This window comes from Haliotis rubra, unplaced genomic scaffold, assembly GCF_003918875.1.
Source record: "Haliotis rubra isolate DU_JTF1 unplaced genomic scaffold, ASM391887v1 Scf1070, whole genome shotgun sequence".
Lineage (NCBI taxonomy): Eukaryota > Metazoa > Mollusca > Gastropoda > Lepetellida > Haliotidae > Haliotis > Haliotis rubra.
Window position 1 is genome coordinate 36,988 of NW_025764971.1, and position 72,089 is coordinate 109,076.

The 72,089-nt window shown below is 42.6% G+C and overlaps 2 protein-coding genes across 2 annotated transcripts; one reads left to right on the forward strand and one right to left on the reverse strand.

The window, feature by feature from the left end:
• The first annotated feature begins 13,553 nt into the window (after positions 1 to 13,553).
• Positions 13,554 to 50,038, forward strand: LOC124279980 (probable beta-D-xylosidase 7). Its single transcript, XM_046715864.1, has 12 exons — positions 13,554 to 13,709; positions 14,961 to 15,200; positions 15,620 to 15,706; positions 17,410 to 17,580; positions 17,936 to 18,027; positions 20,644 to 20,867; positions 31,216 to 31,466; positions 33,119 to 33,341; positions 44,561 to 44,650; positions 47,968 to 48,155; positions 48,712 to 48,886; positions 49,818 to 50,038. The coding sequence occupies exons 1-12, from the start codon at positions 13,554 to 13,556 to the stop codon at positions 49,931 to 49,933; spliced, it is 2,013 nt and encodes a 670-aa protein (XP_046571820.1). The 3' UTR covers positions 49,934 to 50,038.
• A 9,813-nt stretch (positions 50,039 to 59,851) lies between these two features.
• On the reverse strand, positions 59,852 to 69,309 carry LOC124279992. Its single transcript, XM_046715875.1, has 9 exons — positions 68,933 to 69,309; positions 67,938 to 68,064; positions 66,010 to 66,053; positions 65,536 to 65,650; positions 64,202 to 64,245; positions 62,543 to 62,657; positions 62,118 to 62,161; positions 61,207 to 61,321; positions 59,852 to 59,981 (listed from the first exon to the last, which is right to left on the reverse strand). The coding sequence occupies exons 1-9, from the start codon at positions 68,970 to 68,972 to the stop codon at positions 59,915 to 59,917; spliced, it is 711 nt and encodes a 236-aa protein (XP_046571831.1). The 5' UTR covers positions 68,973 to 69,309; the 3' UTR covers positions 59,852 to 59,914.
• Positions 69,310 to 72,089: the final 2,780 nt, after the last annotated feature.

The following is a 72,089-nucleotide window of genomic DNA, read 5'->3' on the forward strand; positions in this document are numbered from 1 at the left end:
ATAACTGTACATAGTGTCCTGTTTACAGCACTATTACGGAATATATAACATATACTGGGATATAACTGTACATAATGTCCTGTTTACTGCACTATTACGGCAGATATAACATACGCTGGGATATAGCTGTCTATACTGTCCTGTTTACAGCACTATTACGACAGATACAATATACATTGGGATATAACTGTAAATAGTGTCCTGCTTACTGCACTATTACGGGAGATATAACATACATTGGGACATAACTGTCTATAGTGTGCTGTTTACTTCACTATTACGGTATATATAACATACACTGGGATATCGCTTACTCCAGTGAGACTCAACATAGACCGGAGTAAGTTTCTGTATGGGATTTCCATCGCTTTGGTTCCCCCTGCACATTGCGGCAGTACAGCGAGGCAGGTGGTGGGATGCCGCTGACTAAGTGAATGAATACGCCGACCTTGGCTCCACCCTGCTGCTTCAGCAACACAACGTGGATGCTGTTGCTATTTACTGGGAAGCTGCTGAAACATCTGCGACATCTGATTACAATAGACCTCTGGGTGTAGATTGGTGCCGAATATAGGTCAGCATACATGTACATTACAATAGACCTCTGGGTGTAGATTGGTGCCGAATATAGGTCAGCATACACGTACATGAGAACACGTTCATCGCGGGCCTTGTCATTACACTCATAGACATCATCTTAACCATTCGCAATATATGACCGTTAATCGTTAAGAGCATGGTGACTGTTCACAGAAGGTATTACACTGATATTCCACAACAACCAACATGCTGTGGTACTGTTCTTGTCCACGGGAAGACAACTCTAGCTGACAACTATGAGCTACAAGCCTGTGCCTACTGTGTTGTTCACGGGGTCTGGTATAAGAACCTGTAACAGGTATGTGTGTGTTAGCCAGTGTGTACTAGCAAACATACATTGGCATGGGTGCAGTATTCTGTGTGTACTGGGTGTACAAGGCTCGGTGTGTACCAGCAAACATATATTGGCATGAGTGCAGTATGCTGTGTGTACTGTGTTTAGAAGGCGATGTGTGTTCTGGCTCTGTGCATCCAACCACACATCCCTGTAAGGCATGCCACCCTGTCATCGCCCAGGACACACGTTCCTAACAATTCAAGATGTCCTCACCTGTATTCATCAACTTCAAGCCCATCACACATCTACACAGCCCTCCTGCTACTAGCCCAGGTCAGGACGTCTCCCGAGGTAATCGATGTTGTCGGTATACTCGACACGCCTGACAGGACCAGTACCAGCCTGCAGCTGGCGGTCAATATTAATAGCGTCTACAGCATAGTGAATACATGCAACTGTAGACAACATAATGAAGACAGGGACGTGAACTAGGATAGTGCATACAACAAGGTGAATCTCGAGAATAAAGGGTAACTTATACAACATAGTGAATAGAGGATGGTGCATACAGCAAGGTGAATCTCGAGAATAAAGGGTAACTTATACAACATAGTGAATTAAGATAGTGCATACAGCAAGGTGAATCTCGAGAATAAAGGGTAACTTATACAACATAGTGAATATAGGATAGTGCATACAGCAAGGTGAATCTCGAGAATAAAGGGTAACTTATACAACATAGTGAATAGAGGATAGTGCATACAGCAAGGTGAATATCGAGAATAAAGGGGAACGTATACAACATAGTGAATAGAGGATAGTGCACACAGCAAGGTGAATCTCGAGAATAAAGGGAAGGTATGCAACATAGTGAATAGAGGATAGTGCATACAGCAAGGTGAATCTCGAGCATAAAGGGAAGGTATGCAACATAGTGAATAGAGGATAGTGCATACAGCAAGGTGAATATCGAGAATAGAGGGATAAGTATACAACATAGTGAATAGAGGATAGTGCATACAGCAAGGTGAATATCGAGAATAGAGGGATAAGTATACAACATAGTGAATAAAGGATAGTGCATACAGCAAGGTGAATATCGAGAATAAAGGGGAACGTATACAAACACAGTGAATAGAGGATAGTGCATACATCAAGGTGAATATCGAGAATAGAGGGATAAGTATACAACACAGTGAATAGAGGATAGTGCATACAGCAAGGTGAATGTCGAGAATAGATGGAAACTTATACAACATAGTGAATAAAGGATAGTGCATGCAGCAAGGTGAATTTCGAGAATAGAGGGATAAGTACACAACATAGTGAATAGAGGATAGTGCATACAGCAAGGTGACTATCGAGAATAGATGGAAACTTATACAACATAGTGAATAGAGGATAGTGCATACAGCAAGGTGAATATCGAGAATAGAGGGATAAGTATACAACATAGTGAATAGAGAATAGTGAAGATAGGCAACGGCACACAGTGTAGAGGATAGTGAATAGAGGATATAACAGTGCATATAGTAAGATGAACACAGGATAGAGAATGTATGGAACTTATACAACCCTGAATCTACCAGAATTCCACCTTCAAATACCCATTTAATGTAAATTTTATCTCCTCGTGGAACTAAGTTTTAGGGAGTGACAGAGTATACATATTTTACGAGGTACAAAAACCTAATGTGAAAATGTGAATTAGTTTGCATTTTGTGAATTACCAACGATCAGTTATCAACACAACTGCTCTATATCTATGCAGGACATGATTTGGTGACATCGTGTGTACAGCATTGTGTGTATGACATTGTGAGTATGACATTGTTGTATGACATCGCGTGTTTAATATTGTTGCATGACACCTTTCTACTTATTTGTGAACCTCGTGTTCATTTGCTTGGGGATGAGATGATGCTCTTTAAGGAGAAGCATGTACAGTGTGAATGACCACACCCACACCACCCCCACCCCCTAAAATATGTGTGGCGCACCCACCTAGTTCTTGGGTACAAAATTAATTACAACCCCACCCCCACCCCCACCCGGTAAATATAATCAGTGTACTGTATTGTAATCAACACTTGTTCTGTCGCCTGTCTGTCCGAGCTGTCTGTAACAGCGAAGGATCTCGTCATGTTGTACCTGTTCCCTCCAGCAAAATCATTCCCACTCACTACATATGGTCCGCCCCTTCCCCTCCATACCATGCTCCTCCATATCCACCACCTCCATCCACCCCCCCCCACACCTCCTTATTCCTGCACCTACTATTTCACTATTCATGCCACCTCCAGTAAGACCTTTCTGTCGTTCTTTCCTGCACCCCATTCCCCAAATTTACTGGCTCATGTCCCTGTCTGCTTTCCACCTACTTCCTTTCTTTCATGGGCTCTGTACTATTTTCTCGTCTACATTTATCCTGATTGTAAGACCTCCTGTGTTAAGTCCATGCATCATGGGGCTTCCGTGTGGTCTCTGGGTCCGTGTTCCATCCTGTCCATTATCCATGTTCATTCCTGTGTCCGTTGTCATTCTGGTGTCTGTCCTTGTGTGTGTCTCTGGTCCTTCCGTGTGTATTTTCTGTGTCTGTGTCTCTGTGCATCTTCCACATCCATGCCTTGGGGATCCTCATCACCTCTTGGGTCAGGCCGTCTCCAGTCAGTGTGTCAGTGTCCTCTGGTCCATGTGTACCCCTATACCCCCTGGAATGGTCCCTGTTACTCAGGGTCCACTTCCATATCCCTGGGTCCCTCAAGGATGGTACCCCTGGGGATCCACAAGTCCACCTTCTGTTCCTCTCGTTATCTCATTAAGTTCCTGTGTCTCTGGTCCTGATCAGTTATCCACCACTCACTGTCTATCCAGGGTCAATATATGTGTGTCATTATTTATTTGTCCATGTTTATATTTATTTTTTTCACTATATTCTCATTGCTGTGGGCTTCTGTGTGTCAGTGCCACTGTGTCCATTCTGTCCATGTCTCCTGGATCATGTTGCTTCCTCCATTCCACTCTCTCTGTCCTCCTGTGTCTCTCCTCTCTCTCTCTCTCTCTCTCTCTCTCTCTCTCTCTCTCTCACACACACACACACACACACACATCCCAGTGATTTTCCCTCGATCATTGGATGACCATTAGGCGCATGAAGTTACTGTGTCTTTCCCATCATTACGAGGTACCCATTCACAGCTGGGTGGACAGTGACATACATATTCACAGTACTTTGTCCAAGTTTACTACACCTTGCTGTACCCGCGACTAGGTTAGTTGCAGGTGGTCCACTGCATTTGTCCTATCATGAACATTAAAATGATTGGTTACCCTTCTTGCAGCCTGGCAAGCTTGCAATCGTCCCAAGGCGTGGTTTTCTCATCTTTCGTATGGCGATTGTGTCAGCACAAGAATTGCAGGCGAGTTTGGGACTCGCTTTCATTGGTAGGTTAGTCACGATCTGCACGTGCATTTTCACTTTCACGAATGCCATACGGGAACCTTTCACCACGTCTGTCTTTTTAGGTACGTTTGGTCGATATGCTTTTTCATCAGAAAACACACTGATGTTGGTAATACAGTACAACCAGAAATTATTGAGAATTTAAGACTGTAACTTTTATATTTTTTCACTCATTACTCACGCATTAAATGTGAATATTAGCAGAACATAACTCCAGATTCAAAGACAGGTGAACAGTTAGTATTTTGTCAAGTCACCATGGGCAGCAATGCATGCTTCAATGCGGCCGGGCATACTACTGATCAAAGAAGTTAGAAAGTTGTGGTCCATGCTGTCCCACCTCTTCTTTCATTTTAGCAATATTTGTCAGATTTTTCTTATTGACTCTTTCTTTCATAAGTCCCCAAACATTTTCTATTGGATTTAGGTCAGGGCTATAGCTTGGCCAATCTAATAATGTCATATTTTAGGTCCGAAACCAGGCCTGTGAATGCTTTGAACGATGTGTTGGGTCGTTGTCCTGCTGGAAAATCCGAAAATCCACAAACTAATGAAAAAAGGCTTAACGGAGTTGTCTCTCTTGAATGAAATCAAGCACTTGATAGCTGGTCAAGGTTGTTTATACTAGAAATTCACATATTCCTGAAATTCTCAATAATTTCTGGTCATACTATAACTGTCAATTTGGACTGAACAACGTGTTAACAAAACGGTACAATCGCAATAAAACACCACCTTGTAAGAACAAAAGTTTGTATTTGGTTTTGAAAATCGCGTTTCATTTGCGGTTCAGTATAGATTCAAACTGTTATGTGTTCTACTACAGTCAATGCATGGCAAATTCCAACGTCTTTTACGTAATATGTACAGCAATGTGAGAGCATCTGCTAGAACCAGTAAATTTCAAATGAGGGATATACATGTATTTTATACATATGCCGGAGTGAGGCAAGGTTGCATTCTATCACCTGTACTTTTCCTAATCTATGTTGAAGAACTTGTTAAGGAAATGTTATCAAATGATACGAGAGGTGTATTCATTAACGAAAATATCAGAGATCTAGCAGTATTGTTATTTGCAGATGATGTCGTGATTCTTGCCGATTCTGTTGTCCAGTTACAATGCAAGATAGATACTCTAAATGAATATTGTTTGAAATGGGGTCTTAAGATAAATAATGGTAAAAGTAAAGTTATGGTTTTGAAAATGGGGTAAAATTTCTAATAGTGAAAAACGGTTCCTTAATGGCCAAAAATTGGAGGTCGTATCATATTAGAAATAGTTAGGTATTATATTTTCTTGTAGAAATATATTCTCCAGAGCCTGTGAAACATTATCTATGCAAGCTGAACGAGCCCTACATGTCATAAAGAAATTCATATGTAAATATAAAGTATTACCGATCCATGCACCATTTAAACTGTTTGATGGAAAAATTCAACCAATTTTGTTGTACGGCTCTGAAATATGGGGCATTAACATAAACAAGAATATTGAAAAGGTCCATTCAAAGTTCTGTATGTTTTGTTACGTGTTGGCTACGGAACCGCGAACAAGGTTATTTTAGCTGAATGTGGACGTTTCCGAGTATCTATTAACGCCCGCTGTCGGGCTGTTTCATATTGGCTAATATGATGAGACAACCTATTTCACGATATTCAAGATGTAGCTATGAAATGCTTAAAACATTAGATGATACTGGAGAGACTAATTGGTTTCCCTTCGTTAGAACTATTCTTTTTAGTCATGGCTTTGGAAATGTATGGCTCTGCTCAAAAATGGAAGCAATGCACAATATTTCGTTGAAATATTCAAGCAGAGGTGCATAGACATTTATCAACAAAGACTGGTATAATGAAATAATGTCACCAACTTGTGTAAACTATTGTATTAATACAGAAATTTATCTTTCAAAGATTAAATCATAGATGTAAGGCTCACAACTTCAAAGTCCAAGCGGCACGATTTTGCCCAAACTGTAAAATGTAATAGATATCCAATATCCATTCTGTAGTCTATCCCAGGAAGATGAGTACCATGTATTACTTATATGCCTGCAATATTTAGAAAATATAGAAAAATATTTGCCTTATTTTTCTACAACCAACCATCGAGACATAAATTCTGTATGATACTTTGCACAGAAAATATTGACTTGTTGTTTAAAGGTAGCCCTTGTGTTTGTATTCACATACTTAGGTTGAGAGAGGAAAATATGTAAATTGTTAATTGGTGTTTATGGATTTATTTATGTTCCTATAACTCACGTATTTACAGGTTGCGCATAAATTCACTGTTATAATTTTACATATGTACCATTGGCCTCAGGGCCACTCTATACAAAATACATAATCTGTCTGTCTGTCATGCCTCATAGTTTTGCGGATCAGACGCAGGGTCTCGGTAGTAACTGCGAAATTTGAGAAAATTGGTCTCTGCTCCGATAGAACGTTCTCGTAGTGTCGTATTACTGTAGATGTCGTAACTGTAACATATATTACAGACGTACCCGTCTCGCATTCACAGCATCAAGGCGACGTTAACGTTGTCTCAACACCGGCGATCATAGCATTGGGCAGCCTGCGTCATTGTTGTACCCATTGATGTTCACAGGGGCGGTGGGGTAGCCTAGTGGTTAAAGCGTTCGCTCCTCACGCCGAAGGCCCGGAATCGACTCCCCACATGGGTACAATGTGTGAAACCCATTCTGGTGTCCCCGCCGTGAAATTGCCGGAATATTGCTAAAACGACGTAAAATCATACTCAGCCAGTCAGTCACTGCTCCCACGCTCGCAAACTTCTGTCAGCAAATTGTCCGTCGCTAAAACACAGCATATCCCATTGTCTCCTGTTCCAGCCCAGGTAGGTTATGTCCGGCGTAGACGTTCATTACGGTTTACCTGTGTCAGAACCTGCCTGACATAAGGACGTATGGCATGAAGACGAGGACTGCGCAAGCGGTTTCATGTGGCCTGGGCACTTACTCGACTCCTGTGATGTATATTTTCATTGCATATGTACACAAATCTATATCGTATTACGCCGATTAGGCTGCATTCATATAATTCAGTACGGCCGGGAGCTGATGCTGTGCGCGAAATGTGAAAGTATTGTTATGCAATGTGTGAATTTCGTCGTGAATTTTATCCGTCATATTTTTGTATGATTGTGCGTGTGTACTTTGATAATACATTACACACGCATGACTTTATTCAGTCATTGTGCATAAGTATTATCTGTTAAATTTGTGAATATATATATAAATGCATACAAATCTACATGGAAAGATTGTGGGGTTAAGTTCAAATTTATGTCACCAAAAACATATTTGATATTACAAACAGACATAACGCTAAAGTTTCTTCGAGAACAGTTGAATGAAAATGATTGGATGGTCACAATGATCTGTTGTTTGTTGAGACAAATCTCTGTAAATGACTACTTTTGAGGAGTATATTTTATAGCAAACAGTTAACTTTTGTAAGAAATGAATCAATAAATTAGCATATATAATGACTCACAGCACTGACTGATGGGCACATTTTATAAGGGCTAAATATTTCATTTCAAACTATGATGACTGGTATTTATGCTGCAACCGACTAATTGGATAATAGGTGTATGGTACATTAAGTATGCGTCAGAAACATAGTGTCAGAATTTAAAAACAAATGAAATGTTTGAGGAACTGCTGACCAGAACGTACTAACCATATTTATAACTAAATGTTACATTCTACACGAATTTCTTCAATTGTCAGGGATGTGTAGTAATTACAAATTTATAAAGGCCTTCCAGGGATACAGGGTCCGTTGGTTGAGTGGTAATTTGCGGCAATAGTTGAAGAATTGCTGTCGGAAATGACATACGTACTGATATATAAAGTGAGTTTTCATTATTTCATAGATGCTATGACACCCGAGACTTACACTGTCTCGTGTTTTGTCGTAGGAAATGCCGTGGCAATATACCGATTTTCCATGGTGTTTTTTCCCCGTTATCTTCTATCGTGTCAATTTGTATTGCACTTGGAAATTAAACAAACTGTGGACCTGGACGACAGCCTTTGACCCGTGGCACAAAAAAACCTTCAAAAAGCGATAAATCTCTCCAACAATAGCCAAAGTGGCAGTCTTGAAGAACTGACTTTGTTGTTGTATTCTGATCAAATGTGACATTTAAAGAGGCTCTATTAAAAGTTTGTAGCATAACGTATTTAATTAAGAATCAATATATGCATTCTCTCAGGATTTCAATATATATACTCTTTGTTATGGTCTGGGTACTGTAGTAGGGTCATTTTCTGTCACCAGCTTGAAAAGAAGATGGCAAACTGCTTTTTGTGCTTTTTTTGTTTGCTTTTTTTCGCCCGCCCGCCCCTCATCAGCACCAGTTTGGAGATGAGAAACATAAAAAAAATGTGGATGGCCTTACCGTCAACACCCTGCAATAGTAAAATGTTACGCTGTGTTATCTTAACATAAAGGAACGGGTTCCATTACCATCAACACCCTGTAATATTAAACTGTTACGCTGTGTTATCTTAACATAAAGGAACGGGTTCCATTACCGTAATATTAAACTGTTACGCTGTGTTATCTTAACATAAAGGAACGGGTTCCATTACCATCAACACCCTGTAATATTAAACTGTTACGCTGTGTTATCTTAACATAATGGAACGGGTTCCATTACCATCAACACCCTGCAATATTAAACTGTTACGCTGTGTTATCTTGACATAATGGAACGGGTTCCATTACCATCAACACCCTGTAATATTAAACTGTTACGCTGTGTTATCTTGACATAAAGGAACGGGTTCCATTACCGTCAACACCCTGTAATATTAAACAGTTAAACTGTGTTATCTTGACATAATGTGACACATACAGTGCGGGATAAAACACACTGAACTTGCAAACATTGACCAAACTGTATGGAAGCAAACTTTAGGAACGCAGGATACACATGAAACAAATGCCATGAAGCGACAAATACTTTCAAATCCTCTGAAAGTTCAATCAGGAAACATATGTGTCATCTATTTAAGGACGAAACATGATTTAATAGTTTTCCAACCACTATGTATAAAACCACTATATAGGTAACGAACATCGTCATGCCTTAAAAAACACTGTCTTGTCCTCAAATAAACTTAAACTGGACAGATTTCAAGATACTGAAAACTGAATGCAACCATATTTAAGATTTAATAAGCATTTTTTGGAGCTATTTTTTGCAAACTAGAAATCGACATTATTTTCATAAGTCTAAATTGTTTCAAGGCAGAAAAATAAACTATTCTCAAATCTACTTATTATCATTCAATCTTTTTGGGGTATAAATTTCAAGTAATGATACTGTAATTACTTAACATTAGACTAGCAACGAAAATTCTGGAAATATAGGACTGCAGCTCAATTTTAATCCAATCGAAGCGACAGAAATATCCGTTACTAGGATGAAATGTTCCTTGAGGCTGCTATTGATGTTATGGTAATTTTTCTATTGCCTAATTGTAGGTCTGTCTTGTCAAATACAGAGTGACATTACATTGTAAAACCCCGAAACGTGAATAATAATTAAACAGTAAGTGATGGTGTCAGTTTTGTAGTTTGAAATGAAATACTTCCTATTTCAGATGGATCTCATTTGTAAGTGTTAGGTGATAGTATAAATCCTCTTTGACTTCCCAGACAGGATAGAATCACGTGATATTTGAAAATCGTATCAGAGCTTCACCAAGCCATGTAGTTTCGAATAGCCTGGTAACGAACATTTCAGTATCAGAGCTTCACAAGCGATGTAGTTTCGAATAGCCTGGTAACGAACATTTGAGCATTTCGGTATCAGAGCTTCTGCGGCGTGGTTTCGAGGAGAATAGCCTGGTAACGAACATTTCGGTAATAAGAGCTTCACAAGCTATGTAGTTTCAGAATACCCTGGTACCGAACATTTTCAGTATCAGAGTCAATACAAGCTATGTAGTTTCGAATAGCCTGGTAACGAACATTTCAGTATCAGAGCTTCACAAGCGATGTAGTTTCCGAATAGCCTGGTAACGAACATTTCGAGTATCAGAGCTTCACAAGCGATGTGGTTTCGAATAGCCTGGTGGCGCGACATTCGATATATCAGAGCTTCACCAAGCGACGATGTAGTTTTCGAATAACCTGGTAACGAACATTTCGGTATCAAAGCTTCTGAGCGATGTGGTTTCGAATAGCCTGGTAACGAACATTTCAGTATCAAAAGGCTTCACAAGCGATGATGTAGTTTCGAATAACCTGGTAACGAACATTTCGACGTATCAGAGCTTCACAAGCGATGTGGTTTCGAATACCCTGAAAACGAACATTTCGATATCAGAACTTCACAAGCGATGTAGTTTCGAATTGCCTGGTAACGGGCATTTCGGTATCAGAGCTTCACAAGCTATGTAGCTATCGAATAGCCTGGTAACGAACATTTCAGTATCAGAGCTTCTACAAAGCGATGTAGTTTCAAGAATAGCCTGGTAACGAACATTTCAGTATCAGAGCTTCACAAGCTATGTAGTTTCCGAATAATAGCCTGGTAACTTGAACATTTCAGTATCAGAGCTTCACAAAGCGATGAATACCCTGGTAACGAACATTACAGTAACGGAGAATACATAATCTGGCAAATCAAGCAGTAAGTTACCATTAACCACACATAAGCTTTGAATATTTGTTTTTCTTTTCCGATCTGGCATACTTCATGTTCTAAATCATCATCATTTTAAAAACATGTCGCCAGTTCCAGTTCAACAGTACTTCTCAGGAGCGGTCTCCGAACAACTCGAGAATGTAAAGTTAGAAACTGTATGTTTTCTTAAAAAGGTATGTCTTCAGTTTAGATTTGAAAATCTTCAGGTTGTTAATTGTCCTTAACTCAAGTGGAAGTTGATTCCAGAGAATGGGTCCTGCCACCTGAAATGATCGATCCCCAAACCTGGTACACGGAGACTAAGATGTTCCAGACCGGAGACTTCGGTTGTGCTGATATCTGGTGACCAGGTCAGGTAGATACTTTGGAGCTGGGTTATTGAGACGCTTTGAAAAACAATGTTGAGTTTGTGTTGGATTCTGTCTGATAAGGAAGCCAGTGTAATCTCTGCCAAACAGGAGTTATGTGAAAGTATTTCTGTGATCTGGAGACAAGTCTAGCAGCAAAATTCTGTACGCGTTAGAGTTGTTATCAATGCTTGATTGCCTGTTAGTAGCTGACAATTTGCGCAAATGCTCTAGTGGATGACAGGCGACAAGTTGGCTTTGAAGGACAGATACAACTGTGTGTCATCAGCGTAAAGGTGGACGGAAAGACTGGCTATGTCTACGGGCAGGTGTAAACTGTGAATAACAGGGGGCCTAAAACAGATCCTTGTGGAACTCCACAGGCAAGCTCCTTGGAGCCACAGCATGCATACAGGTCTTCAGGAGCCATGTTGGCATCAGGTCAAGTTGACAGCATCTGTTGGGAGACTGCTGTACGAATGTTTGCACTTCTTGTTCGTTGGTGGGACAAAATAATTCAAATTACATTTACTGTCGTTATCGATTTGTAGTGGACTACAAACGTGATAAGATGCATTTTGATTCGACAAAGTTAATGGTATATTGATAATCTTAACAATGAAGTAGTCAGAGAAAAAGGTGAATAGTGCAGCCCCTGAAACAGAGGATGGTAACAGTGTCTTGTTCTGTCTGAACAGGAGCTTATTGGTGACAGCATAAGCCTATCTTTTTTTCTCCCTTGACATTGTGCAGCATGTCCTTAAAGTAGCCACGTTTTGTGGTCTCCACTAGTGCACTGACATGATTTCTCTGGGTGCGATGTCGTTCCACATGAATAGAAAGGCCACAGGACCGCATCTGCTTCCCAAGGCAGCATCGCCTGCGTTTTGCTTGACGGATTTCAGGGAGCTTCTGCATTGACTGTAGCTGTACAACGTTCCTCTGGTGCGTAATGTATCTGCAATATTTGTTTGTGTTGCTAAATCGTATATATCAAAAGCATGTTAGCATATCATAAATGTAACTTAAACTATTTGAAAACGAGCACAATTCCCTACTTTAGAAGTGGAAACGTTAATTTTACTTTTATTTCTACGCATGGAACATGTTGTATGTACTGAGATGTGTTATGCAGAGAAATATTCTTAGCTCCAAATAATGGCAAATGCCATTAATGTAAACACAAAGTGTATTCATTCAAAGTGAATGAGTAAGATTATGCTTCGTTTTCTACACATGTACATGTCCAGCTGAAAATTAGTCACGGATATTTCCTCAACACTGGCGACATGGCATGAGACCACATTCGTTTATCTGAAAAGAATGCATTGACTTAACAATTGGCAGACAATGAGACCTTTGACCAATATCAATTTCCTAATGTGCTCACATAAAGTTGAGATGCAAAGTCAGTTAATTAAATTGACCGATTACCTTAGCTGTAACAAATAGACTTTTGGGGTTATTGGACTGTTGGATGTTGGCCATGTTGGTACCATTATCCAACGATAATGATAATAACATTTGCTAAATAAGTTTAAGGGAAGCATGGCGGTGACAGCATTTGTACCCCGTTATTGAGAATGAGTGTTAAGTATTTGCCATATGTCAGCAACACGACATGCCATATCACCCCTAGAAGGCCTGATGTCAGCAACACGACATGCCATATCACCCCCAGAAAGCCTGATGTCAGCAACACGACATGCCATATCACCCCTAGAAGGCCTGATGTCAGCAACACGACATGCCATATCACCCCCAGAAAGCCTGATGTCAGCAACACGACATGCCATATCACCCCTAGAAGGCCTGATGTCACCCCCAACATTGTCACGACATGCCATATCAACCCCAGAAGGCCTGATGTCAGCAACACGACATGCCATATCACCCCAGAAGGCCTGATGTCAGCAACACGACATGCCATATCACCCCAGAAGGCCTAATGTCAGCAACACGACATGCCATATCACCCTAGAAGGCCTGATGTCAGCAACAACACGACATGCCATATCACCCCCAGAAGGCCTGATGTCAGCAGCACGACATGCCATATCACCCCAGAAAGCCCGATGTCAGCAACACGACGCCATATCACCCCAGAAGGCCTGATGTCAGCAACACGACATGCCATATCACCCCAAGAAGGCCTGATGTCAGCAACACGACATGCCATATCACCCCCAGAAGGCCCAGATGTCAGCAACACGACATGCCATATCACCCCCAGAAGGCCTGATGTCAACACGACATGCCATATCACCCCCAGAAGGCCTGATGTCAGCAACACGACATGCCATATATCCCCCAGAAGGCCTGATGTCAGTAACACGACATGCCATATCACCCCTTAGAAGGCCTGATGTCAGCAGCATGACACGCCATATCACCCCAGAAAGCCTGATGTCAGCAACACGACATGCCATATCACCCCCAGAAGGCCTGATGTCAGCAACACGACATGCCATATCACCCCAGAAGGCCTGATGTCAGCAACACGACATGCCATATCACCCCAGAAGGCCTGATGTCAGAAAGCCTGATGGCAACACGACATGCCATATCACCCCCAGAAGGCCTGATGTCAGCAACACGACACGCCATATCACCTCCAGAAGGCCTGATGTCAGCAACACGACACGCCATATCCACCCCAGAAGGCCTGATGTCAGCAACGACATGATACGGCGCATCACCCCCAGAAGGCCTGATGTCAGCAACACGACATGCCATATCACCCCCAGAAGGCCTGATGTCAGCAACACGACATGCCATATCACCTCCAGAAGGCCCGATGTCAGCAACTTGACACGCCATATCACCCCAGAAGGCCTGATGTCAGCAACACGACATGCCATATCACCCCCCCAGAAGGCCTGATATCAGCAACACGACACGCCATATCACCCCCAGAGGCCCGATGTCAGCAACACGACATGCCATATCACCCCAGAAGGCCTGATATCAGCAACACGACATGCCATATCACCCCAGAAGGCCAGATGTCCGCAACACGACATGCCATATCACCCCCAGAAGGCCCGATGTCAGCAACACGACATGCCATATCACACCCAGAAGGCCTGATGTCAGCAGCACGACATGCCATATCCCCCCTAGAAGGCCTGATGTCAGCAACACGACATGCCATATCACCCCTAGAAGGCCTGATGTCAGCAACACGACATGCCATATCACCCCCAGAAAGCCTGATGTCAGCAACACACGAGACCGTGGCTAAACACTCATCACATCACACTTGTGATAGTACACAAGTCATAGTCATACTACACAAGGCCACTGCTCTCTACACTTGTACTTGTTTGTTATCTCGCAATCTGTTCGGTATTTTCAGAATGTGTTCTGAAGGCGGTTTGTAGGTCAGCAAGTGTCCTTGAAACCGCAACTGTTAGCTTTCGGCTCAGCACGCCTTTCCACGTGCTGACTCGTATATCAAAAGCATGTATATTAGTTTAGAATACGCACACCTGAGTCACTTCTGAGCCATGACAGACCTGCGTCCCTCCTCGTCTTGGTATATGTATTGACCGCCTGTCATGGCGACTTCCCCTTCAGAAACACCAGTCTGTCCTGGGACGAGTGCGTGTGGAGGACCTTGTTGGTCGCCTCACGGTCAGGGAGATCATGTACCAGATGACGAAAGGGGCACTAGTCCGGCAATGGCCCAACCCTCCCATAGCTAGACTTGGCATGGGACCCTACTCCTGGAACACGGAGTGTCTGAGGGGAGACGTTGAGGCGGGAATGCTACGCTTCCTCTTTCCTCAGTCTCTGGGTTTAGCGGCCGCCTGGGGAGTGAGTAGTCGGATATGGGTTGTGATGTAGAATTGATTGGATGATCGTTTGGTTTATATTGCAATATTGGTTATTTTTTGCCTCTTCAAGACACAAACCAGTGGACAATTGATCTTTGTCACTGTTATCAAACTTGTGAAGTTAACAGATTCTTTGTGTGAATGGATATGCCACAAGATGACCGAGGCTGGTATGTATGGCTTTATGCGGGTATGGATGGAGGAACGCATTTGCCAGTTGGATAGACCACACCTAAATATACAATCTGAGATCTCACCTATCTTACACATATGTGGACACATTAAGTCTGAAATACATACAAGTTGTCTTGGAGTTTGCAGCCCTGAGGTTTGTTCAAAGTGGCAGAGGCGGCAGAGTAAGGAAGAGAAGTTCGAGGAAAGTACAATGACTTCGTGAAGAACAAGCAGTACGGCACCCACAAGGGCATCAGCTGCTTCAGCCCCGTCATCAACATCATGCGCGATCCCCGGTGGGGCAGGAACGAGGTAGGTGTACTTAAATGATAGATGGTCCTACCCAACATGTTTGTTGTATACATCCCTAGGACGAGATATAGAATGTTTAGTGATCGCAAGTGAAGCAGGCACACATTATCATGAAATTATATAAGGAATCATGAAAGGATCACTCACCTAGTGGATAAATTTTCCACAGAAAGAGTTCAGTTGGTCACTAAGTAGGTCAGTGTTGTATAAAGCCTTCAGTTGGTCACTAAGTAGGTCAGTGTTGTATAAAGCCTTCAGCTGGTCGCTCAGTAGGTCAGTGTTGTATAAAGCCTTCAGTTGGTCACTAAGTAGGTCAGTGTTGTATAAAGCCTTCAGTTGGTCACTAAGTAGGTCAGTGTTGTATAAAGCCTTCAGTTGGTCGCTCAGTAGGTCAGTGTTGTATAAAGCCTTCAGTTGGTCGCTGAGTAGGTCAGTGTTGTATAAAGCCTTCAGTTGGTCACTAAGTAGGTCAGTGTTGTATAAAGCCTTCAGTTGGTCACTAAGTAGGTCAGTGTTGTATAAAGCCTTCAGTTGGTCGCTCAGTAGGTCAGTGTTGTATAAAGCCTTCAGTTGGTCACTGAGTAGGTCAGTGTTGTATAAAGCCTTCAGTTGGTCACTGAGTAGGTCAGTGTTGTATAAAGCCTTCAGTTGGTCACTGAGTAGGTCAGTGTTGTATAAAGCCTTCAGTTGGTCGCTCAGTAGGTCAGTGTTGTACAATGGTTCAGTTGGTCACTAAGTAGGTCAGTGTTGTACAAAGCCTACAGTTGGTCGCTCAGTAAATCAGTGTTGTACAATGGTTCAGTTGGTCACTAAGTAGATCAGTGTTGTACAAAGAGTTCAGTTAAGTGGGCAAGGTACACCGGACGTCAGGTACTCCTGCACCTACTGTCAGTTGTGCAAAAGACATCTGTGTCGGTAGGTCTAAGTTAATGTCAGTTGTGCAAAAGACATCTGTGTCTGTAGGTCTAAGTTGATGTCAGTTGTGCAAAAGACATCTGTGTCTGTAGGTCTAAGTTAATGTCAGTTGTGCAAAAGACATCTGTATCGGTAGGTGTAAGTTAATGTCAGTTGTACAAAAGACATTTGTATCGGTAGGTCTAAGTTAATGTCAGTTGTGCAAAAGACATTTGTATCGGTAGGTGTAAGTTGATGTCAGTTGTGCAAAAGACATTTGTATCGGTAGGTGTAAGTTGATGTCAGTTGTGCAAAAGACATCTGTATCGGTAGGTGTAAGTTGATGTCAGTTGTGCAAAAGACACCTGGGTCCAGGTCCAAATGCATATCACTCATACCGATGTCATATCTCATTGTGCCCAAATGCATATCACTTATAACGATGTCATATCTCATTGCGCCCAAATGTATATGACTTATACCGATTTCATATGTCATTGTGCCCAAATGCATATCACTTATACCGATTTCATATCTCATTGTGCCAAAATGCATATGACTTATACCGATGTCATATCTCATTGCGCCCAAATGAATATCAGTTATACCGATTTCATATCTCATTGTGCCCAAATGCTATCATATCTCATTGTGCCCAAATGCATATCACTTAAACCGATGTCATGTGTCCCTGTCCAAATACGTGTTAAGTGTGCCGCAGTTCCGTTATAAAATACATGTCAGCTATGCCGTAGTTACGTTATAAAATACATGTCAGTTATGCCGTAGTCATGTTTCTGTATCGCCAGGAAACGTATGGAGAAGATCCCTACCTGACTGGTCTGTACGCTGCCCACTTCGTGTGGGGTCTTCAGGGAGACCATCCACGCTATGTCCGAGCGAACGCTGGGTGTAAACATTTCGACGCGTACGCCGGCCCAGAGGACATCCCCGTCAGCAGGATGTCCTTCAATGCCAACGTAAGTAAACCACGTGTCTTCAACAGTAATTCACGTGTCAATCAATAGTAAAACTCGTGTCATCACAAGTGAACCATGTGTCATCACCAATAAACCACGTGTCAGTATCACTGAAGCACGTGGTTTCACCACTAGACTATGTGCCTGCATCCGTGTATAATAGGTCTGCTGCTGTAAATCCCCTGTCTGTATTTATTAACCGGATATCTCTACCAAAAAAACTCAATCAGATCTCCACATGGCTTATCCTAAATAAATTTTCTGTTTTCCTTGGTGTTTCGGTTGCGAGAAGCCGGATATTTAAGCCAAGAATAAAAACATGTCTAGACTAGAGTGCCCCATTATCTCCCCTTAGGTCACAGAACGAGATTGGCGGACAACCTTCCTGCCCGCCTTCAGAACATGCGTCAAAGCAGGAACATACAATATTATGTGCAGTTATAACAGGTATGTGTTGTCAGAACATGCGTCAAAGCAGGAACATACAATATTATGTGCAGTTATAACAGGTATGTGTTGTCAGAACATGCGTCAAAGCAGGAACGTACAATATTATGTGCAGTTATAACAGGTATGTGTTGTCAGAACATGCGTCAAAGCAGGAACGTACAATATTATGTGCAGTTATAACAGGTATGTGTTGTCAGAACATGTGTCAAAGCAGGAACGTACAATATTATGTGCAGTTATAAGAGGTATGTGTTGTCAGAACATGCGTCAAAGCAGGAACGTACAATATTAGGTGCAGTTATAACAGGTATGTGTTGTCAGAACATGCGTCAAAGCAGGAACATACAATATTATGTGCAGTTATAACAGGTATGTGTTGTCAGAACATGCGTCAAAGCAGGAACGTACAATATTATGTGCAGTTATAACAGGTATGTGTTGTCAGAACATGCGTCAAAGCAGGAACGTACAATATTATGTGCAGTTATAACAGGTATGTGTTGTCAGAACATGTGTCAAAGCAGGAACGTACAATATTATGTGCAGTTATAACAGGTATGTGTTGTCAGAACATGCGTCAAAGCAGGAACGTACAATATTATGTGCAGTTATAACAGGTATGTGTTGTCAGAACATGTGTGTCAAAGCAGGAACATACAATATTATGTGCAGTTATAACAGGTATGTGTTGTCAGAACATGTGTCAAAGCAGGAACGTACAATATTATGTGCAGTTATAACAGGTATGTGTTGTCAGAACATGCGTCAAAGCAGGAACATACAATATTATGTGCAGTTATAACAGGTATGTGTTGTCAGAACATGTGTCAAAGCAGGAACATACAATATTATGTGCAGTTATAACAGGTATGTGTTGTCAGAACATGCGTCAAAGCAGGAACATACAATATTATGTGCAGTTATAACAGGTATGTGTTGTCAAAACATGTGTCAAAACAGAAACATACAATATTATGTGCAGTTATAAGAAGTATGTGTTGTCAGAACATGTGTCAAAGCAGTAACGTACAATATTATGTGCAGTTATAACAGGTATGTGTTGTCAGAACATGCGTCAAAGCAGGAACATACAATATTATGTGCAGTTATAACAGGTATGTGTTGTCAGAACATGTGTCAAAGCAGTAACGTACAATATTATGTGCAGTTATAACAGGTATGTGTTGTCAGAACATGTGTCAAAGCAGTAACGTACAATATTATGTGCAGTTATAACAGGTATGCGTTGTCAGAACATGTGTCAAAGCAGGAACATACAATATTATGTGCAGTTATAACAGGTATGTGTTGTCAGAACATGCGTCAAAGCAGGAACATACAATATTATGTGCAGTTATAACAGGTATGTGTTGTCAGAACATGCGTCAAAGCAGGAACATACAATATTATCTGCAGTTATAACAGGTATGTGTTGTCAGAACATGTGTCAAAGCAGGAACATACAATATTATGTGCAGTTATAACAGGTATGTGTTGTCAGAACATGCGTCAAAGCAGGAACATACAATATTATGTGCAGTTATAACAGGTATGTGTTGTCAAAACATGTGTCAAAACAGAAACATACAATATTATGTGCAGTTATAACAAGTATGTGTTGTCAGAACATGTGTCAAAGCAGTAACGTACAATATTATGTGCAGTTATAACAGGTATGTGTTGTCAGTACATGGGTCAAAGCAGGAACATACAATATTATGTGCAGTTATAACAGGTATGTGTTGTCAAAACATGTGTCAAAACAGAAACATACAATATTATGTGCAGTTATAACAAGTATGTGTTGTCAGAACATGTGTCAAAGCAGGAACATACGATTTTAAGTGCAGTTATAACAGGTATGTGTTGTCAGAACATATGTCAAAGCAGTAACGTACAATATTATGTGCAGTTATAACAGGTATGTGTTGTCAGTACATGAGTCAAAGCAGGAACATACAATATTATGTGCAGTTATAACAGGTATGTGTTGTCAGAACATGTGTCAAAGCAGGAACATACAATATGTGCAGTTATAACAGGTATGTGTTGTCAGAACATGTGTCAAAGCAGGAACATATTACACCCAATCTAGGTGTGACAGGTTAGTGTCTGTAGAACTTGCGTCAATGAAGGAAACCTACGTCATGTGTAGTTATGGCAGGTATGTTCCACACTTCCATCTCATCATTTATTATTAAAATATCATGCTTCTGTTCCTCTGTCCCCTTTGTCCCTCTGTCCTCTGTCCTCTGTCCTCTGTCCCCTCTGCCCCTCCTGTTTCTCTGTCTCCTCTGTCCTTTCTGTTCCTCTGTCACCTCTGTCCTTTCTGTTCCTTTGTTCCCTCTAATCCTTCTGTTTCTCTGTCTTTTCTGTTCCTCTGTTACTTCTGTCTCTTCTGTTCCCGTCCCATCTATTTCTTCTTTTCATCTGTCCCCCCCTGTCCCGTCTGTTCCTCTGTCCTTTCTGCTCACCTGTTACATCTGTTCATCTGTCATCGGTCCCGTCCGTTCCTCTGTTTCTACTATTCATCTTCATCTGCTAATATTACTCATCGTTCCTCTGGTCGTAATCCTCATCTTTTCCGTATTTTACACTCCCTTCTGTTTCAAGCATTAATGGTGTACCTGCTTGCGCCAACAAACGGCTCTTGACGGACATCCTTAGAGGAGAATGGGGATTCCAGGGCTACGTCGTCAGCGATCAAGGGGCAATAGAAAACATCATCGGCTCCCACCACTACTTCAACAACACTGTAGACACTGTGGCAGCCTGTGTCAATGCTGGATGTAACCTCGAACTCACCGGCGAAGCCAACGTAGTGTATCTGTCCATGAGTGAGTAACCACATCTCTAAAACACATCCCACCCATGTTAGTGTAACTACTTCTCTAAAACACAACCCACCCATGTTAGTGTAACTACTTCTCTGATACACAACCCACCCATGTTAGTGTAACTACTTCTCTGACACACAACCCACTCATGTTAGTGTAAGTACTTCTCTGCAACACAACCCAACCGATGTTAGTGTAACTACTTCTCTAAAACACAACTCACCCATGTTAGTGTAACTACTTCTCTAAAACACAACCCACCCATGTTAGTGTAACTACTTCTCTGAAACACAACCCACCCATGTTAGTGTAACTTCTTCTCTGAAACACAACCCGACCATGTTAGTGTAACTACGTCTCTGAAACGCAACCCTCCCATGTTAGTGTAACTACTTCTCTAAAACACAACCCCACCCATGTTAGTGTAACTACTTCTCTGAAACACAACCCGACCATGTTAGTGTAACTACTTCTCTGAAACACAACTCACCCATGTTAGTGTAACTACTTCTCTGAAACACAACCAACCCATGTTAGTGTAACTACTTCTCTCAAACACAACCCCACCCATGTTAGTGTAACTACTTCTCTAAAACACAACCCACCCATGTTAGTGTAACTACTTCTCTGAAGCACAACCCACCCATGTTAGTGTAACTACTTCTCTGAAGCACAACCCACCCATGTTAGTGTAACTACTTCTCTAAAATACAACCCACCCATGTTAGTGTAACTACTTTTCTGAAACACAACCCACCCATGTTAGTGTAACTTCTTCTCTGAAACACAACCCGACCATGTTAGTGTAACTACGTCTCTGAAACGCAACCCACCCATGTTAGTGTAACTACTTCTCTGAAACACAACCCCACCCATGTTAGTGTAACTACTTCTCTGAAACACAACCCCACCCATATTAGTGTAACTACACAACCCGACCATGTTAGTGTAACTACTTCTCTAAAACACAACTCACCCATGTTAGTGTAACTACTTCTCTGAAACACAACCAACCCATGTTAGTGTAACTACTTTTCTGAAACACAACCAACCCATGTTAGTGTAACTACTTCTCTCAAACACAACCCCACCCATGTTAGTGTAACTATTTCTCTAAAACACAACCCACCCATGTTAGTGTAACTACTTCTCTGAAACACAACCCTACCCATGTTAGTTTAACTACTTCTCTAAAACACAACCCACCCATGTTAGTGTAACTACTTCTCTGAAACACAACCCCACCCATGTTAGTGTAACTACTTCTCTGAAGCACAACCCACCCATGTTAGTGTAACTACTTCTCTAAAATACAACCCACCCATGTTAGTGTAACTACTTTTCTGAAACACAACCCACCCATGTTAGTGTAACTTCTTCTCTGAAACACAACCCGACCATGTTAGTGTAACTACGTCTCTGAAACGCAACCCACCCATGTTAGTGTAACTACTTCTCTGAAACACAACCCCACCCATGTTAGTGTAACTACTTCTCTGAAACACAACCCCACCCATATTAGTGTAACTACACAACCCGACCATGTTAGTGTAACTACTTCTCTAAAACACAACTCACCCATGTTAGTGTAACTACTTCTCTGAAACACAACCAACCCATGTTAGTGTAACTACTTTTCTGAAACACAACCAACCCATGTTAGTGTAACTACTTCTCTCAAACACAACCCCACCCATGTTAGTGTAACTATTTCTCTAAAACACAACCCACCCATGTTAGTGTAACTACTTCTCTGAAACACAACCCTACCCATGTTAGTTTAACTACTTCTCTAAAACACAACCCACCCATGTTAGTGTAACTACTTCTCTGAAACACAACCCCACCCATGTTAGTGTAACTACTTCTCTGAAGCACAACCCCACCCATGTTAGTGTAACTACTTCTCTAAAACACAACCCACCCATGTTAGTGTAACTACTTCTCTGAAGCACAACCCACCCATGTTAGTGTAACTACTTCTCTAAAACACAACCCACCCATGTTAGTGTAACTACTTCTCTGAAACACAACCCTACCCATGTTAGTGTAACTACTTCTCTAAAACACAACCCACCCATGTTAGTGTAACTACTTCTCTGAAACACAACCCCACCCATGTTAGTGTAACTCCTTCTCTAAAACACAACCCACCCATGTTAGTGTAACTACTTTTCTGAAACACAACCCAACCATGTTAGTGTAACTTCTTCTCTGAAACACAACCCGACCATGTTAGTGTAACTACTTCTCTAAAACACAACTCACCCATGTTAGTGTAACTACTTCTCTGAAACACAACCCACCCATGTTAGTGTAACTACTTCTCTGAAACACAACCCTACCCATGTTAGTGTAACTACTTCTCTGAAACACAACCCCACCCATGTTAGTGTAACTACTTCTCTGAAGCACAACCCACCCATGTTAGTGTAACTACTTCTCTAAAACACAACCCACCCATGTTAGTGAAACTACTTTTCTGAAACACAACCCACCCATGTTAGTGTAACTTCTTCTCTGAAACACAACCCACCCATGTTAGTGTAACTACTTCTCTGAAACGCAACCCACCCATGTTAGTGTAACTACTTCTCTGAAACACAACCCGACCCATGTTAGTGTAACTACTTCTCTGAAACACAACCCCACCCATGTTAGTGTAACTACACAACCCGACCATGTTAGTGTAACTACTTCTCTAAAACACAACTCACCCATGTTAGTGTAACTACGTCTCTGAAACACAACCAACCCATGTTAGTGTAACTACTTTTCTGAAACACAACCCGACCATGTTAGTGTAACTACGTCTCTGAAACGCAACCCACCCATGTTAGTGTAACTACTTCTCTGAAACACAACCCCACCCATGTTAGTGTAACTACTTCTCTGAAACACAACCCCACCCATATTAGTGTAACTACACAACCCACCCATGTTAGTGTAACTACTTCTCTAAAACACAACTCACCCATGTTAGTGTAACTACTTCTCTGAAACACAACCAACCCATGTTAGTGTAACTACTTCTCTGAAACACAACCAACCCATGTTAGTGTAACGACTTCTCTAAAAGACAACCCACCCATGTTAGTGTAACTACTTCTCTGAAACACAACCCCACCCATGTTAGTGTAACTACTTCTCTGAAGCACAACCCCACCCATGTTAGTGTAACTACTTCTCTGAAACACAACCCCACCCATGTTAGTGTAACTACACAACCCGACCATGTTAGTGTAACTACTTCTCTAAAACACAACTCACCCATGTTAGTGTAACTACTTCTCTGAAACACAACCCACCCATGTTAGTGTAACTACTTCTCTGAAACACAACCCTACCCATGTTAGTGTAACTACTTCTCTGAAACACAACCCCACCCATGTTAGTGTAACTACTTCTCTGAAGCACAACCCACCCATGTTAGTGTAACTACTTCTCTGAAACGCAACCCACCCATGTTAGTGTGTAACTACTTCTCTGAAACACAACCCCACCCATGTTAGTGTAACTACTTCTCTGAAACACAACCCCACCCATGTTAGTGTAACTACACAACCCGACCATGTTAGTGTAACTACTTCTCTAAAACACAACTCACCCATGTTAGTGTAACTACTTCTCTGAAACACAACCAACCCATGTTAGTGTAACTACTTCTCTGAAACACAACCCGACCATGTTAGTGTAACTACTTCTCTGAAACGCAACCCACCCATGTTAGTGTAACTACTTCTCTGAAACACAACCCCACCCATGTTAGTGTAACTACTTCTCTGAAACACAACCCCACCCATATTAGTGTAACTACACAACCCACCCATGTTAGTGTAACTACTTCTCTAAAACACAACTCACCCATGTTAGTGTAACTACTTCTCTGAAACACAACCAACCCATGTTAGTGTAACTACTTCTCTGAAACACAACCAACCCATGTTAGTGTAACGACTTCTCTCAAACACAATCCCACCCATGTTAGTGTAACTACTTCTCTAAAACACAACCCACCCATGTTAGTGTAACTACTTCTCTGAAACACAACCCCACCCATGTTAGTGTAACTACTTCTCTGAAGCACAACCCCACCCATGTTAGTGTAACTACTTCTCTAAAACACAACCCACCCATGTTAGTGTAACTACTTCTCTGAAACACAACCCCACCCATGTTAGTGTAACTACTTCTCTGAAACACAACCCCACCCATGTTGGTGTAACTACACAGCCCGACCATGTTAGGTGTAACTACTTCTCTAAAAACACAACTCACCCATGTTAGTGTAACTGCTTCTCTGAAACACAACCCACCCATGTTAGTGTAACTGCTGCTCTGAAACACAACCCCACCCATGTTAGTGTAACTTCTTCTCTAAAACACAACCCACCCATGTTAGTGTAATTCTTCTCTGAAACACAGCCCCACCCATGTTAGTGTAATTCCTGCTTCTCTGAAGCACAACCACCCATGTTAGTGTAACTTCTTCTCTGAAGCACAACCCACCCATGTTAGTGTAACTACTTCTCTAAAACACAACCCACCCATGTTAGTGTAACTACTTTTCTGAAACACAACCCACCCATGTTAGTGTAACTTCTTCTCTGAAACACAACCCACCCATGTTAGTGTAACTTCTTCTCTGAAACGCAACCCACCCATGTTAGTGTAACTACTTCTCTGAAACACAACCCCACCCATGTTAGTGTAACTACTTCTCTGAAACACAACCCCACCCATGTTAGTGTAACTACACAACCCGACCATGTTAGTGTAACTACTTCTCTAAAACACAACTCACCCATGTTAGTGTAACTACTTCTCTGAAACACAACCAACCCATGTTAGTGTAACTACTTCTCTGAAACACAACCAACCCATGTTAGTGTAACTACTTCTCTCAAACACAACCCCACCCATGTTAGTGTAACTTCTTGTCTAAAACAGAACCCATTCATGTTAGTTTAATTACTTCTCTAAAACACAATTCATTCATTTAGGACTAACTACATGTCTAGAACATCTCTATTTTCCATACAGTGGAATGTTTTTAGTTGTCTTGAAAGTAAATTCTTCGTTATCCAGACTGTTTTCGGACAGTAGAGTTCATCTTTGTCGGGTCATATGTACAGACAGTTTTTCCTGATTGTCAAGTGACAGGTGTGTGTGTGTGTGTGTGTTTAAGCTCAAATCCGCAATTTTGCTTTTATGACGTCATCAGACCATTGTGTGACCTTTTTATGACCTAATCGATTCGGACAGTGGGTTTTGAACCTTAAAGCCCTACCCCCCTTTGGGATGAGTTCCCTTCCGGCCCAGGTGCGTGTCAGGTTGACCTTAGTGGTCTGCGATTATTATTCAATTATTTTATGAGTGGTAGTGTGATTTGCTGACTTGAGTGTTCACACAGCAAATTCTTCTAGTGAATTTTGTAGAACTAATATTACACTATGAATAATAGTTGAATTTAGATGCTATTTATTAGGTCAAATGCCAGTCTCGTTCGAAATATCAGGGTGCATTTTTGGTAAATCAAAGGGTAGGTATCACTAGGCAGTTTAAAATAGATTATGCTGTCATCAGATTTCATTCTTAACCTCTCGCTATTTGGTACAAGGAACAACTCCGAAGTTCTGAGTATTTATTTTCCATATATGTGAACAATAAACGATTGTAGCTGTTAGCAAATAAAATTCATGTGTCAAACGTTAATTTAGTGCGTGAATGTGGCGCAGCCTTTATACAGGTTCCACTACACTAATGCAGAATCGCTTACTCACTGAGCCGGGCCGTAACTGAAGAGACATAGCAGAGACATGTGACAGCTGTGATTGGATGAAATAGTGTAAGATATTTAGGTTTTTTTAAAGCACATCCATCCAGTCATTAAAACTGACCATAATTTTAAGTATTTAGTGCTGTCAAGAAATTGTGTTTTATTGTAGTTTAAAGGCCAGACTGTACCCATGTGTACATGGAATGGCTGTTGATAGCCTGGATAATTTTTAACGTGAATGGGGCGCAGCCTAGAATGAATGTATACTCAGGGGGTCAGCTTCCGTCATTAAGTGTCTGACCGGATACAGAAATAGTAAGCAGTTGAGGACTGGTGGTCACTGAATATCTCAAGTAGGGTGAAGAATTCAAGTGGTTGTACAAGTAGCTATACAGTGACAAATGTCAAATTACGTGATCAACTCTTCTTTTATGTCATACTGGTGTAAAGGTCATGTGACTGATAATAGTATGTTCTGTATAAACAGGTGGAGACCCCCCTTGAATTGGGCGTATCAAGGTATTCACTGTATTCAGTGAAATAGGGTTGTTTATCAGCAATAGAATAAAGAATTGTACAGTTGTCTACTGTCAGTCAGAAAACGGATATACATCAAGAAACAAGAGAGATATACACATTGTGTTGTTTATTAGCTCCGTTTCCATCAGCAGACATTAGGATAGGAACACTCCTAAAATATACTTAACATCTTTTGTGAATTGTCTCATTGCCCTTCCTCATTGCCCTGTCCTTTGCTTTCTGTATCACTCAATCAAGTCTTCCACCCAAGATTTAGATTTGTACAGTTTTGAAAACATGTTATGATACAGATAAGTAATAAATCGTGCATATGTCTCTTTAAAAGTGAACCAGATTAATGTCTTCATTTTGGATTCTATCATGTCTTCATTTAAACCTCTTTTCATGTACAGCTGTCGTTTCTCATCCAAAAAGTCTTTATTCAGCTCACGTGTACGTGAATACATTTGTCTTATACCTTGCTCTTCGAGATCAGCCATCTTATTTTTCCTGTTAGTTTGTGTGACATCACTTAACGATTCATCAACATCATCATTATCATCATTTTCCATTTCAGGACATTGTTTATCGTGTACATGTCTTTGTAAGTTGTGGTTATTGCTAAACACCTGTCTACAATAATCGCAATCTGGCAAAGGACGTGGGGTCCTCACAGAAAAAAGTTGTCGTCGTCTTCCTCCCACGTCCTCTTGAAGCCCACTTGGGATATCCCAGGTTGACCCACTGTAAACTTTTCGGGACACCAGTTTCTTCTGTGTTTTTGCAAATCATGCACGTCTTAAAACATGAGTCCACAGTCGTCACAAGATGGTAGTTTTTCTTCACATGTCTGCTCACACTGAAAGTCTTACTCGGACTGAATGGGACTAAGTCGCAAATGGAGAGGTGTTTGTGGTTTTAGATCTACCAATAAGTATACATAAGGTTTCTATGTATTGTCCGACTTTATTGTTCAAACACAAATCACCCCACCCCACCCCCCAACACTTACACACCCCTATATGCAACAATTGTCTTGATTGTGGAGTGCATGAAGTACAGACAGCAGAGAGGAGAGGAGTTCTTGTTTTCCTCTCAGGGAGATGAGTGTATGCTGTCCAGAAAGCACAATGCTTGTTGTCCAGAAAGCAGTGTGTTTGTTGTCCCGACCGGAAAGTGTTTTTTATCCCAACTGGAAAGTGCTTGTTGTCCAGACTGGCAAGTGCCTATTGTCCAGACTGGAAAGAGTTAGGTTATACAGTGAGGGAAGTGCGTGTTGTCCAAACTGGAAAGTGTTTGTTGTCCAGATTGGAAAGTGCTTGTTCTCCAGACTTGATAAACGCTTTTGTCCACACTTGAAAGTGTGTTTTCTTCTCCAGACAGGAATAGCTTGTTGTTCAGACAGCGGTGGGTTTCTTGTCCAGACAGGAAAGTCTTTGTTGTCCAGACAGGAAAGTGTTTGTTGTCCACACTTAAAAGTGCTTGTTGTCCAGACAGGAGTGTGCTTGTTGTCCAGACAGGAAAGTGCGTGTTGTCCAGACAGGAAAGTACATGTTGTAAAGAGAGGAAAGTGCGTGTTGTCCAAACTGTAAAGTGTTTGTTCTCCAGACAAGATGAAGCCCATTTCTGGTGTTCCCCACCGTGATGTTGCTGGAATATTGCTAAAAGCGGCGTAAAACCAAACTCAGTCAGTCAGTCCAGACAGGGAAGTGTTTGTTCTCCAGACAGGGAAGTGTTTGTACTCCAGACAGGGAAGTGTTTGTACTCCAGACAGGGAAGTGTTTGTTCTCCAGACAGGGAAGTGTTTGTTCTCCAGACAGGGAAGTGTTTGTACTCCAGACAGGGAAGTGTTTGTACTCCAGACAGGGAAGTGTTTGTACTCCAGACAGGGAAGTGTTTGTTCTCCAGACAGGGAAGTGTTTGTTCTCCAGACAGGGAAGTGTTTGTACTCCCAGACAGGGAAGTGTTTGTACTCCAGACAGGGAAGTGTTTTTTTACTCCAGACAGGGAAGTGTTTGTACTCCAGACAGGGAAGTGTTTGTACTCCAGACAGGGAAGTGTTTGTTCTCCAGACAGGGAAGTGTTTGTTCTCCAGACAGGGAAGTGTTTGTACTCCAGACAGGGAAGTGTTTGTTCTCCAGACAGGATAGTGTTTGTTCTCCAGACAGGGAAGTGTTTGTTCTCCAGACAGGGAAGTGTTTGTTCTCCAGACAGGGAAGTGTTTGTTCTCCAGACAGGGAAGTGTTTGTTCTCCAGACAGGGAAGTGTTTGTTCTCCAGACAGGGTGTTTGTTCTCCAGACAGGGAAGTGTTTGTACTCCAGACAGGATAGTGTTTGTTCTCCAGACAGGGAAGTGTTTGTTCTCCAGACAGGGAAGTGTTTGTTCTCCAGACAGGGAAGTGTTTGTTCTCCAGACAGGGAAGTGTTTGTTCTCCAGACAGGAAAGTGTTTGTTCTCCAGACAGGGAAGTGTTTGTACTCCAGACAGGGAAGTGTTTGTACTCCAGACAGGGAAGTGTTTGTACTCCAGACAGGGAAGTGTTTGTTCTCCAGACAGGGAAGTGTTTGTACTCCAGACAGGGAAGTGTTTGTTCTCCAGACAGGGAAGTGTTTGTACTCCAGACAGGGAAGTGTTTGTACTCCAGACAGGATAGTGTTTGTACTCCAGACAGGGAAGTGTTTGTTCTCCAGACAGGGAAGTGTTTGTACTCCAGACAGGGAAGTGTTTGTACTCCAGACAGGGGAAGTGTTTGTACTCCAGACAGGATAGTGTTTGTACTCCAGACAGGGAAGTGTTTGTACTCCAGACAGGGAAGTGTTTGTTCTCCAGACAGGGAAGTGTTTGTTCTCCAGACAGGGAAGTGTTTGTACTCCAGACAGGGAAGTGTTTGTACTCCAGACAGGGAAGTGTTTGTTCTCCAGACAGGGAAGTGTTTGTTCTCCAGACAGGAAAGTGTTTGTTCTCCAGACAGGGAAGTGTTTGTACTCCAGACAGGGAAGTGTTTGTACTCCAGACAGGATAGTGTTTGTACTCCAGACAGGGAAGTGTTTGTTCTCCAGACAGGGAAGTGTTTGTACTCCAGACAGGGAAGTGTTTGTACTCCAGACAGGGAAGTGTTTGTTCTCCAGACAGGGAAGTGTTTGTTCTCCAGACAGGAAAGTGTTTGTTCTCCAGACAGGATAGTGTTTGTTCTCCAGACAGGGAAGTGTTTGTACTCCAGACAGGGGAAGTGTTTGTTCTCCAGACAGGGGAAGTGTTTGTACTCCAGACAGGGGAAGTGTTTGTACTCCAGACAGGGAAGTGTTTGTTCTCCAGACAGGGAAGTGTTTGTTCTCCAGACAGGGAAGTGTTTGTTCTCCAGACAGGAAAGTGTTTGTTCTCCAGACAGGGAAGTGTTTGTTCTCCAGACAGGAAAGTGTTTGTTCTCCAGACAGGGAAGTGTTTGTTCTCCAGACAGGGAAGTGTTTGTTCTCCAGACAGGAAAGTGTTTGTTCTCCAGACAGGGAAGTGTTTGTACTCCAGACAGGAAAGTGTTTGTTCTCCAGACAGGGAAGTGTTTGTTCTCCAGACAGGGAAGTGTTTGTTCTCCAGACAGGAAAGTGTTTGTTCTCCAGACAGGGAAGTGTTTGTACTCCAGACAGGGAAGTGTTTGTACTCCAGACAGGATAGTGTTTGTTCTCCAGACAGGAAAGTGTTTGTTCTCCAGACAGGGAAGTGTTTGTACTCCAGACAGGGAAGTGTTTGTTCTCCAGACAGGAAAGTGTTTGTTCTCCAGACAGGGAAGTGTTTGTACTCCAGACAGGGAAGTGTTTGTACTCCAGACAGGATAGTGTTTGTTCTCCAGACAGGAAAGTGTTTGTTCTCCAGACAGGATAGTGTTTGTTCTCCAGACAGGGAAGTGTTTGTACTCCAGACAGGGAAGTGTTTGTTCTCCAGACAGGGAAGTGTTTGTACTCCAGACAGGGAAGTGTTTGTTCTCCAGACAGGAAAGTGTTTGTTCTCCAGACAGGAAAGTGTTTGTTCTCCAGACAGGATAGTGTGTATTTTCAGTGGATGCCATTAAGCAGGGAAAGCTGACAGAAGAGCTAGTGAGGGAACGAGTAAAGAAACTGTTCTACACCAGGATGAGACTTGGAGAGTTTGACCCTCCTTCCATGAACCCCTATTCTACATATGACCTCTCGTATGTGGAGACCAAGGCGCACAGAGACATCGCCGTGTGGGCTGCAACAAGAACATTTGTCCTCCTGAAGAATGATGGAAACTTTCTTCCTCTCAAGCAGAAGTTCGGAACCGTTGGGGTAAGTATTAGTTTCATCGTACCTGGGTTTTTTCTTTGATAGTTCTTTAAAGCTTTCTAATCAAAACAAAAATAAAACCGTGATTAACTATATACCATACATCTCCAGGTTGTTGGTACAGTCACTAACTATATACTGTACATCTCCAGGTTGTGTAGATTATGATTAACTATTCATCTCCAGGTTGTTGGTACAATCACTAACTATATACCATACATCTCCAGGTTGTTGGTACAATCACTAACTATTCATCTCCAGGTTGTTGGTACAGTCACTAACTATATACCATACATCTCCAGGTTGTTGGTACAATCACTAACTATATACTGTACATCTCCAGGTTGTTGGTACAGTCACTAACTATATACTGTACATCTCCAGGTTGTTGGTACAGTCACTAACTATATACCATACATCTCCAGGTTGTTGGTACATTCACTAACTATATACCATACATCTCCAGGTTGTTGGTACAATCACTAACTATATACCATACATCTCCAGGTTGTGTAGATTATAACTAACTATATACCATACATCTCCAGGTTGTTGGTACAATCACTAACTATATACCATACATCTCCAGGTTGTTGGTACATTCACTAACTATATACTATACATCTCCAGGTTGTTGGTACAATCACTAACTATATACTGTACATCTCCAGGTTGTTGGTACAATCACTAACTATATACCATACATCTCCAGGTTGTTGGTACAGTCACTAACTATATACCATACATCTCCAGGTTGTTGGTACAATCACTAACTATATACCATACATCTCCAGGTTGTTGGTACAATCACTAACTATATACCATACATCTCCAGGTTGTTGGTACAATCACTAACTATATACTATACATCTCCAGGTTGTTGGTACAGTCACAAAGTATATACCATACATCTCCAGGTTGTTGGTACATTCACTAACTATATACTATACATTTCCAGGTTGTTGGTACAGTCACTAACTATATACCATACATCTCCAGGTTGTTGGTACAATCACTAACTATATACCATACATCTCCAGGTTGTTGGTACAATCACTAACTATATACCATACATCTCCAGGTTGTTGGTACATTCACTAACTATATACCATACATCTCCAGGTTGTTGGTACAATCACTAGCTATATACCATACATCTCCAGGTTGTTGGTACAATCACTAACTATATACCATACATCTCCAGGTTGTTGGTACAATCACTAACTATATACCATACATCTCCAGGTTGTGTAGATTATAACTAACTATATACCATACATCTCCAGGTTGTTGGTACATTCACTAACTATATACCATACATTTCCAGGTTGTTGGTACAATCACTAACTATATCCCATACATCTCCAGGTTGTTGGTACAATCACTAACTATATACCATACATCTCCAGGTTGTTGGTACAATCACTAACTATATACTATACATCTCCAGGTTGTTGGTACAGTCACAAAGTATATACCATACATCTCCAGGTTGTTGGTACATTCACTAACTATATACTATACATCTCCAGGTTGTTGGTACAATCACTAACTATATACCATACATCTCCAGGTTGTTGGTACAGTCACTAACTATATACCATACATCTCCAGGTTGTTGGTACAATCACTAACTATATACCATACATCTCCAGGTTGTTGGTACAATGACTTACGAGGGCAACAATACCGTCGGCAACTACGCTCCCAACACCGACCCCAGGTTCATGTCGCGGACAATTGATGGGTTGAAGACGCTTGGGAACGCCGTGCAGGCTGCATCTGGCTGTAACGACAGTTTGTGTGCCATCTACGACGCCGCCGGTGTAAGAAAGGCCGTCACTGGTGTCGACGTGCTGTTCATTACGTTAGGAACAGGTAAAGTTTTCTTCCTTCTTGGTTCTCTATATGACGTATATACAGGATATTTGAGTTTATACTGTTGAAGAGGTTGATGTACAGTGTTCATTACTAACAGTTATTGTGGTAATACATAATGGTTATGAAGAAAGATGGACAGACCGTAGGGCCGCCTAATCTTGATTGGCCTCGATTAGATGGTGGTTAGCCGTAAGGATGTAATAACCTTGATCTCTGTTGATTCTTGGGTTGAGTCGTTTAATGTTGATTACCCCTAAAGGTTGCCCGTCATCTTGTAGTCTGACCGGTTGGAGTCAAGGATTTTGATGTTGTACCAAGAGATGCTATGATTCGGATAGGCTTGGACGTGATCGGAGATGGCGGTTTTAGAGTCTGTTTTCTTCACCGAAACTGGATCGATGTTCCTTTATTCTCGTGTTTAGGGGGTGGGACGTTTCACCAGCATGCGAGTCACCAACTTCACACTGAATGTGGTAGATAACTTCACACTGAATGTGGTAGACAACTTCACACTGAATGTGGTAGACAACTTCACACTGAATGTGGTAGACAACTTCACATTGAATGTGGTAGACAACTTCACACTGAATGTGTCAGACAACTTCACACTGAATGTGGTAGACAACTTCACACTGAATGTGGTAGACAACTTCACACTGAATGTGGTAGACAACTTCACATTGAATGTGGTAGACAACTTCACACTGAATGTGGTAGACATCTTCACACTGAATGTGGTAGACAACTTCACACTGAATGTGGTAGACAACTTCACACTGAATGTGGTAGACAACGCCTGAGGAATCTTCTTTGTTTCTTGTTTTGTTTACCGTTTGCTTGTAAAGTAAACTGAAATAATCTCTGGAACACAACATCTTGGCTTGCTTCGTTAGTAGTCAGAGTCGCTTTTGTCACATTTACTTAGATATCTATGCTGTGCGTTGGTCCCAGCGGCGAAATTGTGACTAAAAAGGAAGAAACATTTCGCTGCTTGACAACTACATATGTATGAAAAAGCTTTGTGAAATCCACAACTTTAGTATTTGCATGCCCGTAGTGAGTATGCTTATACCACTCCAGTGTTGTAACTATGGTAACATGCCCGTAGTCTAGTGTAGTTATACCACTCCAGTATTGCGACTATGGTAACATGCCCGTAGTCTAGTGTAGTTATACCACTCCAGTGTTGTAACTATGGTAACATGCCCGCAGTCTAGTGTAGTTATACCACTCCAGTATTGTAACTATGGTAACATGCCCGCAGTCTAGTGTAGTTATACCACTCCAGTGTTGTAACTATGGTAACATGCCCGCAGTCTAGTGTTGTTATACCACTCCAGTATTGTAACTATGGTAACATGCCCGCAGTCTAGTGTAGTTATACCACTCCAGTGTTGTAACTATGGTAACATGCCCGCAGTCTAGTGTAGTTATACCACTCCAGTGTTGTAACTATGGTAACATGCCCGCAGTCTAGTGTAGTTATACCACTCCAGTGTTGTAACTATGGTAACATGCCCGCAGTCTAGTGTAGTTATACCGCTCCAGTGTTGTAACTATGGTAACATGCCCGCAGTCTAGTGTAGTTATACCACTCCAGTATTGTAACTATGGTAACATGCCCGCAGTCTAGTGTTGTTATACCACTCCAGTGTTGTAACTATGGTAACATGCCCGCAGTCTAGTGTAGTTATACCACTCCAGTGTTGTAACTATGGTAACATGCCCGCAGTCTAGTGTAGTTATACCACTCCAGTGTTGTAACTATGGTAACATGCCCGCAGTCTAGTGTAGTTATACCACTCCAGTGTTGTAACTATGGTAACATGCCGGCAGTCTAGTGTAGTTATACCACTCCAGTATTGTGACTATGGTAACATGCCCGCAGTCTAGTGTAGTTATACCACTCCAGTGTTGTGACTATGGTAACATGACCGCATTTGAGTGTAGTTATACCACTCCAGTATTGTGACTATGGTAACATGCCGGCAGTCTAGTGTAGTTATACCACTCCAGTGTTGTAACTATGGTAACATGCCCGCAGTCTAGTGTAGTTATACCACTCCAGTATTGTGACTGTGGTAACAAGCCCGCAGTCTAGTGTAGTTATACCACTCCAGTATTGTGACTATGGTAACATGCCCGCAGTCTAGTGTAGTTATACCACTCCAGTGTTGTAACTATGGTAACATGCCCGCAGTCTAGTGTAGTTATACCACTCCAGTATTGTGACTATGGTAACATGCCCGAAGTCTAGTGTAGTTATACCACTCCAGTGTTGTGACTATGGTAACATGCCGGCAGTCTAGTGTAGTTATACCACTCCAGTGTTGTAACTATGGTAACATGCCCGCAGTCTAGTGTAGTTATACCACTCCAGTATTGTGACTATGGTAACATGCCCGCAGTCTAGTGTAGTTATACCACTCCAGTGTTGTAACTATGGTAACATGCCCGCAGTCTAGTGTAGTTATACCACTCCAGTATTGTGACTATGGTAACATGCCCGCAGTCTAGTGTAGTTATACCACTCCAGTGTTGTGACTATGGTAACATGCCGGCAGTCTAGTGTAGTTATACCACTCCAGTGTTGTAACTATGGTAACATGCCCGCAGTCTAGTGTAGTTATACCGCTCCAGTATTGTGACTATGGTAACATGCCCGCAGTCTAGTGTAGTTATACCACTCCAGTGTTGTAACTATGGTAACATGCCCGCAGTCTAGTGTAGTTATACCACTCCAGTATTGTGACTATGGTAACATGCCCGCAGTCTAGTGTAGTTATACCTCTCCAGTATTGCGACTATGGTAACATGCCGGCAGTCTAGTGTAGTTATACCACTCCAGTGTTGTAACTATGGTAACATGCCCGCAGTCTAGTGTAGTTATACCACTCCAGTATTGCGACTATGGTAACATGCCGGCAGTCTAGTGTAGTTATACCACTCCAGCATTGTGACTATGGTAACATGCCCGCAGTCTAGTGTAGTTATACCACTCCAGTGTTGTAACTATGGTAACATGCCCGCAGTCTAGTGTAGTTATACCACTCCAGTATTGCGACTATGGTAACATGCCGGCAGTCTAGTGTAGTTATACCACTCCAGCGTTGTGACTATGGTAACATGCCGGCAGTCTAGTGTAGTTATACCACTCCAGTGTTGTAACTATGGTAACATGCCCGCAGTCTAGTGTAGTTATACCACTCCAGTATTGTGACTATGGTAACATGCCCGCAGTCTAGTGTAGTTATACCACTCCAGTGTTGTAACTATGGTAACATGCCCGCAGTCTAGTGTAGTTATACCACTCCAGTATTGTGACTATGGTAACATGCCCGCAGTCTAGTGTAGTTATACCACTCCAGTATTGCGACTATGGTAACATGCCGGAAGTCTAGTGTAGTTATACCACTCCAGTGTTGTGACTATGGTAACATGCCCGCAGTCTAGTGTAGTTATACCACTCCAGTATTGCGACTATGGTAACATGCCGGCAGTCTAGTGTAGTTATACCACTCCAGCGTTGTGACTATGGTAACATGCCCGCAGTCTAGTGTAGTTATACCACTCCAGTGTTGTAACTATGGTAACATGCCCGCAGTCTAGTGTAGTTATACCACTCCAGTATTGTGACTATGGTAACATGCCCGCAGTCTAGTGTAGTTATACCACTCCAGTATTGCGACTATGGTAACATGCCGGCAGTCTAGTGTAGTTATACCACTCCAGTATTGTGACTATGGTAACATGCCCGCAGTCTAGTGTAGTTATACCACTCCAGTATTGCGACTATGGTAACATGCCGGCAGTCTAGTGTAGTTATACCACTCCAGTATTGTGACTATGGTAACATGCCGGCAGTCTAGTGTAGTTATACCACTCCAGTATTGTGACTATGGTAACATGCCTGCAGTCTAGTGTAGTTATACCACTCCAGTATTGTGACTATGGTAACATGCCCGCAGTCTAGTGTAGTTATACCACTCCAGTGTTGTGACTATGGTAACATGCCCGTAGTCTAGTGTACTTATACCACTCCAGTGTTGTGACTATTGCAACAAGCCCGCAGTCTAGTGTAGTTAAACCATTCCAGCGTTGTGACTATGATAACATGCCCGCAGTCTAGTGTAGTTACACCACTCCAGTGTTGTGACTATGGTAACATGACCGCAGTTGAGTGTAGTTATACCACTCCAGTTTTGTGACTATGGTAACATGCCCGCAGTCTACTGTAGTTACACCGCTCCAGCTTTGTGACTATGGTAACATGTCCGCAGTCTAGTGTAGTTATACTACTTCAGCGTTGTGACCATGGTAACATGCCCGCAGTCTAGTGTAGTTATACCACTCCAGTGTTGTGACTATGGTAACATGCCCGTAGTCTAGTGTACTTATACCACTCCAGTGTTGTGACTATTGCAACAAGCCCGCAGTCTAGTGTAGTTAAACCATTCCAGCGTTGTGACTATGATAACATGCCCGCAGTCTAGTGTAGTTACACCACTCCAGTGTTGTGACTATGGTAACATGACCGCAGTTGAGTGTAGTTATACCACTCCAGTTTTGTGACTATGGTAACATGCCCGCAGTCTACTGTAGTTACACCGCTCCAGCTTTGTGACTATGGTAACATGTCCGCAGTCTAGTGTAGTTATACTACTTCAGCGTTGTGACCATGGTAACATGCCCGCAGTCTAGTGTTGTTATACCACTCCAGTGCTGTGACTATGGTCACATTCTTACGGTTTAGTGTAGTTATACCACTCCAGCGTTGTGACTATGGTAACATGTCCGTAGTCTAGTGTAGTTATACCACTTAAGTGTTGTGACTATGGTAACATGCCCGTAGTCTAGTGTAGTTATACCGCTCCAGCGTTGTGACCATGGTAACATGCCCGCAGTCTAGTGTTGTTATACCACTCCAGTGCTGTGACTGTGGTAACATCCTTACGGTCTAGTGTAGTTATACCACTTAAGTGTTGTGACTATAGTAACATGCCCGTAGTCTAGTGTAGTTATACCACTCCAGTGTTGTGACTATGGTAACATGCCCGTAGTCTAGTGTACTTATACCACTCCAGTGTTGTAACTATGGTAACATGCCCGCAGTTTAGTGTAGTTATACCACTCCAGTTTTGTGACTATGGTAACATGCCCGCAGTCTAGTGTAGTTAAACCATTCCAGCGTTGTGACTATGATAACATGCCCGCAGTCTAGTGTAGTTACACCACTCCAGTGTTGTGACTATGGTAACATGACCGCAGTTGAGTGTAGTTATACCACTCCAGTTTTGTAACTATGGTAACATGCCCGCAGTCTAGTGTTGTTATACCACTCCAGTGCTGTGACTATGGTCACATTCTTACGGTTTAGTGTAGTTATACCACTCCAGCGTTGTGACTATGGTAACATGTCCGTAGTCTAGTGTAGTTATACCACTTAAGTGCTGTGACTATGGTAACATGCCCGTAGTCTAGTGTAGTTATACCACTCCAGTGCTGTGACTATGGTAACATCCTTACGGTCTAGTGTAGTTATACCACTCCAGTGTTGTGACTATGGTAACATGCCCGCAGTCTAGTGTAGTTATACCGCTCCAGCGTGCTGACTATGGTAACATGCCCGCAGTCTAGTGTTGTTATACCGCTCCAGTGTTGTGACTATGGTAACATGCCCACAGTGTAGTGTTGTTATACCACTCCAGCGTTGTGACTATAGTAACATGCCCGTAGTCTAGTGTAGTTATACCACTCCAGCTTTGTGACTGTGGTAACAGTCCCGCAGTCTAGTGTAGTTATACCACTCCAGTGTTGTGACTATGGTAACATGCCCGCAGTCTATTGTAGTTATACCACTCCAGTATCTTGACTATGGTAACATGCCCACAGTCTAGTGTTGTTATACCACTCCAGCGTTGTGACTATGGTAACATGCCCGCAGTCTAGTGTTGTTATACTGCTCCAGCTTTGTGACTATGGTGACATGCCGCAGTCTAGTGTTGTTATACTGCTCCAGCGTTGTGACTATGGTAACATGCCGCAGTCTAGTGTTGTTATACTGCTCCAGCGTTGTGACTATGGTAACATGCCGCAGTCTAGTGTTGTTATACTGCTCCAGCGTTGTGACTATGGTAACATGCCGCAGTCTAGTGTTGTTCTACTGCTCCAGCGTTGTGACTATGGTAACATGCCCGCAGTCTAGTGTTGTTATACTGCTCCAGCTTTGTGACTATGGTGACATGCCCACGGTCTAGTGTTGTTATACTGCTCCAGCGTTGTGACTATGGTAACATGCCCGCAGTCTAGTGTAGTTATACCACTCCAGCGTTGTGTCCATGGTAACAGTCCCGCAATGAAGTGTATTCATACCACTCCAGTGTTGTGACTTTAGGTGACTAACCCACAGCTGAGTTTGTTTTATCTGTGTAAGTGTAACTACAGCTCTGTGTCGTCATACTACCTCAATGTTGTAAGTATACCTACAGCTCTGTGTCGTCATAGCACCTCAATGTTGTAAGTGTACCTACAGCTCTGTGTCGTCATACTACATCAATGTTGTAAGTGTACCTACAGCTCTGTGTCGTCATAGTACCTCAATGTTGTAAGTATACCTACAGCTCTGTGTCGTCATAGCACCTCAATGTTGTAAGTGTACCTACAGCTCTGTGTCGTCATACTACCTCAATGTTGTAAGTGTACCTACAGCTCTCTGTGTCGTCATAGCACCTCAATGTTGTAAGTGTACCTACAGCTCTGTGTCGTCATAGCACCTCAATGTTGTAAGTATACCGACAGCTCTGTGTGGTCATAGCACCTCAATGTTGTAAGTGTACCTACAGCTCTGTGTCGTCATAGCACCTCAATGTTGTAAGTGTACCTACAGCTCTGTGTCGTCATAGCACCTCAATGTTGTAAGTGTACCTACAGCTCTGTGTCGTCATACTACCTCAATGTTGTAAGTGTACCTACAGCTCTGTGTCGTCATAGCACCTCAATGTTGTAAGTGTACCTACAGCTCTGTGTCGTCATACTACCTCAATGTTGTAAGTATACCTACAGCTCTGTGTCGTCATAGCACCTCAATGTTGTAAGTATACCTACAGCTCTGTGTGGTCATAGCACCTCAATGTTGTAAGTGTACCTACAGCTCTGTGTCGTCATAGCACCTCAATGTTGTAAGTATACCTACAGCTCTGTGTCGTCATACTACCTCAATGTTGTAAGTGTACCTACAGCTCTGTGTCGTCATAGCACCTCAATGTTGTAAGTGTACCTACAGCTCTGTGTCGTCATAGCACCTCAATGTTGTAAGTGTACCTACAGCTCTGTGTCGTCATACTACCTCAATGTTGTAAGTGTACCTACAGCTCTGTGTCGTCATAGCACCTCAATGTTGTAAGTGTACCTACAGCTCTGTGTCGTCATACTACCTCAATGTTGTAAGTATACCGACAGCTCTGTGTCGTCATAGTACTTCAATGTTGTAAGTGTACCGACAGCTCTGTGTCGTCATACTACCTCAATGTTGTAAGTGTACCTACAGCTCTGTGTCGTCATAGCACCTCAATGTTGTAAGTGTAGCTACAGCTCTGTGTCGTCATACTACCTCAATGTTGTAAGTATACCGACAGCTCTGTGTCGTCATAGTACCTCAATGTTGTAAGTGTACCTACAGCTCTGTGTCGTCATACTACCCCAATGTTGTAAGTGTACCTACAGCTCTGTGTCGTCATAGCACCTCAATGTTGTAAGTGTACCTACAGCTCTGTGTCGTCATACTACCTCAATGTTGTAAGTATACCGACAGCTCTGTGTCGTCATAGTACCTCAATGTTGTAAGTGTACCTACAGCTCTGTGTCGTCATACTACCTCAATGTTGTAAGTATACCGACAGCTCTGTGTCGTCATAGTACCTCAATGTTGTAAGTGTACCTACAGCTCTGTGTCGTCATAGCACCTCAATGTTGTAAGTGTACCTACAGCTCTGTGTCGTCAAAGCACCTCAATGTTGTAAGTGTACCTACAGCTCTGTGTCGTCATAGCACCTCAATGTTGTAAGTATACCTACAGCTCTGTGTCGTCATAGCACCTCAATGTTGTAAGTATACCTACAGCTCTGTGTCGTCATAGCACCTCAATGTTGTAAGTGTACCTACAGCTCTGTGTCGTCATAGCACCTCAATGTTGTAAGTGTACCTACAGCTCTGTGTCGTCATACTACCTCAATGTTGTAAGTGTACCTACATCTCTGTGTCGTCATAGCACCTCAATGTTGTAAGTGTACCTACAGCTCTGTGTCGTCATACTACCTCAATGTTGTAAGTATACCGACAGCTCTGTGTCGTCATAGTACCTCAATGTTGTAAGTGTACCTACAGCTCTGTGTCGTCATAGTACCTCAATGTTGTAAGTGTACCTACAGCTCTGTGTCGTCATAGCACCTCAATGTTGTAAGTGTACCTACAGCTCTGTGTCGTCATACTACCTCAATGTTGTAAGTATACCGACAGCTCTGTGTCGTCATACTACCTCAATGTTGTAAGTGTACCTACAGCTCTGTGTCGTCATACTACCTCAATGTTGTAAGTGTACCTACAGCTCTGTGTCGTCACAGCACCTCAATGTTGTAAGTGTACCTACAGCTCTGTGTCGTCATACTACCTCAATGTTGTAAGTATACCGACAGCTCTGTGTCGTCATAGTACCTCAATGTTGTAAGTGTACCTACAGCTCTGTGTCGTCATACTACCTCAATGTTGTAAGTATACCGACAGCTCTGTGTCGTCATAGTACCTCAATGTTGTAAGTGTACCTACAGCTCTGTGTCGTCATAGCACCTCAATGTTGTAAGTGTACCTACTGGCTCTGTGTCGTCAAAGCACCTCAATGTTGTAAGTGTACCTACAGCTCTGTGTCGTCATAGCACCTCAATGTTGTAAGTATACCTACAGCTCTGTGTCGTCATAGCACCTCAATGTTGTAAGTATACCTACAGCTCTGTGTCGTCATAGCACCTCAATTTTGTAAGTGTACCTACAGCTCTGTGTCGTCATACTACCTCAATGTTGTAAGTATACCGACAGCTCTGTGTCGTCATAGCACCTCAATGTTGCAAGTATACCTACAGCTCTGTGTCGTCATAGCACCTCAATGTTGTAAGTGTACCTACTGCTCTGTGTCGTCATAGCACCTCAATGTTGTAAGTGTACCTACAGCTCTGTGTCGTCATACTACCTCAATGTTGTAAGTGTACCTACAGCTCTGTGTCGTCATAGCACCTCAATGTTGTAAGTGTACCTACAGCTCTGTGTCGTCATAGCACCTCAATGTTGTAAGTGTACCTACAGCTCTGTGTCGTCATACTACCTCAATGTTGTAAGTATACCGACAGCTCTGTGTCGTCATAGCACCTCAATGTTGCAAGTATACCTACAGCTCTGTGTCGTCATAGCACCTCAATGTTGTAAGTGTACCTACAGCTCTGTGTCGTCATAGCACCTCAATGTTGTAAGTGTACCTACAGCTCTGTGTCGTCATAGCACCTCAATGTTGTAAGTGTACCTACAGCTCTGTGTCGTCATACTACCTCAATGTTGTAAGTATACCGACAGCTCTGTGTCGTCATAGCACCTCAATGTTGTAAGTGTACCGACAGCTCTGTGTCGTCATAGCACCTCAATGTTGTAAGTGTACCTACAGCTCTGTGTCGTCATACTACCTCAATGTTGTAAAGTGTACCTACAGCTCTGTGTCGTCATAGCACCTCAATGTTGTAAGTGTACCTACAGCTCTGTGTCGTCATAGCACCTCAATGTTGTAAGTGTACCTACAGCTCTGTGTCGTCATACTACCTCAATGTTGTAAGTATACCTACAGCTCTTTGTCGTCATAGCACCTCAATGTTGTAGGGTGTGCCTACAGCTCTGTGTCGTCATAGCACCTCAATGTTGTAAGTGTACCTACAGCTCTGTGTCGTCATAGTACCTCAATGTTGTAAGTGTACCTACAGCTCTGTGTCGTCATAGCACCTCAATGTTGTAAGTATACCGACAGCTCTGTGTCGTCATAGTACCTCAATGTTGTAAGTATACCTACAGCTCTGTGTCGTCATAGTACCTCAATGTTGTAAGTGTAGCTACAGCTCTGTGTCGTCATAGCACCTCAATGTTGTATGTGTACCTACAGCTCTGTGTCGTCATAGTACCTCAATGTTGTAAGTGTAGCTACAGCTCTGTGTCGTCATAGTACCTCAATGTTGTAAGTGTACCTAAAGCTCTGTGTCATCATAGTACCTCAATGTTGTAAGTGTAGCTACAGCTCTGTGTCGTCATAGCACCTCAATGTTGTAAGTATACCGACAGCTCTGTGTCGTCATAGTACCTCAATGTTGTAAGTATACCTACAGCTCTGTGTCGTCATAGTGCCTCAATGTTGTAAGTGTCCCTACAGCTCTGTGTCGTCATAGCACCTCAATGTTGTAAGTGTAGCTACAGCTCTGTGTCGTCATACTACCTCAATGTTGTAAGTGTACCTACAGCTCTGTGTCGTCATATCACCTCAATGTTGTAAGTATACCTACAGCTCTGTGTCGTCATAGCACCTCAATGTTGTAAGTGTACCTACAGCTCTGTGTCGTCATAGCACCTCAATGTTGTAAGTGTACCTACGGCTCTGTGTCGTCATAGCACCTCAATGTTGTAAGTGTACCTACAGCTCTGTGTCGTCATAGTACCTCAATGTTGTAAGTATACCTACAGCTCTGCGTCGTCATAGCACCTCAATGTTGTAAGTGTACCTACAGCTCTGTGTCGTCATACTACCTCAATGTTGTAAGTGTACCTACAGCTCTGTGTCGTCATAGCACCTCAATGTTGTAAGTATACCTAGAGCTCTGTGTCGTCATAGCACCTCAATGTTGTAAGTGTACCTACAGCTCTGTGTCGTCATAGCACCTCAATGTTGTAAGTATACCTACAGCTCTGTGTCGTCATAGCACCTCAATGTTGTAAGTGTACCTACAGCTCTGTGGCTATAGCACCTCAATGTTGTAAGTATACCTACAGCTCTGTGGCTGTAGCACCTCAATGTTGTAAGTATACCTACAGCTCTGTGGCTATAGCACCTCAATGTTGTATGTATACCTACAGCTCTGTGGCTATAGCACCTCAATGTTGTAAGTCTACCAATGTAACAATGACGCTTGTATCACCAGGCGCCATAATTGAGAGGGAAGGTCACGACAAAGCTGACATTGAGCTGCCAGCCGGACAGGTGCAGCTTCTTAAAGATGCCGTCGAGTACAGTGAGTACATACCACGTGATGTCATACAGTACAGTGACTACATACCACGTGATGTCATGTCATACAATACTATGAGTACATACCACGTGATGTCATACAGTACAGTGAGTACATACCACGTGATGTCACGTCATACAATACTATGAGTACATGCCACGTGATGCCATACAGTACAGAGAGTACATACCACGTGATGTCATATAGTACAGTGAGTACATACCACGTGATGTCATGTCATACAATACTATGAGTACATACCACGTGATGTCATACAGTACAGTGAGTACATACCACGTGATGTCATGTCATACAATACTATGAGTACATACCACGTGATGTCATACAGTACAGTGAGTACATACCACGTGATGTCATGTCATACAATACTATGAGTACATACCACGTGATGTCATACAGTACAGTGAGTACATACCACGTGATGTCATGTCATACAATACTATGAGTACATGCCACGTGATGTCATACAGTACAGTGAGTACATACCACGTGATGTCATACAGTACAGTGATTACATACCACGTGATGTCATGTCATACAATACTATGAGTACATACCACGTGATGTCATACAGTACAGTGAGTACATACCACGTGATGTCATACAGTACAGTGACTACATACCACGTGATGTCATGTCATACAATACTATGAGTACATACCACGTGATGTCATGTCATACAATACTAAGAGTACATGCCACGTGATGTCATACAGTACAGTGACTACATACCACGTGATGTCATATGGTACAGTGACTACATACCACGTAATGCCATGTCATACAATACAGTGACTATATACCAAACCACGTGATCTCACACAAACCACGTAAATACCGCGTGATCTCACACAGTACAGTAAGTACATACCACGCGATGTCAAACCACGGCTCCACACACCATTTCTCCGACAGATTCAAACACTGCTCCACACAAACACAATTCCATAAACCACTCCTCCGACAGATTCAAACGCAGCTCCACACACACAATTCCACACCGTTCCACCGACAGATCCAAATGCAGCCCCGCACGCACAATTCCTCACACCTTTCCTATGACATATCTAAACACCGCTCCACACACACAATTCCACACACACTTCCTGTGACAGATCTAAATACTGCACCACACACACATTCTGACATATCTAAACAGTCCTCCGAACAGTCGTCCTCACCCTTCCTGTGACAGATATAAACATCGCTCCACACGCACAATTCCTCACACCTTTCCTGTGACAGATCTAAACACTGCTCCACACACACAAATACTCACACTTTTCCTGTGACAGATATAAACATCGCTCCACACGCACAATTCCTCACACATTTCCTGTGACAGATCTAAACACCGCTCCACACACAATTCCTCACACCTTTCCTGTGACATATCTAAACACAGCTCCACACACAATTCCTCACACCTTTCCTGTGACAGATCTAAACACCGCTCCACACCCACAATTCCTCACACCTTTCCTGTGACATATCTAAACACAGCTCAACACACAATTCCTCACACCTTTCCTGTGACAGATCTAAACACCGCTCCACACACACCCACAATCTAAACACCTCACATTCCTCACACCTTTCCTGTGACAGATCTAAACACCGCTCCACACACACAATTCCTCACACCTTTCCTGTGACAGATCTAAACACAGCTCCACACACACAATTCCTCACACCTTTCCTGTGACATCTATCTCCACAACACCGCTCACACACAGATCTAAACACAGCTCCACACACACAATTCCTCACACCTTTCCTGTGACAGATCTAAACACCGCTCCACACACACAATTCCTCACACCTTTCCTGTGACAGATCTAAACACCGCTCCACACACACAATTCCTCACACCTTTCCTGTGACAGATCTAAACACCGCTCACATTCCTCACACAATTCCTCCTCCACACACCTTCATACCTTGTGACAGATCTAAACACCGCTCCACACACACAATTCCTCATACCTTTCCTGTGACAGATCTAAACACCGCTCCACACACAATTCCTCACACCTTTCCTGTGACAGATCTAAACACCGCTCCACACACACAATTCCTCACACCTTTCCTGTGACAGATCTAAACACCGCTCCACACACACAATTCCTCACACCTTTCCTGTGACAGATCTAAACACCGCTCCACACACACAATTCCTCACACCTTTCCTGTGACAGATCTAAACACCGCTCCACACACACAATTCCTCACACCTTTCCTGTGACAGATCTAAACACCGCTCCACACACACAATTCCACACGCAGGGTTCCTCACACCTTTCCTGTGACAGATCTAAACACCGCTCCACACACACAATTCCTCACACCTTTCCTGTGACAGATCTAAACACCGCTCCACACACACAATTCCTCACACCTTTCCTGTGACAGATCTAAACACCGCTCCACACACACAATTCCTCACACCTTTCCTGTGACAGATCTAAACACCGCTCCACACACAATTCCTCACACCTTTCCTGTGACAGATCTAAACACAGCTCCACACACACAATTCCTCACACCTTTCCTGTGACAGATCTAAACACCGCTCCACACACACAATTCCTCACACTTTCCTGTGACAGATCTAAACACTCCACACAAAGCTCCACACATCAGCCACAACTGAGTGTTATGATTCCAGGTGGGAAATGTCCCGATAGTCCTTCTGCTGTTTAACGGGCTGGTCCTCTTAACATGACGTTCGCCGTGGAGAACCACGCATCGTGTCCATCATGGAGGTGTTCTATCCCGCCCAAGCCACAGGGGAGGCGCTCAGGAGGAGTCCCTCACGAACGATGGAGGAAGCAATGTCCCCGCGGGAGACTGCCCCATCTATACGTGGCCCAGGTCTCTGGAAGGCGTAAGTGAACAGTGGGGAGAATATCCTATAGAGAGTCTCCACCAAGTCTATACAGTGCAGCAAGAATATCATTTACCTGGGCCCATATGCCCTAGACGGGCTAGATGACATTTCTCTATATGAACACTACACAGAATATTGTCCCCATCTCTGGACGGGCAAGCATGGACATATCTGTATATGAAGACTACACAATACATTGTACAGGAGATATCTGGACGGGCTACAGGTGACGTAAGTGTGGACGCAAATGTTCGTAGGAACACTTTGGTTTGATGCATATTGTTGTCGAGTTTTGACGACGATCGTCAGCCAGGGAGGAAGCTAGAACAGGTTTATGACAAAACAAAGAGCTGATTGACCACTACTATAGCTGAAAACGTTTTATCTGTTTAGTTTCAGAGATGGTGAATTACTCAATGGCCGGCTGCACCCACCGCTACTTCAAACACAGAAGTGCTTTACCCTTCGGATTCGGTCTTTCATATTCCACGATTTCTCTCCTATGTTGAGGCGATGTACCCGGGAATAATTCAGGCAGGACAAAGCATCAATGTAACTACAGCGGTTGTCAATAACGGGCCTTATGCCGCTGACGAGGTAAATATACGTTCTGTGCATAGAGCTCAGGTCACAAATCAAGTGAAGTTAAACACCGTTGGGCGCGGAGTGTCTTTGGATGGGTGACCGTGTTTGGCAGATTGACGCCAGAGTGTTTCTAGGACTTCAGTCCTGACCCACAATGAAGCACGTGCGGTACATGTGGTCTCAATATAGGCAACTGAGTTCAAAGTTGCCTCTTTTCACCCAGCATAAAATGGGTACCCGGGGGATAAAGTCGTGTGACTATAACCCTCTAGCGCGTAACAGGCAGCTTGGGTTATCCGATTGTTTGGGCGCTTCGAGCATACATTGTGTATGGAGCACTGCACATGATGGGTGGGCTGTCACTGTATACACCCCGTCATGTGTGTCACGAAGACAGGGCACTAGTTTACCCATAGCTTGATCCATGTCCGTATCTACACGTGGAAGTCAGAAGCACGCAGATATCGAGTAAAGTATCACGTTCCATGTTTCATTGATTAAAAACCCATTAAGATTGACATCACACCGTATACGAACATATGCTGACACACTCGCTACGGATCCACAGGTAGTGCAGCTGTACCTGCGATGGAAGAGCCCGTCAGTCCCCACGCCGAAGATTCAGCTGGTGGGATTCAAGAGGGTGTCCCTGGAGGTCAATCAGAGGGTGGTCGTCAACTTGGCCATAGAAGCAGAGAACATGGCGATATGGGACGACTACTATGGCTGGATTGTCGAGGATGGTAAGTTGGATGAGTACATAGTGAATCAAATCTGGGTTTGTGGGTGGGTCTGAGTGGTGCCTTGTGGTACTAGATGGTGATGGGTGCAGTAGAGAGCTTGGACGTACTTTTAGATAGTTCAAATTGGCGCTGGCTACAGTTGGGTGCCTTGGGTTTCTTCTGGGGAGTTGAAAACAAGACAGTTGTGGTTTTGCAGGGTGGTTTTGAGTGCTTGGGGTTACTACAAGATAGCTCAAAATGGTACTGGGTGGTGTTGTCTGTTGGAGTTTAAAACCTTCGTGCACGCCTCTCGCTATGTTTGTCTGTTGCAGGTTACCTACCCGTGCAACCCTCACTGCGTTGTGTTCTAGGTTACCTATTCTTCCTACACTCATCTGTTGTCCGTTGTAGTTTAAAACCTTCGTGCAACCCTCACCATGTTACATGTTCTAGGTCACCACACTATGTTGTTTATTGTAGGTTACCTACATCCGTGCAACCCTCACTATGTTGTCTGTTGTAGGTTACCTACATCCGTGCAACCCTCACTATGTTGTCTGTTGAAGGTTACCTACCTCCGTGCAACCCTCACTCTGTTGTCTGTCGTAGGTTACTTACATCCGTGCAACCCTCACTTTGTTGTCTGTTGTAGGTTACCTACCTCCTTGCAACCCTCACTGTGTTGTCTGTTGTAGGTTACCTACCTCCGTGCAACCCTCACTATGTTGTTTATTGTAGGTTACCTACCTCCGTGCAACCCTCACTATGTTGTCTGTTGTAGGTTACCTATCTCCGTGCAGCCCTCACTATGTTGTCAGTTGTAGGTTACCTGCCTCCGTGCAACCCTCAATATGTTGTCCGTTGTAGGTTACCTATCTCCGTGCAGCCCTCACAATGTTGTGTGTTGTAGGTTACCTACCTCCGTGCAACCCTCATCTGTTGTCTTTTGTAGGTTACGTGGAGCTATTTGTCGGTGGCCAGCAACCCAACCAGACACCGAGTCTTCCATCAAATGTCCTATCAGGAGCAGTAATGATAAATGGCACTGTCATCCTAGGGAAGTATTAGTTGACATAGTTTCTATTTGTATTGTAAAATATAGTGTTGTTATTTACCTCACCAGGTCTGTTCTTTTGGTCCAGTTTTCAGTGTAATAAAGATTATATAACTGTTGTCAATGCAAACATAACACGTGATATGGATCGAATGGTGACGCTTAATATTGTTGTTGCTATTTGGAATAGTGACAGTGAATATGTTATAAACTGAACGCCAAAAGAAATGTTACACCTCTGAACATTAGAATATCCTAAAATGTTATATGGATAGAAGACTTTGGTTTGGTATGTTTTAACAACCAATCATGTAACTCTATTGAGTCAAAACATCAGACTGAGGAAGTCATTGATAATTAGGATATCGACATGTTTGTTTAGGTGGGGTCCATTGTCCTATTTTCAACCATGTAAAAATTTAAATCAAAAGTGTAAAAAACAGTTTAAAATGGGCCCAAATGATATTGTTTATGATGATAATGCATGCACATTCACCAAGATTGATAAAGTTGGGTTTTGGATATGAAAGAATGGTTGTTTATCGTAAAAAGGGACCCAATGCTGAAATTGGATTTTTGTCTCTTTAAAACACATTCCAACCACTTGAGGTTTAATTTTTGGATCATCATGACTTTCGACTGTTTTAGGAAGAGTCGTCAAACGAGAAAAGACTAATTTTTTCCTTTAGATACTGTAAACTTTTTGCCTATTTCTGTCCTTGTAGAAGAAAGCATAACGCCAAAACGTACCCATTGTAACTTCACCTTGCATGAAATGCACGTGAAAACTGTTGGAAACGGGTATATAAGGCCCCTAGATTTATCATTTTCACCATATACATTCACTACAATGCAGAGATTAACAGCAGAAGTCTGCAGCATTCCAATGGCCCTCTCCCGCTCTTCTGTGGTTAATCTCGGCATTGCAGTGAATGTATGTGGTGAAATGATAAATATAGGGCTTGCATGAAATGCACTGTGAAAACTGTTGAAACGAGGTGTATAAGGCCCCTAGATTTATCATTTCATTGACCATATACATTCAACTAGCAATGCACAGATTAACAGCAGAAGTCTGCAGCATTCCAGGCGGCCCTCTCTCCGCTCTTCTGTGGTTAATCTCGGCATTGTAGTGAATGGATATGTGAAATAATAAATATAGGGGCTTGCATGAAATGCACGTGAAAACTGTTGGAAACGGGTGTATAAGGCCCCTAGATTTATCATTTCACACCATATACATTCACTACAATGCAGAGATTAACAGCAGAAGTCTGCATCATTCCAATGGCCCTCTCCCGCTCTTCTGTGGTTAATCTCGGCATTGTAGTGAATGTATAACATTTTAGGATATTCTAATGTTCAGAGGTGTAACATTTCTTTGGCGTTCAGCTTTTATATTGATGGGCATTAAATGTGTCTGCTGGCATATCAACGGTCGACAGTAGATGTGCATCTACTGGTATATCAATGGTCGACAGTGTATCTGTATCTACTGGTATATCAATGGTCGACAGTGAATGTGTATCTACTGGTATATCAATGGTCGACAGTGTATGTGTGTCTGCTGGTATATCAATGGTGGACAGTGAATGTGTATCTACTGATATATCAATGCTCGACAGTGTATGTGTGTCTGCTGGTATATCGATGGTCGACAGTGTATCTGTATCTGCTGGTATATCAATGGTCGACAGTGTATGTGTATCTGATGGTATAACAATGGTCGACAGTGAATGTGTATCTGCTGGTATATCAGTGGTCGACAGTGTATGTGTATCTACTGGTATATCAATGGTCGACAGTGTATGTGTATCTGCTGGTATATCAATGGTCCACAGTGAATGTGTATCTACTGATATATCAATGGTCGACAGTGTATCTGTATCTACTGGTATATCGATGGTCGACAGTGTACGTGTGTCTGTTGGTATATAAATGGTCGACTGTGAATGTATGTGTGTCTCGTTCTATATCTGTGGTCGACAGTGTATGTGTATCTGCTGGTATATCATTGGTCGACAGTGTATCTGTATCTACTGGTATATCAATGGTCGACAGTAAAAGTGTATCTCCTGGTTTATCATTGGTCGACAGTGTATCTGTATCTACTGATATATCAATGGTCGACAGTGTATCTGTATCTGTTGGTACATGAATGGTCGACAGTAAATGTGTATCTGCTGGTATATAAATGGTCGACAGTAAAAGTGTATCTCCTGGTTTATCATTGGTCGACAGTGTATGCCTGTATCTACTGGTATATCAATGGTCGACAGTGGTATGTATCCACTGGTATATCAATGGTCGACTTTCAAAATGTGTATCTGTTGGTATATCATTTGTCGACAGTGTATCTGTATCTGTTGGTATATGAATGGTCGACAGTAAATGTGTATCTACTGGTATATCAATGGTCGACAGTGAATGTGTATCTACTGGTATATCAATAGTCGACAGTGTATGTGTGTATGCTGGTATAACAATGGTCCACAGTGTATGTGTATCTACTGGTATATCAACGATCGACAGTGAATAAGTATCTGTTGGTATATCAATGGTCGACAGTGAATGTGTATCTGTTGGTATATCAATGATCGACAGTGAATGTGTATCTGCTGGTATATCAATGATAGACAGTGTATGTGTATCTGCTGGTATATCGATGGTCGACAGTGCATGTGTATCTACTGGTATATCAATGGTCGACAGTGTATGTGTGTCTGCTGGTATATCAATGGTCGACAGTGAATGTGTATCTACTGGTATATAAATGGTCGACAGTGTATGTGTATCTACTGGTATATCAATGGTCGACAGTGTATGTGTATCTGCTGGTATATCAATGGTCCACAGTGAATGTGTATCTACTGATATATCAATGGTCGACAGTGTATCTGTATTTACTGGTATATCGATGGTCGACAGTGTACGTGTGTCTGTTGGTATATAAATGGTCGACTGTGAATGTATGTGTGTCTCGTTCTATATCTGTGGTCGACAGTGTATGTGTATCTGCTGGTATATCATTGGTCGACAGTGTATCTGTATCTACTGGTATATCAATGGTCGACAGTAAAAGTGTATCTCCTGGTTTATCATTGGTCGACAGTGTATCTGTATCTACTGATATATCAATGGTCGACAGTGCATCTGTATCTGTTGGCGGCCATGAATGGTCGACGTGTAAATGTGTATCATGCTGGTATATAAATGGTCGACAGTAAAAGTGTATCTCCTGGTTTATCATTGGTCGACAGTGTATCTGTATCTACTGGTATATCAATGGTCGACAGTGTACGTGTATCTACTGGTATATCAATGGTCGACACCAAATGTGTATCTGTTGGTATATCATTTGTCGACAGTGTATCTGTATCTGTTGGTATATGAATGGTCGACAGTAAATGTGTATCTACTGGTATATCAATGGTCGACAGTGAATGCATCTACTGGTATATCAATAGTCGACAGTGTATGTGTGTATGCTGGTATAACAATGGTCCACAGTGTATGTGTATCTACTGGTATATCAACGATCGACAGTGAATAAGTATCTGTTGGTATATCAATGGTCGACAGTGAATGTGTATCTGTTGGTATATGAATGATCGACAGTGAATGTGTATCTGCTGGTATATCAATGATAGACAGTGTATGTGTATCTGCTGGTATATCGATGGTCGACAGTACATGTGTATCTACTGGTATATCAATGGTCGACAGTGTATGTGTGTCTGCTGGTATATCAATGGTCGACAGTGAATGTGTATCTACTGGTATATAAATGGTCGACAGTGTATCTGTATCTACTGGTATATCAATGGTCGAGAGTGTACGTGTGTCTGCTGGTATATAAATGGTCGACTGTGAATGTGTGTGTGTTTCGTTGTATATCTGTGGTCGACGGTGTATGTGTATCTGCTGGTATATCAATGATAGACAGTGTATGTGTATCTACTGATATATCAATGGTCGACAGTGTATGTGTGTCTGCTGGTATATCAATGGTCGACAGTGAATGTGTATCTACTGGTATATCAATGGTCGACAGTGTATCTGTATCTACTGGTATATCAATGGTCGATAGTGTACGTGTGTCTGCTGGTATATTAATGGTCGACTGTGAATGTGTGTGTGTTTCGTTGTGTATCTGTGGTCGACGGTGTATCTGTATCTGCTGGTATATCAAAGGTCAACAGTGTATGTGTGACTGTTGGTATATCGATGGTCGACAGTGAATGTGTGTGTGTCTCGTTGTATATCTGTGGTCGACAGTGCATCTGTATCTGTTGATATATCAACGGTCGTCAGTGAAAGTGTATCTGCTGATATATCAATGGTCGACAATAAATGTGTATCTGCTGGCATATCAATGGTCGACAGTGTATCTGTATCTGTTGGTATATCAACGGTCGTCAGTGATTGTGTATCTGTTGGTATATCAATGGTTGACTTTGAATGTGTATCTGTTGCTATATCAATGGTCGACAGTGAATGTGTATCTGCTGGTTTTTAATTGTCGACAGTGAATATGTATCTGTCTGTATATCAATGGTCGACAGTGAATATGTATCTGCTGGTATATCAATGGTCGACTGTGAATGTGTTACTGCTGGTATATCAGTCGTGGACAGTGAATGTGTATTTACTGGTATAACAATGGTCGACAGTGTATGTGTATCTGCTGGTATATCAATGGTCGACAGTGTATGTGTATCTGCTGGTATATCAATGGTCGACAGTGAATATGTATCTGCTTGTATATTAATGGTGGACAGTGATTGTGCATCTGCTGTTATTTCAACGGTCGTCAGTGAAAGTGTATCTGCTGGTATATCAATGGTCGACAATAAATGTGTATCTGCTGGCATATCAATGGTCGTCAGTGAATGTGTATCTGTTGATATATCGAAGGTCGACAGTGAATGTGTATCTGTTGGGATATCAATGGTCGACAGTGAATATGTATCTGCTGGTATATCAATGGTCGACAGTGAGTGTGTATCTGCTGGTATATCAATGGTCGCATATCAATGGTGTGTCTGTATCTGCTGGTATATCGATGGTCGACAGTGAATGTGTATCTGCTGGTATATCAATGGTCGACAGTGAATGTGTATCTACTGGTATATCAATGGTCGACAGTGAATGTGTATCTGCTGGTATATCAATGGTGGACAGTGAATGTGTATCTACTGGTATATGGATGGTCGACAGTGAATGTGTATCTGCTTATATATCTATGGTGGACAGTGAATGTGTTACTGCTGGTATATCAATGGTCGACAGTGAATGTGTATCTACTGGTATATCAATGGTCGACAGTGAATGTGTATCTGCTGATATATCAATGGTGGACAGTGAATATGTATCTACTGGTTTATAAATGGTCGACAGTGAGTGTGTTACTGCTGGTATATCAATGGTCGACAGTGTATCTGTATCTACTAGTATATCACTGGTCGACAGTGTATCTGTATCTACTGGTATATCGATGGTCGACAGTGTATTTGTATCTGTTGGTATATCAATGGTCAACTGTGAATGTGTGTCTCGTTGTATATTAGTGTTCGACAGTGTATGTGTATCTGCTGGTATATCAATGTTCGACTGTTTGCATGAAACCCGTGTTGTGTGTAGCAAACACGTTATCTATGTATGAAACCCTTATTGTGTGTATGAAATCCGTGCTGTATGTATGAAACCCGTTATCTATGTATGAAACCCGTGTTGTGTGTTTGAAACCCTTGCTGTATATACGAAACCCGTTATCTATGTAGGAAACTCGCGCTGTAGTAGGAAACCCGCGGTGTATGTGGGAAACCCGTTTTCTATGTATCAAACCCGCGCTGTATGTAGAAAACCCGTGCTGTATGTAGAAAACTCGTATTGTGTGTATGAAACTCGTACTGTGTTCATGAAACCCATGCTGTCTGTATGAATCCCGTGCTGGTTTTAAGAATAGAGTGCTACCTGCATGAAACCTGTGCTTCTAGTATGAAACCCCTGCTATATATTCGAATATTACAGTAATAAAATGACTTGCATTCTGGTACTGATGTAAACGCTCCATGGATGCTGCTGTTGTGGTCTCAGGCGAACTGGTCGCTACTGGAAGTGGTAAACCCACGAGAGTGTTGACTTGTCACATACCTGAGAATTACAAGGAAGCGACGGCAGCCCCCAAGACTTCCGTATTCGCAGAGGTCGACAGAACGGTGATGTGCGTAAAGTTTAAATCATAAGCACGTGATCGGAATCTTGACGATTTTACCGCGATTCCTTAAGATCCGATTTGTCACCGTAGAGGTGTGCTAAGGTTCCCCCAACCCTGCCGAGCTGAGCTGGAATTTCGTTTCTGGATCATAGCTCAACCAGTGGCTATCACTGTGTATCTGCTGGTATATCATTGATAGACCGTACATGTGTATCTGTTGGTATATCAATGGTCGACAGTGTATGTGTATCTGTTGGTATATCAATGGTCGACAGTGTGTATGTGTATCTGTTGGTATATCAACGGTCGACAGTGAATATGTATCTGCTGATATATCAATGGTGGACAGTGAATGTGTATCTGTTGGTATATCAATGGTCGACAGTGTATGTGTATCTGTTGGTATATCAATGGTCGACAGTGTATGTGTATCTGTTGGTATATCAATGGTCGACAGTGAATGTGTATCTGCTGGTATATCAATGGTCGACAGTGTATGTGTATCTGTTGGTATATCAATGGTCGACAGTGACAGTGTATGTGTATCTGTTGGTATATCAATGGTCGACAGTGTATGTGTATCTGTTGGTATATCAACGGTCGACAGTGTATGTGTATCTGCTGGTATATCAACGGTCGACAGTGTATGTGTATCTACTGGTATATCAATGGTCGACAGTGTATGTGTATCTGCTGGTATATCAATGGTCGACAGTGTATCTGTATCAGTGGTCGACAGTGTATCTGGTATATCAATGGTCGACATTGTATGTGTATCTACTGGTATATCAAAGGTCGACAGTGTATGTGTATCTGCTGGTATATCAATCGACTGTGAATGCTGGTATATCAACGGTCGACAGTGTATGTGTATCTGCTGGTATATCAACGGTCGACAGTGTATGTGTATCTACTGGTATATCAACGGTCGACAGTGTATGTGTATCTACTGGTATATCAATGCTCGACAGTGTATGTGTATCTGCTGGTATATCAATGGTCGACAGTGTATGTGTATCTGCTGGTATATCAATGGTTGACAGTGTATGTGTATCTACTGGTATATCAATGGTCGACAGTGTATGTGTATCTACTGGTATATCAACGGTCGACAGTGTATGTGTATCTACTGGTATATCAATGGTCGACAGTGTATGTGTATCTGCTGGTATATCAATGGTCGACTGTGAATGTGTATCTACTGGTATATCAACGGTCGACAGTGTATGTCTATCTAATGGTATATCAACGGTCGACAGTGTATGTGTATCTGCTGGTATATCAATGGTCGACTGTGAATGTGTATCTACTGGTATATCAATGGTCGACTGTGAATATGTATCTGCTGGTATATCAATGGTCGACAGTGAATGTATCTGCTGGTATATCAACGGTCGACAGTGTATTTGTATCTACTGGTATATCAACGGTCGACAGTGTATGTGTATCTGCTGGTATATCAGTGGTCGACAATGAATGTGTATCTACTGGTGTTTCAATGGTCGACCGTACATGTGTATCTGCTGGTATATCAATAGTCGACAGTGAAAATGTATTTTACGAATTTCCAATTTTACGTATTTCGTTTCTGGATCATAGCTCAACCAGTGGCCATCACTTATGATGCCCCCGCTACTGGTCACCCATCGTATTACATACACATGAACGAGTAAATGAATTTTATGAAAACTGAAATAGAGGAAAACAGCTTTCCCCGAGTGAAGTTCAAATGGCTTAAAAGAAAAACAGGAAGCATGATCTGTATATTATCTAAGATGCAAACTTGACAGTGAGGCGACTATGATATTAAAATATTTTGCCAGAATCAGGAAGTGTGTAACTTGTCATGATCAGCAGTATATATGGAATAATAAGTCATTTGCACATGTAGTTTCAATGTGAAAACGAGCAGTGTACGGACAATAGTGAGTATTGGATACAAGTTTATAAGTGTAAGATACAGCATAAACAGGTACAACTTTATCTTACCTGTGACTGTGGACATTTGGTTATCAAAATGTTGATAAGCTGGAGCTGACACAGAATACAGCTTTGATAGAATTTTGCGGTATTTCACAACATAACAGAAATATGTGTTTGTGAACATGCTTCAAACTGTCGTCTTCCAAACATACTCATGTCATGCTCTATGGAAATATAATAGAAAACATTTCGAAGGCCTAATCTGAAATGATGATTCAGAAACATTGTTCAATAAACTCATTTTAGACCTCTATCATTAAGCCCTTGCTCCTTCAAGTGCTTGAAATCCGAACGAAAAGTAAGGCCAAAGTCAAGGCCAAACGGACTGCAGCCTAAGGACTCTTGAACTCCTTGACTTCCTTTCAGGAAAGCAATGAACGTGCGATGAGATTCAGCATGATATACTTGACCTGCGTTATACATGACTGATGATTGGCCTCCTGGAATACACCCGGTGTGAACCCGTCTTACACAAACCAAACATAGTGCAAAATATCATTGAAATATTAGCAGCCTGAAACCTTGGCTTCTACAAGGGTTTCCTATTGGCAATATCTTTGAGCTCGGGTCCTCCACGTGCAACGTAATCATCTGCTCCCTGTCCAGAACGGGCTTCCCAGCAGTTAAATTGTCAGAATTTTGAGTACTGTCACTAGAAAGTTTAGACAGGTCGAGATAATGATCCATGAAAGCGCCAGCTGGAATCACAGACAGGTGACATTTGCCTCGTCCTAGCACGTGTCACAACACAGCAAGGAAAATTACCTGTAATTTCTTTTTCAAGTTTTCTGTACTTTCCGTGGAAGTGCTACATTCATGACAAACAACAGGACCCACCAGACAAACCATTCCCAATAAGCAAGTCCACATCTTTACTAGTGACAGTTTCTGAAACCCGCACCTTTACAAGCCCAGCCTCTGACAAACCATTCCCAATAAGCAAGTCCACATCTTTACTAGTGACAGTTTCTGAAACCCGCACCTTTACAAGCCCAGCCTCTGACAAACCATTCCCAATAAGCAAGTCCACATCTTTACTAGTGACAGTTTCTGAAACCCGCACCTTTACAAGCCCAGCCTCTGACAAACCATTCCCAATAAGCAAGTCCCACATCTTTACTAGTGACAGTTTCTGAAACCCGCACCTTTACAAGCCCAGCCTCTGACAAACCATTCCCAATAAGCAAGTCCACATCTTTACTAGTGACAGTTTCTGAAACCCGCACACTTACAAGCCCAGCCTCTGACAAACCATTCCCAATAAGCAAGTCCACATCTTTACTAGTGACAGTTTCTGGAAACCCGCACATTTACAGCTTCCAGCCTCTGACAAACCATTCCCAATAAGCAAGTCCACATCTTTACTAGTGACAGTTTCTGAAACCCGCACCTTTACAAGCCCAGCCGCTGTCTTTCCTTCTCTCGGTGCTCACATGTATCGTCTTTCATGTTTGACCATCGAGTGAGTGAGTGAATGAGTATGGTTTTACGCCATTTGACAGCAATATTCTGACAATACCACGACGGGGACACTAGCAAAGGGCTTCATACATGGTCTTTACCCATGTGAGGAATCGAAGTTGGGCGTGACGAGCGAGATGACCTCATCGAGAACGTATTTCCCACATAGAGGCCTGGCAGTAGTTTGCATGAACCCAGAGTTGTCTCAATGACTGTAATTCATACATAAATTAAATACAAGAATTTAAGATTTCGTGTTTCTTTTTGGTTTTATTCGCGTAATTATTGCAGATCGTCTTGAAATTGCAGTGACCACTTCAACAATTCCTTTCTATTCGTGTTCCTGAGCTTCACACGGGGTGCCGGACTCCCAGGCTTCGTTCTCCGACTTGTTGTCCCTGAAACAAAAGGACCCATTTAAAAACAAAATCTCACTTTACGCACCTGACGTTACATGTAACATCAACATACAACACCTGATACAATATCATATTGCGCATTCTTTGGCCACAGGTTCCAGCACTGAACACATTACTGGTACCAGCACTGAACACATTACTGGTACCAGCATTGAACACATTACTGGTACCAGCATTGAACACATTACTGGTACCAGCATTCAACACATTACTGGTACCAGCATTGAACACATTACTGGTTCCAGCATTCAACACATTACTGGTACCAGCATTGAACACATTACTGGTACCAGCATTCAACACATTACTGGTTCCAGCATTGAACACATTACTGGTTCCAGCATTGAACACATTACTGGTACCAGCATTGAACACATTACTGGTTCCAGCATTCAATACATTACTGGTACCAGCATTGAACACATTACTGGTACCAGCATTGAACACATTACTGGTTCCAGCATTGAACACATTACTGGTTTCAGCATTGAACACATTACTGGTTCCAGCATTGAACACATTACTGGTACCAGCATTCAACACATTACTGGTACCAGCATTCAACACATTACTGTACCAGTATTGAACACATTACTGGTACCAGCATTCAACACATTACTGGTACCAGCATTGAACACATTACTGGTTCCAGCATTCAACACATTACTGTACCAGCATTGAACACATTACTGGTACCAGCATTGAACACATTACTGTACCAGCATTCAACACATTACTGTACCAGCATTCAACACATTACTGGTACCAGCATTGAACACATTACTGGTACCAGCATTCAACACATTACTGGTACCAGCGTTAAAACATTACTGTGCCAGCATTCAACACATTACTGTTACCAGCATTCAACACATTACTGGTTCCAGCATTCAACACATTACTGGTTCCAGCATTCAACACATTACTGGTTCCGGCATTCAACACATTACTGGTTCCAGCATTCAACACATTACTTCTTCCAGCATTCAACACATTACTGGTACCAGCATTGAACACATTACTGGTGCCAGCATTCAACACGTTACATCTTCCAGCATTCAACCACTACTGGTTCCAGCATTCAACACATGTTTTGTTTCCGTTACACAGGTATTTCCTAATCACCACGTACTTGCTCGTTCTAGGAAATGATGTGCACAAACAATTTGCTCCACCTCTTACGGACCATTCATCAAAGACCTACTTGCAGATGGCGTGCTTGAGGGCGTCGCAGCCCGTCACTATGGTGCCGTCAGTCATGCAGTGTTCTATCATGTCTTTCGTGCACATGTTGGACTCGCAATAGAACAGCGGCAGGCCTGAAAACAATACAGTCCCACGTGAACGAATTGTCAAATACAGATACAATGACTGTTTGATTCTACCTGGTACTCCACAATAGATGAGGTACATACAGGTGATGTGATACAATGACTGTTGGATTCTACCTGGTACTCCACAATAGATGAGGTCCATACAGGTGATGTGATACAATGACTGTTGGATTCTACTGGGTACTCCACAATAGATGAGGTCCATAGAGGAGACGTGATACAATGACTGTTGTTCTACTGGGTACTCCACAATAGATGGCGTACATAGAGGAGACGTGATACAATGACTGTTTGATTCTACTGGGTACTCCACAATAGATAAGGTCCATAGAGGAGACGTGATACAATGACTGACTCTACCGGGTACTACACAATAGATGACGTACATAGAGGAGACGTGATACAATGACTGTTGGATTCTACTGGGTACTCCAATATGGAAGCTGTGATTAAAGGGGAAGTGATAAAATGACTGTTAGATTCCTAGAACATTTGATACAAGGACAGTCTAATGTGGTACATCGGTTAAGAAGATATCAATGTAGAGTCTTCCCATAACGTAGGGAATATTCCAATATAACAGATGATTACAGACATACAAAGAGACATCGAGGTCTGGTAATGGGTGGATAAGGGAAAAGAAGTCTTGGTGTAAAATTTCAATACACAAAATGTTGGCTATTTATTGCACTAGTGCAAATCACCAGGAAAGACGTCAGGTTGAGGCAGATATTGATGCTGAGATGGGAGGGTGATGAGGGTGCTTCACCGATATACTTACATCTCTGGCCATCCTGCCATAGTCTGTTCTCCACCATACCGTCCCTGTAGGGAAGGACAGGAAGTGAGTGAGTGAGGTCACACATTGTATTCTTGTTGGGAATCGAGCCCGGGTCTTCTACTTAACGAGCAACCGCTTTACCTGGGGTAGCATAGCAGTTAAAGCGGTTGCTCGTTAAGTCATGAAACTCATTTAAACCTTGTACAACGACATATGAATCAGTTGGTCGATATAGTTAGTACCTCCTACGTCTTCAGCTGACATCAGATTAAGTGTACAGTCAGTATATATATTACAGCACCGTCTGGGATATGTTTGTGAAACGTTCTCAACACCATCGATTTCATTTACTCAGATTTCCCCAAACATATGCGGAGCTATTTGAACTGGAGCCACATTTGTGAACGCGTGGACCCACGACTCACTGGCAGACAGCTTGTTTGAGGTCGCTGCAGCCGTGCATCACGACGCCGTTGTTCATGCAGTGGGGGATGAGGTCGGCCGTGCACACGTCACTCTCACAGTACCCGTCGGGAAGACCTACAACAATATGGTAACGTTACTACACACAGTACCCGTCGGGAAGACCTACAACAATATGGTAACGTTACTACACACAGTACCCGTCATGAAGACCTACAACAATATGGTAACGTTACTACACACAGTACCCGTCGGGAAGACCTACAACAATATGGTAACGTTACTACACACAGTACCCGTCGGGAAGACCTACAACAATATGGTAACGTTACTACACACAGTACCCGTCATGAAGACCTACAACAATATGGTAACGTTACTACACACAGTACCCGTCGGGAAGACCTACAACAATATGGTAACGTTACTACACACAGTACCCGTCGGGAAGACCTACAACAATATGGTAACGTTACTACACACAGTACCAGTCAGGAAGACCTACAACAATATGGTAACGTTACTACACACAGTACCCGTCGGGAAGACCTACAACAATATGGTAACGTTACTACACACAGTACCCGTCGGGAAGACCTACAACAATATGGTAACGTTACTACACACAGTACCCGTCGGGAAGACCTACAACAATATGGTAACGTTACTTCACACAAAGAACTTAATTAAGCACCCCCTGTATTTTGGCAATGATAGGTTTTCAACACGTACATACAACTTCTCGTGGTGTCCACGATGGAAAACATGAGTTTTTCTGACCCATATGATCCTTTGACTGATAAAAAACGCCAAATATTTGGCATCTTTGTTGATTTTATGATGAAATTTGCTCAGTGTTTAAAAAAATACACACACTGATTTTCACAGAAAACCATGTCTGTACAAGTATGGCGCTGGAATGTTAAATATTGAATTAATTGGTGAATGTGAACATTCAAAATGCCATTTTGCGTGTCTTATACGATTCAAGGTCAATACCGAGTGTAACCTCCATGTGACTGTATGACAGCCATCACTCTACACCTCATACCCCCTGTCAGCTTCCTGGTCCTCTGAAGGGATAGTCTACGCCATTCCTCGTGTAAAGCAGCTTCCATTTGGGCCAGATTCTGTACAGAAGGATCCCTTTGTCCCAGATATGCTCCAAAGGGTCATTCAATCGAGAGATATGTCAAGGGTGCTTAGCTAAGTTCTTTGTGAATATTAATGAGTGCCCATATAATTCTATCCATAGGTGTGGTGCAGTGGTTAGACTGTCCAAACACATGTACCCACTGGTACCAACATCTTACAAAACAAGGAATTCCTCCTACATGTCCATCACTTGCCCTATCAGCAGACGATGTACTCAGCTCACTCGCACTCCTTTGGTCAACGTCCTGCCAACGCCCCACAGTACGCCCCATATGCCTGACAACACCCATACAAGACGCAACTAAATGTTCCCTTCACCCACCCACGACACCCTCACACACACACCCTCACACACCCTCTCACACACACACACACACACACACACACACACGCACACGCGCACGCGCACACACACACACACACACACACACGCGCGCACACACGTGTGACTTCCGGCATCCACACCCGACTTGTCCCACCCAAACAAGGACCCGCCTTACACTCACATGATGTTCGAGGGGTCCAGGCCATCTGTTCCGTCAGGTTCCTCCTGCAACATGAGTGTTTGACAGACTGAGTGAGTGGGCACAATTATGGTACATCCTGCTGATAATAACGCTATTTTTACGTAGTGAGTACTGCATAGGTTTCCGGACTGTATACCGGAATAATCCAGTGTCAACCTGGCATGCCACATTTCATATATCCTGTTTTGGGACTGTTTTCAGCCTCGTGATCTGATTTACCACTATTTACTGCCCTTTGTAATACAATGATTTGATTCGATTTGGTTTTAAATTTGTCATATCGCCAGTGAGCCCCCGTCGAACGCTTGAGAAATCAATTACTATTTATTTATAGTAATATTTTCGTGACGTTTTGAAACGTTTGCAATCTTCTAGTGAGAGCCAGTGTTCAAGTGTGTGCTTTCTGACCAATTTGGGTGTTTTTTCTACTAAGCTGGGATCCGTCTGTGGGTTAGTCTCGCTGACTGGTGTGCTCCTTGTGCGACGCTGACGCACGTTTGTTATTATTACAGGGTTCCCCATGTTCTGACTACAGTCCTTGCTGCCTTCTCTACTTGCTCGATATACGCTTTTGTTGTCAAAGAGTGCTAATTGTAGAGGCTCCCTGGTGAAAATCACGTGTATCCTTATGTTCCAAAGGGAGGTAACTAGTGGCAGTATTTTTTAACAGGCTCCTGTGACTAATCTAATAATCAAGTCAGTATTAACTTGACAAACATCTACTAGATGTGTATTTATATCCACCGTCTATGTTTTGTACAGACAAACAAACACGAACTGACGCTGATTTTCCATGCTCATGAACTGGGAATAATCTTAAAGGGAGAACTACCCTCATACTCATGCTAGATTACACCCGTGTCTGCATATGCGAAACTCAGGATCACTATGAACAGCGTACTATATTTCTGGGCCTCAACAAAAGTTCACTATTTTCTCCATACAAAACATACCTTGGAATGTTATTGTAACCGAGATTGAAGCAGTATTTGTAATGAAGGCAGAACGTGTTGATGTGGCCACCAACATCACCAACACAGCCACAACAAAACAGCACTAGGTCACTTTATGTAATACTGCAATTATGTTGATGTAAGTGTCGTGGTACCCGTAGACACACCTATACGTATTAGCAAAACATAAAGGTCTGTGATTTTTCAACAGATAAGATTGTGCAAGTCCAAGGAAGAAATATTTTAGCAACGTTATAAATTTACCAAATAGAGTTAAATAAGTTAAATTAAGGATGGACTATGTCATTTCCGTCATAAAGCTGTTGAATTAAGTTAAAATCAGTTGAATCATGTACTCACGAGCAGACAGCGTGTTTGAGGGCGTTGCAGCCGAGGACGATGGAGCCGTCACTGAGACAGTGGGGCAGCAAGTCGAAGGTGCAAGCCAAGTTCTCGCAGTAGTCGGACGGGCGGCCTGAAACGTCAGTCAGATACTACAGTCAGATACTACTGTCAGATACTACAGTCAGATACTACAGTCAGATAATACACAGATACTACAGTCAGATACTACAGTCAGATAATACAGTCAGATACTACAGTCAGATACTACTGTCAGATACTACAGTCAGATAATACAGTCAGATGACGCCCAATGTCATATTGACATAATACCCTAATGTGGGAGTATCACTTTAGCTGCCGTACGTTTACAGTCCAACTATAACCCGTATATACAGTGACTTTCTGCACTTTGCATGGTAATCGACCCTGATCGAGCCAATGCTTTTACCCACATGGTCAGCTCGCCATCAGTTTAAACATAGCACTCACAGGCTTGTGAAGGTGACCAGTCTGTCTGTTCAGTCTTCATGTCGCTGCAAGGAAAACAGTCATCCTGTTAATGGAGTAGTGGTGACAAGCAGCGACATCTAAACTTACACATGACAAATAAGGTTTTCTTTGAGATGATGTAGACAAAATATATTCAGGTCCTTAGGAGCTTATCTCTTGCGTTGTTGGCCCAATTTGTTTGATTGTCAGCCAAATAAATGCTGGTCCAGCGTTGGCCAAATACTTCTGTTAATGTACAGCTATAACAGCAACAGAAGGACAATTCTGGTTGAGACGACCTTTAATCAATGGTTAAATAACAATCACAACTTGGACACAGTTGCCAGGAGCCCTTTCTGACCTCAAATATAGAGTTAGAAGAACGGATCAATGGACGATCTCTTCACGTACCCGTGGTCTCTCCATGTGACCTGGCCACTCAGTGCATGGTAAAAGATGGTCAGATATTAATTCTATTCTCAGCAAAAAAAACTTTTGAGAAAAATATCCTTAAATTCTTATACATATGTTTGGTCTCCTCACCTTTAAACAGTAAACCTGCTAAAGTGGGAGGGTCCTATTTAGCACAGTACCATGAAACCCTTGCCCCACTTAAAGGAATACCACTTATAACTGAATTACATTAAAATACAATATATATTTCTATGTCTTCATCCTTAAGAATGTTGTATTTGATATTATGTAATATGCAATTATGTCCTCTGGACATAGATGTTGGAAACACCATTTATGTCAGTGCAGAGCTTTAGGTGCCGCCACAATACTGTTAACATAACCTGGAAGACGAATAGAAACAGATTATCTGTCTGTTTGAAACACGGACATTGCAAAATGAATAAGGTATTCTCTAACTGAAGGTCTGAATGTTGAATGTAAACATTGATAAAGTACCCATGCGTAAGTAGAGCGTTAAAACTCTAGGGCAGATGACCCGTAAAGATCCAGGTTAGAATTGATCTTCAGTACCCGATGCTTGTCGTAAGAGGCGAAAGATCGGGTGGTCAGACACGCTGAGTTGGTTGACAAATGACATCGTATCCCAAATGCTCATGCTGCTGATCACTGGATTGTCTGGTCCAAACTCGATTATTTACAGACCACCGTCACATAGCTGGAATATTACAGAGTGCGGCGTCTCTCTAGTTTCCAGCAAATAATTACCGGTAGTGGTATTTCTGAGAAAAGACAATGCTCTTTCTTCCGGTACAATTTGAACTTTATAAAACAGTGTAATTATGCACTTACCGTTATATATTCGAGGAAAATAGCAGTAAGGTTGGATATACATGTATTGTTGCGAAATAAAACATCGCACTCTCTGTGATGTTGGCAATTAAGAGTAGCGTCCCTTGAAGGAAGCATCCGAAATAATATCTGACGCTGTGATAACACTGAGCCAGCGTGAGAAACCCGACCGCGACATCGTCAACCAATATCAGCTCTGGAACATTAGGGTTCCTGTCTAAAGGTCTACATGACAAAACGTTTGTATCCCAAAACTGCTGCAGAAAGTTCAGCGAGGAAATTGAGAATACCTATTTTGACATTGGGACAGCCCAGTCGGGTATTAGGTGATGAGAATTAAAAACTAATTACTTGGACTCTGAAAAAAGGACATCAGTTTTTGAAGTACATAAAAATACAACAATACTATGTCTTAATGTGCTATCAAACATTGTGATACAATGGTTTCATGACTCAAATGTGCTATCAAACATTGTGATACAATGGTTTCATGACTCAAATGTGCTATCAAACATTGTGATACAATGGTTTCAAGACTTAATGTGCTGTCAGACATTGTGATACAATGGTTCTGGCATGTAGAAGTTTGCGAGGATACCCTCATTGTTATCTGGGACTGATGTTTACATTACTGCGCACATAAGCACGCTCAGTCAACATACTCGCAGACTGCGGTCTTGAGGCCCACGCATCCGTAGACGATGGTGCCGTCTGTCATGCAGTGAGGCGCGTAGTCCATGGTGCACCACTCTTGTTGGCAAAACTCGGAATTGTCTGCAAGCCCGGAACCTGTATCAAGTATAAGTGCGATTATATCAAACACTAAAGGGAACTGAGATAGTCCTGTTTAACTCGACCACACTAAAATAACTGACGGCCACAAGAAACTTTACACTGCAAACTGAAACAACTGAAACAACTGAAACAACTGAAGCAAAAGTCACGTTGAACTGATGAGACACTCGCTCTGACAGAAGAAAGCCTATGAAATTCCCGAATGGCACTAGAACAATAATTCCAGTGTGTGACACAGATGGGATTGGCACTGGAGCAACGGGTCCTGTGTGTGACTGAGATAGAAGTAAGCGTTTCAGTGTATGACACAGATGGAAGACACACCAGAGCTACAGGTCGAGTGTATGACACAGATGGAAGACACACCAGAGCTACAGGTCGTGTGTGTGGCACAGGTGGAAGACACACATACTTGAACTATCGGTTGCCTCCGTGTTTCTGTAACAAACGTGATGCAACAGGTATGGTCGACTTCAGACAGCCCATGGCAAACCCAGGACAACGTTCTACACCCAATGGAGACCGGTACCATATACCTTATAGATGTGACGTGTCAACAAACATGGTCGATTCTGGATGTGTGTGCGGATTGTCCATTACGGTGGAAGCTTGTTTCACCAACACCAACCTACAGCTGTCATGGCAATATTGGATGCTGCATTACTGTCAGTTTCAATGTTGATTTCAATGAGATGCTGGTGTATTCAATACATTTTACGTAATGCATCTCTCTTTTATGATTTCTTTTTAGAAACAACAACTAAATCGATTTATAGCTGTGGTAAAGTTCTTTTGATGGCCAGCTGTGGGAAATGTTTCTATAAATATTGTTGCAAAGAAACATGGCTACGAGGATACATACCGGCGAGACACAGCGCAGCAACAATAAATGCAGCAATCATGGTGGCTTGTTACTGGAAGGGTAAGTGACTGTAGTGAGTGAAATAGGTGAAACACGAGCATTTAAAACATACCTCGGAGAACAGGGTATGGATAAGCACGCTGATTCAACAAAGCCCCCTGACGGAACAGAGAGTTAATGAATGAAACTCAATAACTGAAGACTTACACAGTAGCGTAGTAATGCCTGAAGCACGACAATTCAAAACAGACTTAAGAGTGTAGAGAATCGAGTTGTGAAACACAATCACATAAAACAAACCAGAAATTCTTATTAAATGCAATGAGTAACACGCAGTCATATGAAACAACGCGAAAGGTCACTGTTGCTGTGATCGGTACAAGCTGAAAATACTATGGAAAAGAGACAAGTACATCTTTGATTTCTTCATTTTTCCTTTAAGTATACTTCAACAAAGTGACTTACATACAGAAGATCATATCTACCACTGAACTCTCTCTGTCCAACCCATACAGTAGGTTGAATCTACCACTGAACTGTCCCTGTCCAACCCATACAGTAGGTCGTATCTACCACTGAACTGTCCCTGTCCAACCCATACAGTAGGTCGTATCTACCACTGAACTCTCTCTGTCCAACCCATACAGTAGGTCGTATCTACCACTGAACTGTCCCTGTCCAACCCATACAGTAGGTCGTATCTACCACTGAACTGTCCCTGTCCAACCCATACAGTAGGTCGTATCTACCACTGAACTGTCCCTGTCCAACCCATACAGTAGGTCGTATCTACCACTGAACTGTCCCTGTCCAACCCATACAGTAGGTCGTATCTACCACTGAACTGTCCCTGTCCAACCCATACAGTAGGTCGTATCTACCACTGAACTGTCTCGGTCCAACCCATACAGTAGGTCGTATCTACCACTGAACTGTCCCTGTCCAACCCATACAGTAGGTCGTATCTACCACTGAACTGTCCCTGTCCAACCCATACAGTAGGTCGTATCTACCACTGAACTGTCCCTGTCCAACCCATACAGTAGGTCGTATCTACCACTGAACTGTCCCTGTCCAACCCATACAGTAGGTCGTATCTACCACTGAACTGTCCCTGTCCAACCCATACAGTAGGTCGTATCTACCACTGAACTGTCCCTGTCCAACCCATACAGTAGGTCGTATCTACCACTGAACTGTCCCTGTCCAACCCATACAGTAGGTCGTATCTACCACTGAACTGTCCCTGTCCAACCCATACAGTAGGTGGGAAGGAGGTAGACACCCTGAAAACTTCTAATACAGACTCCGAAACCTATTACGGGCTTGATAATGTGCCTACTCGTATATAGACAAAACAGTCGGTGGATGAACGCAATGCAAGCTTTAATGTTGCAAATACATCAGCTACTTTCGTACCAACAGAAATCCTTGCTATGACTTTATGTAAATAGCCCAGGACATATCGAAACAAAGTGAACAAAAGTGAACTTACGTAGTGTCTGTGAAGAGATGACCCAGCGAGTGTCAAGTGTGCATCCTTTATACCCACCTACAGCTGATGACCAGTGCTGATCAACTCACCTACAGCTGATCACCAGCACTGATTATCTGCAGATCCCCCAACGGAGACAGCCCCTGGCAGCTGTGAGTGAGGGCGACTGGCGATGCTGATCTCCGCGTGGCGGCAGGTGTTGCCCCGGCATGTCAAACAGCTCAAACCAACGTTTGAATTCCGTATGGAGGTTGACATGATGCAAGGTGTAGACGTAAATACATTCAATTTGTAATGCATGTTTGTTTTCCCAAAATCAGAGGAAAAATGTTCATTGCCACCATTCAAAATGACTATTGTTGAAAGGTTTAAGACGCTGGATGCGTAGTGATGCAAGCAAATAAAAGTCTTTTGAAAAGCACTTCTTACAAAACATTGAACTTGTCTCATTCTACAAGTCCGACAGTTACATGGACTGGCTAGTCAGTGCTGTCATGTCACATTCAACAAGTCCGACAGTTACACGGACTGGCTAGTCAGTGCTGTCATGTCACATTCTACAAGTCCGACAGTTACATGGACATGCTAGTCAGTGATGTCACATTCATTCACAAGTCCGACAGTTACATGGACTGGCTAGTCAGTGCTGTCATGTCTCATTCTACAAGTCCGACAGTTCACGGACTGGCTAGTCAGTGCTGTCATGGTCATGTCACATTCTACGACAGTTCTGGACAGTGCGAGTGGCGTCAGTTACTCATTCTACAAGTCCGATGCAGTGATGTCAGTCTCATTCTACGCTGGCTAGTCAGTCATGTCTGTCTACCTTCTACAAGTCCAATAGTTACATGGAATGGCTAGTCAGTGCTGTCATGTCCCATTCTACAAGTCCGACAGTTACATGGCCTGGCTAGTCAGTGATGTCATGTTGCCTTCTACAAAGACCGACAGTTACATGTTACCTTCTACAAAGACCGACAGTTACACTCAGTGGCTAGTCAGTGCTGTCATTTCTCATTCTACAAGTCCGACAGTTACACGTACTGGCTAGTCAGTGCTGTCATGTCTCATTCGACAAGTCCGACAGTTACACGGACTGGCTAGTCAGTGCTGTCATGTCTCATTCTACAAGTCCGACAGTTACACTCAGTGGCTAGTCAGTGCTGTCATGGCTCATTCTACAAGTCCGACAGTTACACGGACTGGCTAGTCAGTGCTGTCATGTTACCTTCTACAAGTCCGACAGTTACATGGACTGGCTAGTCAGTGCTGTCATGTCTCATTCTACAAGTCCGACAGTTACATGGACTGGCTAGTCAGTGCTGTCATGTCTCATTCTACAAGTCCGACAGTTACACGGACTGGCTAGTCAGTGCTGTCATGGCTCATTCTACAAGTCCGACAGTTACACGGACTGGCTAGTCAGTGCTGTCATGGCTCATTCTACAAGTCCGACAGTTACATGGACTGGCTAGTCAGTGCTGTCATGTCTCATTCTACAAGTCCGACAGTTACACGGACTGGCTAGTCAGTGCTGTCATGGCTCATTCTACAAGTCCGACAGTTACACTTAGTGGCTAGTCAGTGCTGTCATGGCTCATTCTACAAGTCCGACAGTTACACGGACTGGCTAGTCAGTGCTGTCATGGCTCATTCTACAAG

Coding starts and splice junctions, on each gene's coding strand:
- LOC124279980 (XM_046715864.1), top strand. CDS start 13,554: ATGCCATATCACCCCCAGAAGGCCCAGATGTCAGCAACACGACATGCC. Junction 15,707..17,409: donor CCCGGTGGGGCAGGAACGAG/GTAGGTGTACTT, acceptor CTGTATCGCCAG/GAAACGTATGGAGAAGATCC. Junction 44,651..47,967: donor TAAAGATGCCGTCGAGTACA/GTGAGTACATAC, acceptor AGAGATGGTGAA/TTACTCAATGGCCGGCTGCA.
- LOC124279992 (XM_046715875.1), bottom strand. CDS start 68,972: ATGATTGCTGCATTTATTGTTGCTGCGCTGTGTCTCGCCG. Junction 66,054..67,937: donor CTCAAGACCGCAGTCTGCGA/GTATGTTGACTG, acceptor TTTTCCTTGCAG/CGACATGAAGACTGAACAGA. Junction 62,162..62,542: donor CTCAAACAAGCTGTCTGCCA/GTGAGTCGTGGG, acceptor CCTTCCCTACAG/GGACGGTATGGTGGAGAACA.